Source organism: Pithys albifrons, chromosome 10, assembly GCF_047495875.1.
Source record: "Pithys albifrons albifrons isolate INPA30051 chromosome 10, PitAlb_v1, whole genome shotgun sequence".
NCBI lineage: Eukaryota > Metazoa > Chordata > Aves > Passeriformes > Thamnophilidae > Pithys > Pithys albifrons.
Genome location: NC_092467.1, coordinates 11,511,348 through 11,572,295, shown reverse-complemented (window position 1 = coordinate 11,572,295; position 60,948 = coordinate 11,511,348). Strand labels below are relative to the sequence as shown.

Below are 60,948 nucleotides of genomic sequence, written 5' to 3'. Positions count from 1 at the left end.
ACTGTAAATGTTGTTTCGATGGCTCTCTAATTATTTTCAGTTATGTTTTGTAATGAGAAATTAGGAATAAGCAGTGATAAAACAGGGTACTGAATCTGTTGCATGACTGTACCTTTAATGGCTTCAAGGAAAATTAAAAATGAAGTTTCTTTCCTCTGCTCTGAGAGAGTCATGACACTTACCTGGATACACACACAGTTTTGTAAGAACTAAAGGATGTGTTTTCATACTGAAATTTGTAAACTTTATCCATGTACGGCACAATGCAAAATTTTGTGCATTTAGAAGTAAATGATCAGTTTGCATAGTTCTAGAGAACAAAATAATTTCCACCTTGTCAACTATTAATTAACTTTTTTATTTGTTCCAAAATCAGTAGGCTAAAATCCAGCAAGAAATAGTAAAAATATCACGACTGTAGCATACAAACCCTCATTATGAAAAAGAAAACCAGTACCAATTAAAATCTACAAAGTTTTGAGGAAAAGTATCTAAGTACTTTCCAATTCTGAAAAGAGGTTGGATGCATACATGGGAGTAGTCCCTTTAAATAAAAGTCAGCATAAGAAATAGATGTTCAAGCATGTGGTATTTGAAGCTCTAAGAGTAAACAGAGTGTGTTTTCTATCAGAATTGTTGCAGTGATTCAAACAATGGTCTCCACTCATATGAGTCGAACATTGGGACATCAGACTCATAATACATGGAGCAACAAGGACACCTGGAGGACAATTAGAAAAATGCAAAAATTTCTATTCCTCATTGATATGGGAGGATTGAGATTCCTTGTAAATCTGAATTCCTTGCAGTTGCCACATGATGTAAATGGTAAGCTTTTAAAACTGGCAAAGTCCTACCAGTCCCCCAGAGCCTGGTCAGCACTCCTGAAATGCTGGAATATGTGCTTACCCAGTGGGTTAACTTATTTGCTAATAGTTTTGAGGACAGACCAGTTCTTGCAACACACTTAATCTTGTTGTTCTGAGTTGCTTTTCTCCTTGTTACCAAAGTAAGAAAAATTCCTTCCCACTGCTTAGCATAGTATTACACTGTACATATTTTTAAAAGAAAAGTATAAAAATAATGAAAAGTTTTCTGAAGTATTAAACGCAAATCTATACAAAATTAAACTTTCCCACAGTTCTTTGTCACTTTCTACAAGTTTCAAGTATTCTTTAAATTTGTACCTTTGAAAAAATGATATAACTAAACATTTTGAAATTACGAAGTGTGAAGAGGAAGAAATTGTATACTTCTTATTTTGCTTAAGATATTTGCACTTGAAAGCTTTTTTTTTTTTTTAGAATAGCTCTAAGTTAGAACTGGAGTTGTGGGGCCATTTTTTGAACTTTCTGTTCCCTTAGTGCTATCTGCAGCTTTCGAATCATCACATATTTCAGATGGCTCATCTTCTTCTGGCGTTGGTGGGGTAAGATCAATAGTGATCAGATCAGTTTCCTGATCTGTTTTTCCTACTTCACTGCAAAATTCAACTTTATCTTCCTGCTGGCTGTTCTTCTTTATTTGTCCATTCTGTGCAGGGTAGGTACTGGCAATGGTATCATACAGAAATTGATAATGTTCCTTAAAGATAAAAAGAAGAAGTTAATGGAATGCTCAGAGTCCAAGAATAAATCCATTCTTTCTCTGTTTTCTTGAATATCAGAAATGTAGAATGTAGTTGGACATAAAGGCTACATACGATGCAGCTTCTTCAATTGTTTGGTATACAGATTGTTGCTCCTATGGTTTATTCTGACTTCAAGTGTATGTAACCTCTCTAAAACTGCCTACATTGGACATTCCACCTTGTCACTCAGTATCCTCTTGGCTGATAAAGTACCTAAGTTGTAAACAACACATATTGTAAGGAGTTTAGGAAAGTCAATTAATAATGTGCCCCATACTGATGACACTTCAGTCTGGTTTGTTAGTAAATGCACAGTGTGTGCCACAGAGACAATTCCTCTGGAGTGATTTAAAGAAAAGTCAGTGGCTGCTAGCGTGGGAAATGGAGTTAGACTCCTACCTGCCCAGCTCCAGGGATATTGCACATACATCCCTAAAGCAACTGCAGGAACAGCAATTTACACAATTTATAATTTTAGGCTACACAGCCTTTTCCAAAGGTGTTACAGAATTCCAGCTTTGGACATCTCAAAGACTTCTTCATTGCTATCAGGAAGGGCCAATGTCCAAATAGTGGTTAGTAGCTGGGAATATTCTGATTAGAATTAGTGTTCTGTACACAGAAATGATGCATAAGGTCATGGGAATATTAGTGATCATGATAAGTAATCTCATGATTTTTCCTGTTAATTCATAAGATTTACTTACAAAGGTGGAGACCACTCCCAGTCTGGTGCGACGAAGAGCTTTGACTACTTGGAAAACATCTATTACTTCTTCTGTTTCTGCACTTTCAAGGAGGGTCATTAAGGCACAAAATACACCAGTCTGCTGTGATCCATCACTAGAAGATAATGCAAAACGTACATGTAAATTTACAATGTAAAATTAGCAAGTCTTCTGACTAAATTTCAATATATTTTAAAGCCTTCATAATGAATTACATTTCCAAAGGATTTTTTACTGGACTGAAATTGTCAAAATTAAGTATATGCGTTAGACTTGCTCAAGACATAGTTTATCTAGAGGCTACCTGGATCTCAAACGCCACTTAAGGGGAAGGGAGAAATTCAAAATTTCAGACTTATAGTCCTAACTATTGTTAGCAGGATTATCTTTTAGTTTATGTGGTATGCAAGTGTATTCCGGGAAATGGCCCTAAAAAAGTAGATTTATATACCAGAGTGAGAGATGAACTTAAAAACTCTTCTAGATTTTCATTAGCGTATGCTACAAGTGCACCCTTGACCTAGCATTTCACCAGAAAACAGATTTACCAGCCAAGAGCAGCTAGCTCTTTCCACCTACTCTGTACCCACACTTGCCCAAGGGAAGGGTGCTTGCTTTTCACCACTACAATCCAAAAGGTCAAGGCTGAGCAGTTTGAGGAATCTTGTAGGGAGAGCTAAGTCTCCAGACATATGGAAAGGCTTGTGGGAAAAGGTAGGCACCCCGGAATTATGGTTACTGTGTATATCCAGAACTCAGAGCTAGGTCAACGTATGTGCTGAATTCAGACCCACCGGCAGTGGACGACAAGTGGGACGTTGCGGGTTCTCCTGTTGTCCTCAATGACTTGTCTGGCTGGAAGTTTTTGTTTCACACCATCAATCATGCTGACTAAATCTTTGGGGGTTTCTGGGACATCAAAGCCACTCCACTTATGATACTGATATTGATACACCTTCTGTGTTTCTTTACTCTGAAAAACAGAAGTGGAGATGTGGTTAATAATCAGGTTAAAGTCAAGATACACATAATACCTCTATTGCTGCTGATTTACAAAGGAAGAATTATATTCCTGAGGAACTGCAGAATGATGTGAGTTTGACCTCATGAATATGAGCCAGATAGACTTCCAAGCTTTGCTCAAAATACAGAAGACAGCTGATCTCCTGAAACTGCACTACCACCATCTCAGCAACTCACTAAATAGGAAACTTGAGCTCATCTGTAGCATTTATCATTATTAAATGCTGGTCTGGAAGAGGAACCTGAGACTAGCTCAGCTGGTTAGAGCATGGTGCTAATAATGCCAGGGTTGTGGGCTTGAACCCTACAGGAGCCATTCATTTAAGAGTTCAACTTGATGATTCTTGTGGGTCCCTTCCAACTCAGAATATTCTGTGATATTGCCATTTCTTAAAACAGGAGGTAACTGTAGCAGGAACTGCCCCTTCTCTTTCTTTAGGCTAAGTTTATAAATCTATTTCAAAGTTAAAAAATCCTTTAAAATTTCCTTTTGGAACTTGAAAAGAAACTTACCTTCAGATGTGTAACATCAAATGCCCGTATGGTATAGCTAGGGCAAAGGTTGACATCTGTCATTTGAACTTCTATGCCATCATGTATTTGTTTTTCTTCTCCCCAGTACTGTGCACAGAGTTCCTAAATTAGACAGAAATACAAGTCAGTGACTACCATTCAAATCTCCTTTTATTTTGCCTTCCACAAGCACTTACAGAATGTACTGACTTTAAAGCAGTAGGAGTTTCATTTTAAAACGTAGCATTATACATTCTTCCCTCAAAAATTAATTAGAAAGTAAACTAAGTAGGTAAAGGATAGAACATGTTATATTGGAAATGCAAATTCCTCATCCTATGCAATATGCTTAGCTGGAGAAAGGGAATGAGAGATGGCAGTGCAGTGTTTTCTTTGTGAATACATCAGTGTGCAGATATGTCCCCACCTGATCTCCTTCTTTCAGCTCTGTCAGCATAACAATGACTTTGACTTTTCTTTGGAACACCATTTGCCAGAAATCAGAGATAGTCTCCTGCAGTGGTCCCTGTGTTGCAATCATGGCTTTGGAACCCCAGTAACCCTATAAAAGAATTTTTTCTTGAATTCATTTGAAATGTGATTGTCAAACAATAGAAGTTATTGTCTTTTAAGGAATACCCAGTGAAATAAAATAATTAACCATTTTGTTTAAACATAAAATATGCCTATCACAGAAATCCTGCTATTCAAATGACATAAAATTCAATCCTCCTAACAAGAATATCACTTCCAGACTGACAAGGTATACTGATGCTGCACTGGATGAGACCTCACCCTGCCATTTTCTGCAAAGCATATTTTTAAAACATTCAATTCTACGCAGCCTTTTAATTTTAGCACTAGGAAATTGTGTTTATACCACACAAAGTTAATGCACCAGTCAGTTCACACTGAGCAAAGCTAAAAATAAAGATACACTTACTCTGAACAGGTATCCCAACTGTGCAGAATTTCAAAGGATTCGGATAAATGGAACTTAGCTAGTAATTCCATTAAAATCCATTACTTCAATATCTGCTTTCCTTCTTTGGATTTATAATGATACCAAAAAACTTATGGCTCCAATTTTCACTAATAGGATTTGGTATATGTGAATAACTATATTCTTATTTCACTAACAGGGAAAATATTAATATTGTTCAACTTGTAGGCAGATGCCCTCTGATAGAAATACCTGATATCGTGAGGCCAGTCTGAAGGTTAGTGGGTTTGAACATAGATGGCTTTGCCAATCAACCATCAGATCTTTCTCCCTTATTCAAGTAAATCCTATCCTATTTTGAAGCCAACAAGAGAGCAAAAGCTCAAGCTAGAATATAGTTTTACCCAAAAGCTTGTGAAATACTGGTAGAGTGGGTCCTCTAAATACATACAGTTATGAAGGAAGCATTGATGTATTTGCTTGATTCCTCACAGTCGCTGTCCTCATCTGAGGAATCATCTGAATCATGTTCCCCCTCCTTGTGGTGTTCGTCTTCATGCCTGATTGGCACTCGGTTAAAGTCATCTGCGCGAGACAAAGTGTGAGCCTCACAGCCCACAGCCCCTGGCTGTGGCATTAGGGAGAAAATAGGAAAAGGCCAGTCCTCTTTCAATGGACTGCAGAACAAGGGCCACCTTCTTTGAATGAAACACTCCAAATAATTCACATTGTCAAAAACTCATCTCTTCTGTTTTAAAACACTGTGAAAAGTTTCTCATTTTACAGTGTTGAAAAAACTAATCAAATACCACTCTGTAAGGTAATTTGTTCAATTTTTTTCAATATTTTTCTTAGAGAAGATAACAGATAAAATAAGAGAAGGTTCATGGAAAATACTTACATGGAATTATACTGGCATTCCTATTTTTGCTTCTGTTTTCCTCACGATTCCCAGTGTTCTGTGTCCGCCAGCCCTTATAGGATGGTAGTCGCTAAAGAAAGAGAATATTTGGATTATGCATGATTAAAATATTTCCTGGGATCGTTACCTCCCCTGGACACTCTCGCTTAGCCTTCATCTCACAGTGCCTCACTCCTTATTTTAATTCTTTAAACTTTTATCACATCTGAACTATAGTTTAAACATGCCTGATACACCAGGTACTATGGCACAGCAAATCATGCACACAGACATAAGTAATCGTTCTGTGACCTCCATCTCTGTTAAAAATATTAAAATCGAAAGCAGAAATAAAATTTCATTAATATATAGCTTTTTTTTTATGAAGGTAAAGAAACTCTTTCTGTGCCAGAGAAATAAAATAGCACCAAAGTGATCTATTGTGAATGGTATCTCTATATCATGACTATTGTGCAAGGCACTTTTTAATGTAAGTGGGAAGGAAAGGCAACTAGAGTGCAAAGCATATTTACCTGAAATTCTGCCTCCAGCAGAGAAGGATCACTTGGATGGTCTTTTCTTTTCAGACTGTTAAGGTAGGAATGCAGCTCTGAGAGACTGACCTCTGTTTCTCCATACTGATTGTATTCCACGAGCGCTTGATGAATAAGGATGTACTGTGACTGGTGTTTCCCATTTGGAGATTTTAAACGTGAAGTTATTAAAGAGTAAAAAAAAAATCAGATCACTTTTTAAGACCATTATAAGGAACTAGTACTCTCATAATATTATCATCAGTGTTAATAATAAGCACATTACACAGGTATTACATACAGGTATTAAAACTGCAAAATGCTTAAATAAGTTAAAAACACGCTTTGAATCAGACCATAACTTTCGTTGTACTTTCAACTAAAAATTGCACTTAGGCTAACATTATTTAGAATTTGAAAATCAAACTTGACTCTGCAATCCTAATTTTGCATTTGTGAATTCCATGCCAAAAGATGAATTAGTAAATCTAAATTGTTCTTCTTGACCCTCTTTTCCAAACTCTGAACTTAAAAAGTTGAAGTTTCTAAAACTGAAAAAATATGTTGGAAATTTTTCTCTCTTTTAATATTTTTCAGAGCTATATTTTCTATGTAGAACTTCAACTGAACTGTAGTGGTATCCAAGTCTAAGCAGTGCCCTTCTAAGAAATACTGACAAAACCCTAGCAAGGGAGAGCTCTAAGTGGCAGGAGGTTGGTGAAGTACCTCTACTTGAACCATCAGGCATCGCTGCCGACGCAGCTTCACAACGTAGCCATAAACATCCACTCTGCCTTCTGCATCCAGCCCCTCCAACATGGCATCAATTCCTATGTATGTCCCAGTGCGCCCAACACCAGCACTGCAAAGCACAGAGGGATTTGATTATCGAGGGGGAATGGCATCTCCCAGTCCCACTCTGAGGGGAGCAGTCCTTGAAAGAGCAAAAGTGAAAAAGTGTAACAGCAGAATTCAATGCAATGGAAAACAGTTCTCGCTGTAAATTAATTGGCAACACAAACAACGATTAGCTTGTATTTTTATTATCTTTTAACAAAGCAAGGCAAATATTGCCAATTGTGATGCTTATAGCCAGAGAAGCCCAACATTGTTTTTTTCCAAAAGTCTGTATATCCTCAGATTTTACCAACCTGAGTATCCTTCATATCCTTCAGAAAACAGGCCTACTACATATTTGGCTGCCTCATTTTCAAGTATTCAAGTCATAAAATTTGGGTTCAGACACTTTTGCCAGCTTCCTTTGGTCAATAGCTTAATTTCATATTAATTTAACATTAATAATTTTTAAAGGATAATATATATTTACCTGCAATGAACAACTATAGGGCCACTAAAAAAGTTGCTGAGAGCATTAACTCTGCGTCGGAGTTTGAGGAGGAGATGTGGATCCTCAGGGACTCCATGGTCTGGCCAACTTGTGAACTGAATATGAGTGACATCTCTTCCAGCTGTCCTTTCTCTTCCCTAGAAAAAGTGAAATGTGAGGTTTTAATATCTCTCTCGCTATATATATATATGTATACATAAATCTAAGACACTAAGACTGAAGCTTAAAGCATGTGAAGTGTTGAGTCCTACTTTATATGTTGCTGCTAAACTAAAAAAGGACATAGATTTTCATAACCATGATTATAAAACAAAATGAGTAAAACATCTCAGTGATACTCTCTTACTGCCCAAGATTTAGTACAGCTATCTGGGCATTTCCACAGTAATTAACCCCCAAATTCTTACATATAGACACTCCAGTTCCAGTCAGTCTCACACTTTTGAATGAACTTACATTTGTGATGTGTAGTTTCTGAATTACATAGTCTGGACATGTTTTACTCTCATTGATCTTCACAATGATGTCGCCATAGGTTGCAGATCCGTTCTCCATTGATGGCCAGTACTGGGCACATTTGTTCTATGAAGATACAAAGTTAGGTGAGCAGAGCAGCACAACAGCAAAGTGGCAGAGAGCTGAGAGCTAGAGAAAAAAATCTGATTTAAAATAGATGGCAGCTCACTATAGTATTTCCAGTTTCTCACAGGTCTTGCCCTCTCCTGAAAAGGCTGTTACTGCTTAGGTAAGTAATTTCAAATATCCAGCAATTCAGGTCTCTGACCTAAACTTTATGGCCATGGAACTTAACTTCAGATGTAAAGTGTGGAAAAACAAATCCTGTACACTAGTTGAAAAAATGAAAAGCAACTGCTGCTGGTCCCTGAAGACTGGAAAAATGTTGGCAGCTACTTCCATGGCTTCTTTTTCAGTCTTCAGGGAGGGATGTTGCTCCTACCTGTCTATAAAATCAGATTGGGTGTGCTGTAAATCTGCATGCTGCCAACACCTTTAAAAGCACCTTAAATAGCAGATCCCCTTCCTCCTGCTGTACCTGGAATGAGGAACAAAAGCAAGCCAGAAGCACCCAATATCCCAGTTAAATAAAGGGCACAGACAATAGATGAAAAATATTGTCTAGGATTTATGGAGGACATTACCAGGATATCAGAACAGACAGAATTAAAATACTAACCATATAATTTATGATAGACGTGTGAAGAGCTGAGTTCTACCCTGAGCCCTTTTCTGGATTAATTGCAGGTAATTTGGAGGCTCACCCTCTGCTACTTAGAGCTGTGACTAAAGTGACCTTTTCTGATAAGCCTGGTAATTCATGAGGCAACACTGTTTTGGCTAGAACAACAGAACAGCAAAGGTTCTGCCACAACAACAGAACAGCAAAGAATGAAAACAAGAAGAAAATGCAATTTACTACAGCACAGCAACCTACTCCGTTTTCAGACAAAAGAAGGATGGAAAGATAGACAGAAGGATGGAAGAATGGATATTTCTCACCCTCTTTCCTTCCTCACAGCGAGTCACCATGACAATAATTGTTGCCTTCTGTTCCCAGATCATTCTCCAGAAATCGTCTGTGGTTTCATCCTTGGGGCCTGGCAGGAGATATTTTAAGGGACTTGGTTTCAGAGTGCAGCGACATAAAAAAACACTTGTCTTCTCTGACATGCTCAGCCAAGCCTCTGAAAAGCTAACCAGAGATCACACAAATAACAGCCACACTCTTGATTTTATTGACTGCTGCCATGAGGCTGCAACATCTTAAATGTCTCATGTGTTTCTTTAGCGCATAGCTGTGAAATCTGAAAACTTCTGGTGTAAAATTATACATGAGAAATCTGCCTTTGAAGTACAATTTATTAATCTTCACAAAATTCCTTAAGCAAAAAGTCATTGACAACTTTTTCATAATAAAATTTCAAAATGTCAGATTTTCATTTTATTTCTTTAAATTTATTTCAATTTATTTCTTTAAATCTAACAAAAATGGGTGAATAAAGAAAGCCTATTCTTTTAAGGTTGAAAATTACCTTGTGCAGCGATGTATTTTCTTGGTTCTTTGAAGCCCTATGAAAAGTACACTGTTATCAACTTTTAGAAGGCAAGCATGAATAATCTAAAAGATTTGCAATTTTAAAAACAAATTCAATATGCAACAGTTCAATAATACTGAATACATTACAGAGATGGAAACAACTCAAATGGAAATTCTCAAAGGTGTTGATGCATCAAATGTCCAGACTATAGGATTTCTTCAGCAGTGTCTAAGATTTTTTTAAGTAAAAGTCACTCACATCAATATAACTTGCATTAATATAGTCTGATCCTGGATCTCCTGGAATCTCTGAGAGCTCAACACGGTTATGGTCATCTGTTTAAATAATTTAAAACAAAATAATTATATTACCTTAACAAAGTGAAAAATCAAATATTTATAAAATGCACCAAAATTATAACAAATACTCACATGGAAGAATATCAATGTAGCGGTTTTTGTTCTGATTATGGCTCTTTTTGGCCTCCTTTATAGGAAATTTACTGAAAATTCTAGGAATACTCTGTAAAATACAAATTTTCTTTTATTAGCTAAGTGTATATTTAAATAGCTTCCACTTCCAGTCAAATGCATATAGAAATAATTCAGAATTACTGAATCTGGAAGATAAAATCCTATTTCATAAGATATTACTTTATGTATTTCTTATATCTAAAGTAAAAAAAATTTCTTTCCCTTCATATAGATAATATATATTTCCACAATTATATATAATTTATAGCCCCATGGATATGTAGTAAAAGAGAGTATAAAAAATATGCATTAAAAGGTACTTGAGAATGAGAAGCATTTAGACCACTTATTTTATACTTCTGCTGAAAAACACCTTTAGGGCTAAAGAAAAGTAGTGTCATCTTACAATGAGGAGAGATTGGCAGAAAATTAACTGAGGCCTATTTGACTTTAAATGAGAATTCATTCCATTTCCCAGATTATTTTTTTCTTTATAGCTAGTACTTCAAACATGCTCCTGAATGAAATTTTTCCAACCACCTGGCTAAAACTCTGTGGTATATTTTGAGGCAAGAACAAACCTGAAATTCATCCAGGAAAAGCCTTCCTTCATCTGCAATCTTCCTCTTGTACGTGTCGAGCAATTGCTCTGCGGGTATTGGCTCTATGTTGAGAAGTTGCCTGTCATCCTCTTTAACTGCATAAATAAGTTGAACATTTACCTTTACCAATGTTGAAAATGTACATTACATTTATGTAAGAGTTAGTGATTCTTGCATTGTCAGATAAATTAGCAAAAGGACAAGCTTCTTTATTTTTGGTTAAGATATTTATTTTTTTAAAAAAACTGTTGCTTGTTCCAGCTGTGAGCGAACAGGCCATGGGAACACAGAACTTTTTCAGCTCTGCTGCCTGACAGGAGACACCTCCAGAGGAGGCCACATGCAGGGACACTGCACTACCAGTGCTTCTGTACAAAGCGCTGGCTGTCCTGTTCAGGTCACAGCAGCAGCCCCAACACCCAGAGGAATTACACAGCCTTGCTCCTGCTCTGCTTCTGACCAGCAACCATCAGTGGGAAAAGGGATTCCTGTGCAAACAACCTACAAACATAAAGTGTATTGCCCAATTTTTCAAATCTCCCCCTGTTTGTTTTCTGAGCTGCAATAATCTGCAATATCATCTTGAATGATAAAGTAAAATTTTAACAAGTTTGAACGTCTCTTACTAGACTTCCATTAATTTTTTATTTACATTGAGAAGTTGTATTTTTTAGTAACCATGTGTCTAAGCAAATGGGTTTCAATCTCAACACAGTATGTAATGCAGTTAGTTTCTGTGATTTTGAATGTTCTAAATTATTTTTTTCTTGAAATCCTGTGCTAAAAGTTGTCCAAAATGTTCGGTTTCAGTATTCAGGATTTGAAAGCCTTCAAACTTTTTAGGAGAAACCAACTGGCTAATGCTTAATTTCTTGTTTTTCAAAAGGTGCACAAAAAAGGGAAATTCTGGTTGAAGATGTATTTGATTCTGGGCTTAATGTTACAAATATCACAGACATTGTCTGGGATTAAAAAAAATTGGCTTTATAATTAAATGAACACTAAGATATTTTCCAACAGGGATAAACTTTCAATTCACTAAAGTAGAAATACTTCTGCTATGTATTTATGAAGGGTTTTTTCCTCCAAATAAGGTGTTATGTTGATACATTTAATCTATGCATACAGCTTAGAATGTAAACAATCCAAAGGTGGCAGCAAGACCTGAGACTAATTTTATTTCCACTTGCTAAATATATAAAGATACTCACCTGCAACAAGGTTCACGCCTTCAGAAGAACTGCTGTAAGAAGCAAAAGCATCTGTAAATGCTTTGACTAGTAGGACAAATGTATAATAATGACTTAAATAAAATTAGTTTTGTGTGTGAACGCTCGGGCTGTCCTTAGCCAGCAGACTGCATTACTGCATTCCAAGCTTTCTGTGAAACAACACTGCTCCAGCTGGGACTCTGCAGAGGTGTTTGGGTCCTTGTCTTCCTACCCTGAGCACTACTGAGGGGGAGACAAGGGGACCACATTGAAAAGCTTTACCACTTCCATAATATTTTCTGTATCACCTACAGCAAACATGTTTTTAATTTCTTCACCAAAGTGGGTGCTCACACCATCTTAATTTCTCTTGTTAGTGACAGAAACCCAACACATGCATAAAATATAATGAAGTTTAAATGCTAAGTAGCCAAACTCAAGTCAGACTTTCCAGAGCTGTACAAGCTAAAATTAATTTTGCTTCCCTACACATACAAAGTTTGCATCTGAGCAAGAGCAGCTCCCTGGCCCCTCAGGGGAAGAGTAGGGAGCACAAAGGGGCTCTAAGAGATGAGTCACCACAGTCTGCTATTGCCACAGGGTCGAAAGTTTTCAGATTAAATTACCCAGCCTGCTCTGTCTCTACCAGTTGCAAATGCTCCCTCACACATTGCACCTTCTCCATTCCCAGCTGTGGCAGCACCAGCCTGGCTCTGCAGGCTCTGGCACGGGCGCCAGGGAAGGCCATGGCTGTGCTTCCATCCCCATCACTGGCCTACAGAGCTACTGAGTCAGCTGGAGATTAATAAGCAAGGCCTCCCTGAGATATGGCTTGGGGTGAACAAGCACTTGAAAGAGTTCCAAGAAAATGTGTATTATTTTCATTACATTTGGTTTAAATCATGAAGGAAACATTTTCAAGATATTTCTGAATATTTTTTCACAAAACTAGAAACAATAAATATTGTTCTACCAGATCAGTTTTTCTGTGCCTTGAACAAGGGGACAGCAGAGAGATTTTAAACCTATTTCATTGTATTTGTGTTGTCAGACAAATGCCAAAAAATGAGCGTATTTGGAAAGTAAAAAGATATCTTTTCCCGGTATTAATAAAACATCAAACCTGCAATATTTTTCCACTACACACTGGGAAATCTTGTGGAAAACCAGAAAGCCTCCCCCCGCATTTTTGTAAGAGAGTGAGAGAAACATGAAGCTTACCTAAGCTTTTTTTGGTGTAGATCATAGATTTTGTACAGAACCAGCAGTAAAGCAACTGATGTCACAATGATCAAGAATGCCAAGAATATAATCAGGGCTTTAGAATTATCTAGCAACAGAAAAAGAATACATTTATTATTTTAATTCTTTTGATTTTCTGTATACTTCCTAGAACCAGCGCTACTTCATGGCGGGGGGGGGGGGGGTGAGGGGGGAGAGAAAAGAGCTAAATAATTATTTTTATGTGTTTGGTTTAAGTTTGCTGTTTCAAAGTAGAGAAAGGAATTTTATTTCTTCATTAAGAAAACAGTGGAGCTCTCAGTTGCTCCTGACCTGGAAACTGAGAATCTCCACCAAGCCACAGATGTTCAGCTCCTGAAATGCAGGGTCTGAACACAGGAAAATAATAATTCTGAATTATGATCAATGACTGTCAACATGATCTGTTGTATTAATACTGAATAAGGATAATATTTTTCAAATGCAGATCAACCATAAAACAGGTAGTTTCGATTTTTAATTAGAAGAAATTTAATGGAATTCATAATTTACATTATTTATATTATGCTGAAGTCTAAAGGTAAAAATGCTGCATACATTTACTTACATCTGGTTTTTATACTGCCGTGTACTTCCTTCCCACGGTATTTTTCATTCAACACTAAAATCTGCATGCAGTGAGTGAGAATAATAGAGATGTTAAGACACAACAAGCAGAAATTTCTGCACACAATTTTTTACAAAACAAGGCACAATGGATATTTGAAATTTACCCATTTTTAACTAATCAACCTCATTGACAGCAGTATCTGCTGCCAATCTCTGTAAAGCCATTTATAGTGAAGCTCAGGTTTCTACCCAAGTTATAGCAAGATCTAGATCCAAAATTATGGAGATGACATGAAAAAAAGTCAGTAAAATAGGAAACATTTTACAAAATCGAAATCGGACTCATCTTAAGGAAAAATAAACTTTATCTCTTATCAAGTCTCTCAAATCTGAAAAATATTCATGCAATATATAAAAAACCTCCATCTACTTCAACAGTAACTATACAAATAGTCAACTGAGTTTGATATTTTTAATACAAACTCCTGTTTAGGAAGTAATTCATAGAAGTTTAATTAAATAAGCTGGTTTCTTGCGTCATTAACTTTTGTGTACTTTAACCGATGTTAAAATACTAACTTTGGTTTGCTGTGTTTATGTTTTGTAATATATTTAACATTTATTCAATCTTGAAATTTCATTAATAGAAACTCCCAACAGATTGAAAAGGCAAAGCTTCTAGACAGAGGATGATATGCTTCGTATGGAAACAAGGACTGGCTTGTAAGAGGCTCATGTAAGGACATTTGAAAGGATCTGAACTGCTTTACATCAAAAATCTTCTGAAAAAAAATCAGAACAATTTATTTCTGAGCAATTATATCAAGACATAAATCCCACATATATACTCTGATTCTTTAAATGGAATGTATTTTAAACACTAAAATATCAATCATACTGAAAAAAACTATTTTAAACTTACAGAAACCTCAAAATTCTCTCTGTTCCAAGTACAAACAATCCATTTAGTTTGCATTTTTCTTGCTGTCAGGACCGATATGGAATAGCAGACAAGGAATTCCTTGCTAGGTTAGACACATATTTCATTTTATTTCCAAAACAATAGCTACTTCTTTATATCTGTGGCTTACACATCCATGGATTAACTGCTCTCCTACCACATCTGCCTTTTTTCCTAAAATCAAGTATAACATGCTTAAACAATGAAAATGTTGTGACATTTTATATATTTTGATTTAACAAGCCTACTTACCCTAAATGTATAATTTGTCAAGTAAAAGAGATCTTCTATTTCAAAATCACACTTTTCTGATTTGTTGTACTTCTTTCCTTCATTTCCCCAAATCAATTGAAATATTGTTGTGTTTCCATACACATTTTGTTTTTTGCACTGGATTTGAACAGCGTTATCAGCTGTCAATGTTGTTGTCAAAGCAGTCACTTCCTCGGGTACTGTACACAAAAGAAGTGTTACTGGTTCTGTTCTCATCATTTCAAACCCAACATTTCAAGCTGTTTGTGCTCATGTCTGTTTATCGTCTCTCTTAATATGAATTTCATACATTTTCTTCCTTAAAAATTTCAGTCCCAATTTAACAAGTTAAGTAAAATCAGTTTTGGTTAGCCCAAGGCTTATCTGAGCTGGAAAAGGCTGGGAAGATCAGAGCTCTACTGACAGTCAGGCTGCAAAGACAGTATGATGGCAAAACTCTCTTACATCTGACATCATTTTCATATTTGAGGAATATGGGACAACAGACAAGATGGGAGAATAAGGAGTTTTCCATGTAAGTATCCATTTCAAAACTTATATAAATGAATGCTCCAACTAGGAATTATTAGTGTATTTTAATATCTGGTACACAATTTTTTTAATTATATGGAATCTGTTAAGTCTAATCTGTGTTTCCTAACTCTAATTTTGTATGTTGCAGAAAATAGGTTTCAGACTGAGGGGCACAGCCCAAGGCAACTTTCACTGAGAACTTAGAAAACCTTTCAGAAAGTAAATAGCCTTCTGTGTAAGGCAGCCCTGTTGGCCACGTTTCAGTAGAGTATCACCATGGAAATTTTCTTCAAAATAACTTCAAGTTGCAAACTAGTATATTCTATCTATCTATCTATATCTGTCTATCTGTCTCTCTGTCTCTCTATACCAAGAGCATAATTAAAATAGATTAACATGAGTAATTAAAAAAAGAGACACTAATGATATGAATGTCAATAGAATTATTTGAATGTTAATGAGTTTCTTGGCTAATAGCAATACCATGTATAAAATATAATGAACTACAATAGAAAAGTACATATTCTTTATGTCAGTATCAGCCTTGTTCATAACAGTCAGCAAGCAAGAGATTTACCTCCTTGTTCTGTTTTAAAGTAACGCGTTACAGGTTTACCCTCAAGCCTTTCATTATGTTTGGGGTTTGTATATGCAGTCACATTTACAGAATAATTGGTATAAAATTCAGGTACATCGAAAGTATGACGAGTGATGTTGCCTGGTATCTCATCAACACCTAAAAAAATGAAATTAATTAATGAAATTAATGAAATCTACGTTATAAGCACAGGAATTCTTACATGTCATCAGAGCCACCTAAAATCACTGTCACATGTATTTCTATTTTAATTGCCTTTCACTTGGTTGCTTTGTCTTGCTTACTAATGCTAACAGAAGGCTCAGGAAGAGGAGGAGATATATAAACACAGAAAGAAAGACTGATAGTTTCTTCTGCATCAGCTTGGGAAGGGGTTAGTAGAGAAGTGTCATTCTGCACACTGAGCAAGCCTGTCCTGGTGTGATGTGAGATGGGTGCTTTTGGTGGCAAGGAAGAGAGAAAGGAATCGCAGAAGAAGCAACTCGAGCAAAGCCATGGACACCCACTGCAAGTGGGGCTTTGGTGGCCTGGAGAACTGGGGAGCCATGGCCTGTCCATGGTTCCTTCTGGCTCATGCAGATGTGACCTCCCTGAATCCCTGCATTACTGCCTCAGTCTCCTATACTGGCCACACCAAACCAAGCACAGAAACTGGTTCATGGGGCTGCCACCCTTTTGGGTAGTGGCCAAAGAGACATGGAGAATGGGAGAGATTATTTGTATCTGGGGAGCACAGGACCATGACAGCCTTAGTTCCTGGGGCAGTCCATGTTTACATAACCTGCAGAAATGTGAACAGAAAGGATGAATTAAGCCAGGACTAGCTTAAACCTGACACATATTTATTTTCATCAGGTTCCTCATTTTAAAAACCTTATCTTCCAGTTCTTGTTTAGAAGAAAAGGTCCCATCTGGAAAACGTGATCCCAGTGTAATGGATACAAACTTATCCATCTAAATGTAAGGTGCTAGAGCAGCATATCTGAGAGGAGTGGTCATTTAAGTAGAAGGCAAGCTCCTGGCTCTACCTATCTAACATGTTTATGTTTGCTGCCATGCTCAGGATCCCTGGATTTTACATATATTGTTGTTACTCAGAGAATTTAGTGACCAGCTATAGCAGCATTTCTGAGACAGAGAGCATCATTCTACAAACTGATCAGGCAACTGTCAGAACTAATACTTAATATGAGAAAAATGAGAACTGAAGGGTGACGAGGTTGTGTCCTGACATAGTAAACTGAATAATCTCAACTGAAGGTTCAACTGGAACAACCTCAAAGGAAAGAAATTTCAATGTTGGTTTAAAAAAAAAAAGGGGGAAAAATAGCAGTTTTAAGATATTCTAATATGGTTTGACAGTGCATCATGCTTGGTGCTCTGTGATTACATAGATGCAATGAATTATTTAACAGTGTATATGCTTACATTTGCCAGCCTTGCACAAGTATCTCACATAGTAGCCATGTATGGGACCCTTTGAAGTGTCACCAGGTTCTGCCCATGTCGCTGTTACACTTGTGTTACTACAACTCACACTAAGGTTTCTCGGTTCTTCTGGAGCTGTTGTAAAAGAAAAATAACAATAATTAGCAGTAAATGAAAATGTAAATATTCCTCTTTTTACCTACTTTGATAAATTAAATTTCATCAGATACCAAAGCAAGATATCAACAATGTGAAATATTTATCATACTCTATTTCCTTCCAAGAAATGACACATAAGGATAAATTGAGTATATGTAAAAGCATCATATTACAGCAATTTCATAAATTAAATTAATCTAGGATAAGGTAGATACAGCAATATCACATATTACAAAAATTGTCCAACATTTCCAAATATTATACACTGTTGATTTTCTCATAATTTTAAAAAGTAAACATTTGGCCTGAATTTTTATCTGCAGGTTATTTGATTTAGGTTGTTTTCCTTTTTAATTCAGAAGAATAAAGCTAAGCTATTTCCAAGGACAATGTTTTGGAAAAATATATTTTATCTGGATTTATTCCTTACAATTATTCTATTATGCTTTTCTTCAAATCAAGAATTTAAGACGTTTTTCTGACCAGGCCTGCACTTTTTTTTGTGTGTGTCTTTATTCAAAATTCCTTATATTTGGCCATGCTCTCAACCTTCGAAACAACAAAAAAATAAAAATCACAATCTCTGATAGAGGGAGAGAAAGGCATCAGACTAGAAGACAGACTGGGACTGGAGAGGGAAGTGTAGACTGTGACTGCAATCAGAGAACAATCACAAGGGAAGGATACCAGGAAGGAGGAGCTAGAGGAGAACCTGACTGTGGCAGGGCATGTTTCTCAAAATATGTCTTCAACCCCAGGAAACTCAGAGAGTGAGATTCATTGTAAGGGTTCCCAGAAATATGTGGACTATAAAGTAAAAATAAGCATCACACTTACCACCATAATCTGTAGTTATGGTGAAGTTTTGTTTGGCAACCTTCTCTTCGTGAAAATACATGGTTCCAGTGCAGTTGTACACACGGTTGGGTGACAAATTGTCCAGCTCTTTACAGGATTCTTCACTATATCTACTTTGTGATAAATCTGTAGACACAAGAACAGTTCTATTGATATTTTTTACAACTCAAAAAGTACATAGCACCATTTTAACTGGGATTTTCTTGACCATATTTATTCAATGCAATTTGTAATAAACTATCATAATATTTCAAACAGAGACATGTACAACCTGATCCAGTGACTAGGTTTTAGGTTCATATATACTAACTTAGTTCATGTAGATCTTTACTTTTCATCAGTAAAGCTCATATGATTTGACTTTCTAAGAAAACAGCTTTCCCATAGAAATCAGACATGTCAGGGGAGTCTGGCAGAACCCTGAAATGACTTCCTAGCTCTTCAGCTCCCTGAAACAGGAAATTTCTAGCCCCAGACATTCATCACACATTTTTCTGGGACACTTGAGGACATTCAGAATCTATATCTTCACTATCACACCAGGTGCCTTTGAGCCAGCATGTCCTTGTGCTGGCTGGTCCAGGAGCAGAGCCTGGACTGCCACCAGCCAGGACCAGCCTGCAAGGGACCAGCTCAGAGCACTCCCACCAACTTCAGGATTCAAAAACACTAAGCTCTCCTTCAGACAACCAAGCAGGACCTCAATATCTCCAGAAGTCTGCAATTTGTGAAGCTGGTAAACTCAGCAAAAGATCTCCCTGGGTTTGAACTTTCCCCAGATCTGCAGTGTGTGGGGATGGTAGTTCCTAACTGGTGATCCCCGAAATTCTGAACTAGACTTCCCTCAAACTGGCATGGCTAAAAATGTTTAAAAATTAATTCAAACCTGCCAAAAGACTAAACCTATAATCAAAAGACAACATCAGCATTGCTTTTAAAAGTGAATAAATAAATAATTAAATTTTATAATATTTTAGAGGTGGCTTACCTTTGCAGGAAATAGTCACATTAGCACAGTCAAGTGAGCGACTCCAACAGAACTCTGCAGATGTGTTGGCCACCTTCTCAACTACAAAAGGTTCACTGGGGACTGAAAAGAGTTAATAATATATGTCACTGTGACATTGGCTATATTGCTTCTTTAAATAAGAGTTTGCTCTTCTACATATTTTACCTGTTCTGCAACAGAATAGGGTAATATACAAAGAATTTAACAAGAAATGGAAAGTAAAAGTTGAAAAAGCCTGCATGAGATAAAGACATGGTGGTATTCAAATAATAATTGAAACTATTACTCCAAACATCCAGCATAAATAGCAGCTTTGAAGCGGTGACTGGTCTTGCTATTGCTTACAACTCTGCATATGGCCAGTGTAGTTAAAGTTCCCTTTTTCCTAAATAATGAGAAAATGACATGTTTTTACATTATAGTTTAGAAAAATACTGAGGGGTTCTAATGTGCAACTTCAAAATATCCTGCAAATCAAGCACAAAGTACGAAAACCTTCTGTCTGAGTCTCTGAAAAGAGACAAGAACAGATGATGAAACTCAGGGAAGGTGAATGACTACATACAAGCCAAAACAAACCAAGCAAACAAAACCCAAAACCAAACAACCAACCAAACAAAAACAAAACCCAAAAAAACCTACTAAACTGTTTGTATACCTACCTGATGGAACAATAAGATCTTTGTCGTCACAGCTTTCAGTCCGAACTATGTATTTCCTGCATTTTGGAAGTTTTACTTCCTGGGTGCTGGGATCTACAGTTATGTTTATGGGACCCCCCACTATAGAATATTTTCTGCACGCTGTGAGATTTTTCAGCACAGCTCCAGATGGGTTATTCTCATCTTCATGTATGCTGTAACTAATATTACCTAAAAGAAAAATAGCAAACAATGATTTTATGACAATTAAAAACATTACATATTTTGTGGTACTCTCATGTGTTTTAACAATCAGAAAACACTAAAAAATTAATTGCTCCTCATTCTTTATTTTTATTTATTTTTTACTTAAGAAAAATGTTTAGTCAAAGCAGAAAATTTCCTTAGCAAACTATTCTTTGAATTAATTTTCTAGTTAGGAAAACTAAAAATTAAAAATATTAACATTCCAAAAGCAGATTTTCTTTTATTTAAAATGTTAGCTCAAAGTGGAAGACTTTGCTTTGACACACTAGATTATTTCTTTGAACAGAAATTTCACATTTTCTTATTCGAAGCATTCCGGAACCATCCAGTAAATAATGGCTATAGTTTATTGTAGAAAATTAGAGAGGCTTTTAATTCTGAAGAGATATAAATCAATGTCTAAACTTCAGTTTTCCATGAGTTATGAACTGCAGTTTGCAGTATCTGATTATCAGCAGGATGGGGAATACACAGAGAGGGCCTGGTGGAATGATGCTGATCAATTCTGCAGGGCTGACATAACCCCTCAGTGCAGGACAACTCAACAGAACTGTGAGTGGAAGTGAGGGGACCAGAACTGTTAATAACTTTAATTCTTCCAGAACTGGGAAACATTTTATAAAATAATCCAAGATGCTGAATTTTGGTTTTGGTTGTTTTGTGGGGTTTTTTTTCCTCTTTTTTTACTGCTTTATCAGCTTTACCAATTTTCTGCATTTGAGTTTACTATTTGGTCACATTTCAAAACTGAGAGAGAAAAGGAGGTTTGGTTCTTACAACAAGGTAATGGAGTCGTCGCTGTTGTTGTTCCTATAAGAAAAGAAAACAAAATGAAGGTCTACCTCAGCAGACTTGGGGTTTTCCACAGAGCACTGGAAAAGGGTGACCAATACTGTCCCAAACTCTTCATTAACACTCCTCTCATATTTGAAATAGGAAAGAAAACATCAGCTATATATAACTCAGTTTTTTAGCAAGTTACTTTAGGGATCACGAGACTTTCACAATTTTCCAGTGACATCACTGGACTAGAAATCAAACTGTTTTTTATTATTATTTCTGAATAAAAAGTTACACAAGAAATTCCAAAATCAGACATTCACATAGCAGTATGATAAGTTATATCAGTTTTCCAAGATATAGATGCTGTGGAATGAGTAACTGAAGAGTACACAACGTCAAAGAAACAAAATGTACCTACTTTTTGCACTGACACTCTTATCTTTGGAAAGAGATTTGTACAACAGTACAGACAATTTTACCATAATTGTTACAGTGATATATCCAAAAGAAATTATGAGCTGGTATTTAGAAAATGTGTACAGAAGCTTGAGTGAATAATTTCATCCTGAAAACAGTTACTTAAACTATCCTAAGGCATAAATATTACCAAAAGAGACTGACATTAATTTATTTTTGTAGAAGATAGGCCCCAGATTTGCCTCCCCCAGGCTGGGAGTTACCTGGCTGAATAGTGGCCCTAATGAGAGGGCAAATTGAGAGGGTCCACGGGAGAGTAACCAAGATGGTTAGGGGCAGAGCACCCACAAATAAAAGCTAAGCTCAGCTTTGCAAAGAGCAGACAGCAGCCTACAGCTGCTTAAAGGACAGTTAAAAATGATGGTAAGAGTCCAGCTTCTGGATGTACTTTCCTCAAGCACTTACACATATTTTACTGACCTTAGTAATTCCTTGCAGCCCAATTGCAATTATAATGTGTGTAAGTGCTTGCATTGTTAGAGCCTAAGAAATTACTACTGCCATGTGAAAGAAAAGGGAAGCCACCAGAAAACAGAGAAGCACAGGTATCTTGAATGTATTCACACCTTTTTGCTGCTTGGGCGAATTTCTGTGAGTATTGACACAGTAATTGACAGATTTACCCCCTATATGCCACTGTGTGTAAATGATTTATATTTTGCACTTGCTTGACAAGTAGCAAATCAGGTATCTTTAATATGACTCATTAACTATTAATGAGATTCCTAAAACACCCCTAAAGTTTAAACAGTTGTATGCCTCACTTGTATGCTTGAGTTTGATAAAAGAAATTCAAAATGAATTGCCTCATTCTGACACATTTTCTGGGCTCCAAGTATCATAATTGTGATAACTGTGTGCAAGTTTGTCACCTATTGGGTTAGTGGGGGTGATCCCAGTGTTTGCTGGCATGCTGACTGGTGAGATGGTGCTGTGCAAGGATGTTGAATTGTAATCATCTGTAAGGAAATAAACAACATATCAGCATTAAAAAGTGAAATTCATTCTTTCACATGGCTACGTCATCAGAAATGTCTTATCCTACATCCCTTCCCCATTTTTTTTCTTGTAATTTGGAAAAGAGTGCTGAAAGAAAAGTAATGTTAATATTGCAAATAAAACATCAAATGAGTATTTAAATAGGAAGCAAATTTTTAGGAGTATACCACTTAAAAATGAATTTTGCAATGTACAAGGGCAATTTTTTTTTCATTATTTAGGCATAAACTAGGATGGAGTCAACATAAACAATGGTGTTACAATTTGTGAACTGAGCTGGAAAAAACTAAAATGTTTTGCTATATTCTTACAGTAAAACACAATTCTGAATAGTGCTTGTGCTCTTTCAGAAACAAGAACTCTGTCGGTGCTCATTTGCTAGATCACATATCTTGCTCACTGTATTACTTACTATATCTCAATATTCATCTCCCAGCTTATTAACCAGAGACAGGTTTCTATACTCTCTTTCAGGCCCATTTCCATTGCTCTTGTGTTGGCAGCAGCTGGCATTTTGATACTACTGAGATGACTGCAAGACTTGGCCCTCAGGTACCAGAACCTGGAAACAATCCTGGTATAGCTACAGTGCCAAACTGCAGACACCTCTTCTATTTGCTGAACCATAAGCTGAAAAAGGCTACTTCGACACTGAATTACTCAGTGCTCCCCTAGAGTTCTGAAAGCAGGGAGTGGCATCTAAAGGGAGACAGCAAACCTGGTGCAGGACTCTCGGAGGCAATGGGAGTGCGTGCGGTGAGGGCGGCAGTGCCGGGATGTGCTGGGGTGCTGAGTCCCGTGGCAGGGATGGAGCCTGAGTGCGTGAAGAAGTGTGTGCTGTCTGCAGGAGAGACACCTGTGGTGAGAGGGACAGCAGTTCTGTTAATGCTTCCAGTCTGCCTGGTCAAGGAGGGGCACAAAGCTGTCCACAACACAGGAGTGCAGCACTGGAGGACTCTCATCCTGGGAATTTGTTAGTAAACAAAGGCACACCAAATGCTCAAAATGTTAGGGGATCCAATAGGTGTCAGATGAACATCCAGTGAGCACAACCTGTTTTGGCACTGACTGCACCTCTTCCGTACTAAATGCCGTGTTTTAAAACAGACTCGAAGGCATGACTCAAAACCAGACTTATCTGTCATTCTTGCCTATTAAGATGGCATATTTCATTTCATTTCATTGGTGAGGTAACAGCGTGCAGGAAAAGGAAAGAAGAAATTATTAAAAAAAGAAAATCAATGCAGTTCTGTCATGTAAATTAAGTTTCTTACCAGGTGTGTTTGTTGTTGCCTCTTGTCCTGAAAAAGAGAAAGACAGAGAGAGGAAATGTAAATTAAACTTTCAAGGAATTAAACACAATCATATACCAAAAATATAAAGACATATTCCTTCCTCCCAACTATCCACTGATCTTTCTCCAGGGAATTGCACATATTTATCAGATGCAGCAACAACTAGACCCCCAGAATATCAAGCATATTATTATAGAATCATAAAATCACAGAATGGTCTGGGTTGGAAGGGATTTAAAGACTACTTAATTCAAACAACCCTGCCTTGGGCAGGGATGCCACTCAGTAGATCAGGTTGCTCAGGTCCCATCCAACCTGTCCTTGAACACTTCCAGGGACAGGGCATCCACAACTTCTCTGGGCAACCTGTTCCAGTGCCTCACCACCCTCACAGTAAAGAATTGCCTCTTAACATCTAACCTAAATCTCTCATCTTTTAGTTTGAAACCATCCTCCCTTATCCTATCACTATCTGCCCATGTAGAAAATCACTCTCCCTCTTTTTCATAAGGCTAAAATGAGGTCTCCCCAGTCTTCTCTCCTTCAGGGTGAACAACCCCAGCTCTCTCAGTCTGTCTTCATAGCAGAGGTGCTCCAGTTCTCCAATCATCTCCATGGTTTCCCCTGGTCCTGCTCTAACAGATCCATTATGTGCAGAGGGGAACAATCACTTCCTCTGCCCTGCTGGCCACCTCTCTTTTGATGCAGCCCAGGGTGCCAATGGCCTTCTGGGATCTGAACACACTGCTGGCTCACATCCAGCTTTTCATCCACCAGAACCCCAAGTGTTCAGCAAGAAACCCTGGGATCTGAGCAAGAGTGAGGAAGAACTGCTGACTGCCCATCTGAGGCAGTGCCACATCTTCCTGGGACCAGAAGCAATCCTGAAGCTAAAGAACTGTTTGTTTTATTTCTTGGATGGACTATTTTAGTTGTTAACTCATGGTCACAAGAATGTCAAAAAATGGTTTGTGAAGTGTTTGAATAGTTTGAAAAGTGTTTAGTTGTATGACAGAAGGCTCTATTTGTTCTCCCCACCCTCTAGTTTGTACATCCCTCCACCAAGTATTATAACTTGTGGTGCTTGCTTTAATAAATGATACAGCTTTCCCCAACTTGAACATCAAGCTGTGTCCTGTAGTACCTTGAGTCGCCACACCCAAGTCCTGCTCTGCAGGGCTGCTCTCTGAGCTCTCATCCCAGTCTGTGCTCATGTCTGGGATTGCCCATCTTCTACTTGAGCTTGTTAAACTTTGTGAGGTTTTCATGGGCCGATTCTCAAGTTTGCCCAGGTACCCCTGGGATGCCATCCCTTCCTTCTGCTGTGTCAACTGCACTGCTCAGCTTCATGTCATCTGCAAACATGCTGAGGGTACTCTCAGTCTCACTGTCTCTGAGTCATCAAGGAAGGTATTAAGGAGCACTGGTCCCAAGTCATTTTAAGGGTCTTCTGCTCTTCTATGATGCTATTCTCTGGCATGCTTTATTATGGCAATGGAATAGGATGCAGTTGAAAAGAATTCAATAGGTGGCACCAGAACACTGAAAAATCCACTCAAACAGCAAAGCAGATACATTTGCTCATATAACCTTATTGAGAAATATTGGATAAAATGAAGAAAAATAAAGAAGGATCCCAACACACCAGACTCTGTTACTTCGAGATTAGTAGGTATATTTCTACAATTAATTTATTTTTTCAAAAATGTCCCACTGCTAACAAATATGTCCAAACCAACCTCAAGCTAGAAAAGTTAAACTCGAAGGTGAAACTGTCTGCTCATTTGTAAGTTCTAAAACATAACTCTGGAAGATTGAAGGCTAAAATCTAAAAATATCTTTAAAATTCAGTAAGAATGTCCAACCCCCCCAAAATACACCATGCAGTATGAAAGCCTAATGATTAACAAACTAAGCAAGTTGGTCTGAGTTTAAACAGGAGCTATCCCACACTTTTTCTTGAATCTTAAACTGCATCCAGCCATAAGACATTTTTAAAATAATATGTGTAGATAACCCAAGTGGAAGAATTAGAGCATACACAAAGTTCCTGCTACTGAAGGAGCTTTTCTAAACTTCCCTTTCTGTTCTCCTCATTTGGCCACCAGTTAGTTCCTGCTGACTTAACTGAAAGGTTTGCAACCCGTCAGTAATGTTTGAGCAGATCTGGTAGAAAGCAGGTACGCTGGAAAAAGATATAACCAGCACATCCCACTGGCAGATGGGATCTTGGCTAATCACTTTCACTCCCTTCCTCTCTGGCTACCAGTTGGCAGACAGAATGCAGCTGCTGGAAGAAAGAGAAGTTTTAAATGGAATGAAAGGCTGCCAACAAAATACACCTAAAATAAATGAGCTGACCACTCTTTCTCCTGAAAGCTCAAAGACATACAGGCCCTGTGAGGGAAACATGGGACCATTGCACTATGAAGAAAGTTTTAATGTTTGACAAGAAGAGCAAATGGAAAAACTGTGAAAGGAACTGGGCCACCAAAAAAAAAAAAAAGCCTATCACTTCAAAGCCCGAGGACAGCAGGCTGTCTGGGTCACATTTGGGAGCAGAGGAGCTGCTGTATCACTGCTGCAGTATTGAGTGCACCCACTGCACTGAACTGTGGTCACATCCATAGAAGAAGCCCAATCATATAAGGAGACAGCTTGTCACTGTCCTCTCAGGAAAATGCTCTCCACTTGGCAGGACCAAGCAACTCAATAGAAGACAACTCAGGCCTAGAATGTGTTAAAAGACACTGTATTTCAAGTAAGTCCAGGGTTTGATCTTCTTGGGCAGAAGGAAGTGCCACAACACATTTCCTCTGTGTGTGTGGTGTTATTAATAACACAAACTCCAGCTGACAAGATGGAGATACTGTTGAATTGGCATTAAGAGCTTAAAAATGTTATCATGTTTGTAGGTGCAAAAATACATTAGCTGATGACAGGGAACATGCCTTTCAATTCTATTTTGCTGCTTAATTTGCACAGTGAGTAAAATGGACTCAGTTATGTATTTCCTGCTGGGCTGGGTAGAGCAGGGGACTGTGCTTGCACAGCAGTAGCTCAGGCTGCCCTCCAGGAGCACAGGGCTGCTGCGGGACTGTATTCCTTGGTACACACAGATGGGCATGTGTGCCTCTTCCTCTAACATTGCATTGGGTGGTTTATCTAGTGTGGCACCGGACCAGCTGGCTCCTCACATCCAGCTGGACTTCCCCTGTGCTTGCCAGAGCTGGAGGGGGCAGAGGAAGTAATCCTTCCCTCAGCCTCGTGTCTGTGAAACAGTTAGCAGCTGGGGTTTGCTGCCAGGAAAAATGCTTAGTGATTCTACAGAGCTGCTGCCTTTTCCCAGGATCTCTGCAGCCTGTGGCGTATTGGACAGACCGCAGCAACCCCCACCAGCAGCGTTTTACACCAGCAGTTTGTGTGGGTCCAGAGTCTGCCTTGCCTCTCTTTCTGGCTGAACGACACCGCTTCAGCAGGGTCAGGTTTCTTCACACCTGCACAGGACGCAACAGGATGCGGGCTGCTTGTTCAGAGGGAGTACAGCTCTTTGAGGGGGTCCTCTAGCAAACAGCACAGGCATTGCAGCTTCACTGCAAGCCAATACGAAATTGCAAAAGAACAGTTCCTGGTGGGAGGTGAAGGGTGAGTAAGGCAAGGAGCCCTACAAAATGCTGCCAGCCGGCCTTCTTTGATTTATTTTTAAATTTCAAGTGGGATAGGATGTAATTCACACCTACTTTAAGGCTCCCTTGTGCCACCAGAACCAGCTGAAGAGACCTTAAAGTAAATTAACATCAGGGCCAGAGATGTTACTGCTTTTTTTTGCTGCAAACACAAAAAGGGATCCATTGCTACTTTATACACAAATCTGGGCAGACCTAAGAAGAGATTAGCAAACACTTAAACATTTGAGTAATTCTATACCACAGAGGACCACTCAAATTTTATACATGGGATCACGTGTGCTGGAGTGCTTTCATAATCAGACTGCAGAATTGTGCTTTATTCTTTATCACTAGCTCCAGAGAAGGGAAAAAACCAAAACTGTTTCCAGTTTCTAGACAAACTGCTGCTTTTTGAAAATTGATTAAAAGAATGCCATATAAAGTTCATACGAAAAATACGTGAAATTTTGCATGCTGAGTCAAAAAAGGAACTACGCATTTGAGTTTACAGTGTAGAATTTTCTCCTGTAACTGGGACCTTTCAGAGGGTCCTCAAAAAAAGCCTGCTCTTCCCGTCATTGAAGATGCAGCCATCAATCAATTCAAAGCTATCCATAATCTAATTGTGAAAAGTCTTCATAGGCCTATAGCAATCATAGGAATTAGAATTAAATAAATGTTATAATTTATTACTCACAGGCAATATTTACAATATTTTTGTTTCCCAAGGCACCTACCAGTGCACAGGCCTGAACTGCACTTTGAAAGCCTTAGCTCTTCCTGCAGACCACAGCTCAGGAACAAGTGCAGGCTCACACCACAGCTAATGTTGTGTTATGTTTCTAATGAAAATTGACCTCTGAAATTAAGGTTTGTTCTGTGACCCCCTCCTTGCTGTCCACCTTCCAGGACTGTCTATCCTTTTCACTCACCTATAAGCATTAATCAGCATTTACAGCAATGGAAAAAAAAATTCAAATTAACTAGCAATCAAGTACAAGGGCAGCAGCCAGAAGAATGAGATGGAACTAAGACTTTACAGCTGTCAGATACAAGGATAAACACAACGCTGCAAGCTCAGGAAAGAGGAGGAAATACAAACATCAATGTTTGTCAGCATTCATCAGCTAAAACAAATTAATACCAGGTATAACTTCTGCTGACATACTGAGCCTGTCTTAAGAAAAGGATGGAGAAAAAAAGCATAAGAAAAATACTGAAGTAATATTTTTTCTCAGCTAATCTGAAATCAAATGAAATATTTTTGACCGCTTAAAAACCTAATTTTCTGGTTCTGATTTTCAAAATAAACATAAGAATTTATTTTTTTCCAGAGAAAAATAAAAACACAAACAGACATTTCCATCAAGAAATATTAATTTCAAGGAAACAGCATTTGTTACCAACAATATTTAGATTTTTTTCAAAACCATAAACCTGAAGTAGAACAAAAACCAAAAGCAGCAAATGAAATTCCTTTTGCCAAGTACACAGTTCTTGGAAACTTAAAATAAATATGCACGAATATTGTGTACTTAGCAGGCAGAAGGAACACTTTCCTATCAATTGCATTTAAATGACATCTTCAGTCTTCATAGGATGACTTTTAACTCCAGTGACCCACTTGTACAAGCACAGCTAACGACACCTTTGCTGCCCTGTGGTTTCTCTCACCCTGCTTACTTCTGCCTTTCTTCTACAGAACCCCACTCAAAAGGAAGAGGGTGCAGCACACTGCGGTTTAGAGCTTAAGTGCTTCCAAATGGTGAAACTGAGTTACCATAGCACCCACATGCTCAAGCAGTCAGACCTATCTTAGTGCTAAACCACTTCTCTAGTGCAGTCATGAAATTTCCCTATTAAACTCCTTCTCTTCACATTTGCATGGGTAATTATTTTTAGTTGTACAGGTTCATTAATATGATACAGTGAGGGCTGGCAATCTTTGGGAGAAAGTCCAGGCTGCTTTACAGGGAGTTCTTGTCCCATGTGAATGGTCTGCAAGAGAGGAGAACATCAAACCCTAATGAGATGCTGGCTACTCTCCACAATCATGAAGAAATACCTGTACATGAGGAATGGACGATTAGCTGTGGTATTTGCTTGGTGATTTTGTGTTCCACACAAAAGAAAAACTGTGTTAATATTTGCTTTGCTCTTTATATATTTTCAGTATTTGTGCACACACAAAATCATGAGCCAGATCCATGTTGTTATCATGCTAAACTTGTCTGCTCCCCAGTCCCTAACTTTAGTTATGACTTTTCTAGCCCTGCTGTACCTTCCTTGATCTTCCTTGCACATCCGCCACAAGCAGAAAGAAACACTTGCTCCATATTGCTCTGCTTAGTGATACTGACAGGCTGGGTCTGCATTGCTGAATGGATATTGTTTATGGCAAGTAGAAGGCAGCTCAGCCCTCAAGAGTTGTGATCAGAAAAAGAGGCTACAGATGAGAAATAACTATAGGTAAGAGTGTGGGGTAGGGGTAAACTTCTTAATCTCAGACTTTTTGATTGGACCATGGTTTGTTTAAATACCTGACTTGCTTCTCTGCATCTCAGAGGCAGATATCTCTGAGCTCCTTAGAGATTAAAGCATTATCTGGTTTTGTAGATCTTCCTGATTGCATATTACTTTTTATGTAATTTTTCCAGCAATAGAAAAGTGGGTCCTTTGCTCTAAAGACAAACAACTTGAAAATATCTCTCTAAACAATCTTTAATCAGCTCAAATATCAAACCATAAACTGTTTAGTACTGTATGAAGTGTGGAGGATGGAACTAGACAAAGTTAAAGGCCCTTTCAACCCAAGCCTATGACGATTCTAAGATCAGCATTTTAGCCACTGACAACATAAAGCCTGTTGAAATCAGAAATATCTTCTGTTTGCTAGAGATCTGTTTGCATGAAGTCTTTTCATCAACAGCTCTGTACTTACTGGGAGCATTATGTCAGTGAGGACTCTAATCAGTGATTTTCAAAAAGATTCAGCCAGTGATTTTTGAAAAGAAATGAACACTTCTTTCAAGAAAGGACATCTGCCTGTGAGTTATTCCTTTTTGTAGTAGTATTTGTCTCTGATCTGCTGCTATGTTAAAGACCCAAACAAAAATGGCTATCTGGCCTGGGGAGCTGAGGGAGGAGAGTAAACAGTTGATATGCAGCTGCTCTGAATGTCTGTCTCCAATTGACATCACCTGTTATTGCAAATACTTAGCTGTCCTGCAAGATGGGATCAAAATACAATCAAAAATGGAAAGAACACACACAGGCTCTGAAAAGAGACCATAACATTTCTTTTAAGCTTTTTTTTTTCCTGTTGTGTTTTTTTTTCTGGTAACCTTAGATACATGTTGTATTCTGAGCCAGTAAAAGTTTTAGGTGAAAGTCTGAACTTCAAGATGAGGTTGCTTCCTCTTAATTTAATTTTATTTATAATGCAGGAATATCAGTATTCCTCAATGTTTGAGTCAACCAAAATGGAGAAAAGTAAAGAAACATTTCTAGTGTTTAAAAGTGAATATAAGGATTAAAAAAAAAAACAACAACAAAAACCACCAAAAAACCTCCCAATCAAACACAAATTCTTAGAAAAAGTCTATTCTTTAAACAGGAACCCCAAACAACACTCTAGTACTGTGCAAATTCCCAACACCATCCTTTTACTAGCTCCTAACAAACCCCTTCTGTGATTGCTATATATTGCATGTTTAATGACAAAGGACACATACATGTCTGACAGGAGTGTCATGGCTTCACCTGGCCAAGGGCTGAGGGCAGGGCAGGCAGGGCTGAGTGGTGTGTGGTGACAAACAGTCTGATGCCAGCAGGACCAGTGTGATGAACGACGGAGCAACCACCCTCCAGAGAGCAACATTTAGTGTTGCTGCAAAGGTGTAGCAGGGTCTTCCTGGGGGCTGCTCTGATACTGACAGCACCTGACTATTGAGACCGTTGGCGCTGGGGGCTGGGGACAAGTCCTGCCAAAGCTGCAGTCACAGAGTACCTCTGGTTTAGTGACTCAGGTGATGTACAGGCAGTAGCTGCACTGTTCTCATAGTTGTTCAGTACCGAATTAGTTCACAGTAATTCAGTACTGCTGCAAAAACCATACTTTTCAGACAGTGTGGTGAATACAAAATTTCTGATACTTCTAGGAGATGGCAAGTGGCTCAAAGGAGTGTTGCTCTGAGGACTGCAGTGATTTTTGGTGCTACTGAAGCAACCCTGTTACAAAGCCAAATGCTGGGACTGGAGGAGTCAGCTGCTGTCTTTGATGAGAACAGGTCCTGTGGTTCAGATGAGCACACTGGAGTCAGAGTGAACATCTGAGTGAGGATCTGACTTTCCCTACTCACAAAATTAAATTTTAATTGAATTCTCTGGTGATTGTTCAGTTCAGGTTTAAAGAAAAATAGTTGCTTTATTCCACAGCAGAGTAATACATGTGGCATTGCTCTGTACCTCCAGTGCACAGCATTGGGTTTTACTCAGTTACTCTGCCTGCACAGCCCCAGCCTTTGAAAGATTCTTAACTGCCGCAGAAAGGCACAAATCAGAATAAAGATGTGGCAAAAAAATTTCCTTTTCCAGTGATCCGTCATTTTTACTTCTACAACTTCTTGCTCCAAGCTTAACAGGACCCTCAGCAGTCCCTTTGCTCCACGAGCCGAAGTCCCAGCCTCACATCTCCAAGCAGCAATGCTCTAAACTATCCTGCTAGTCTCAGTCATCTCCTATGACCCAGATTTCTTCCAGCATGAAGAGCAGATCCTAACCAGCACTGGCTGACAGACAACTAGCTTCTGTTTCTTGAAAGGATAGAGAATACAGAGGGAAAAAAATCAGGCAGCTCAGTGGAAAACCGTTCCCATACCAACTCTGCCTGCTGGGCAGCTCCTTCGCCCTCCCGGGGCTGCCAGCTGAGCCAGCAAACTCTCTTTGTTTCAAGGGAGAGTGATTTTACTTGGCTACTATGCCCACTTTTTTTATTTTCCTCCAGACATTCAGGCCAAAAATGATCAGAATTGAATATCTCATCAAATATGCTACTGACTAACATTTTTGTTATTTATAAAATAAGGTGACTAACAGTATTAGCTGACCAACAGCTAAATCAACTGCATGCTCATTAGGGTACAATTTAAAACACCGTGATATATACACACAAAATGCTGATAGAAAGCATCATGTAAGAGTCAGATTCTACCACCATTACTAATTTAAAAATCACTTGAAAAGTAAAAAAATTTGAGAAGTAAATCATGCAGTGAAGAATATCATTATCTTTTAGAAAACTGCCTGTTAAAACTTATAATTTTTTAATTGAAAAGCAGAAATTGCCACTATTTGAATTAATGAAAATGTCCTATATTTGATATATAAGCTGAAATCCATCTCGTACTCAGCAAAAATGAGTAAAACTGGGACTGTGACCAAGTCCTACCCAGGGATTCCGTGTCTTAGTCACTTAACTCCAGGAGTGGTTTGGTGTACCCTTCACTTCTGTCCCTGTGTAACATCCCATGCAAAGTGGAGAGAGTGTCATTTTGCAATCAGAAATCCATTTTAAATATGAAGTTTGCAGACAAGCGTCCCATAAATAACATGCTCGCATCTGTCTGATTGCATGAACAGGAACAGTGTTAGGGCTGCAGAGAGAGAAACTCCTAGAACTCAAGCTCCCCAGGATGCCATGCACACAAATACCGGGGCCTCTCACTCTCTGCAAATCTTTGCCAAGCCTTGGCTTTGTCCCCTCAGGGAAGCTGAGCCAGCACTATGAAGAAGGGACCCGTACTTCATGTCATGCCAGAAGCAATGATGAACAGACTCCAGAAGAGAGCTGAGTATACCCAACTCCTCCTGATTCAATAAAAATGTTTGGTGAAAGAGATTTCTTGAATCCCTTTCCCTCTTTCTTTTTTTTTTTTTTAATCGGATCAGCAATTTTGGTGCCCAACTCTGGGGCGTTCACCACATTTTAAGTGTGTTCTTTTTTTTCCTCTTTCCCTATTTGCTATTTTCATTATAACAACCACGAGATGTGAACTTTAGCTTTAACCAACAAATCATCTGATAATCATAAGCAAAAAAGAGGGGAAAACTGTTAATCTGATTTTGCTTTAAATCCTGTGCTGACCATTCTTTTCTAAAAGACAGTGTATGCCAAATGTTTCAGGAAAAAAAAGGTTGGAATGGAAGGACTCTGCTCACAGGGATTGTGAGGCCCCATGTTCCAACAAAGAACCTGTGAAATCTAAAGCTCATGTTCCTTAGGATTTGAACAACACTAATTTCAGTATCACTTTAAACAATTCAGAGCAAAAGGAACATAAACAGTCTATGCTCTCATCTTTTGTGTGTGGCAAGCAATTCCCGTTAGCATTTCATAAATAGTTTCCTTTTTCATTATAATTTTTTTACTTTAAAATTACTGAGTGGTCTGGGAAAGAAAAGTAAAATCAAAGATACTAGATAAAGATGCTAGATAAGAATATATGTAGGAAAAGAATTTTATGGACCTTTCAATGTATAGGGACCCAGGGAAAGCCCTCAAGCCAAAGTTAAGAGAACATCCAATTTCATGCTCCAAATAATTTTACACTCTTTATATAGGCACAGCTCTGCACAAATCAGGAAACTGCACAGACCTGTAAACATTTCTGATGTCTAATAATAAGAAATATGTATATAGGAGCATTACACATCTTATGACAATAACAAGAGCAACTCGCACTTGGAAGTGGGAGATCAGAAACCCAATTTGATCTGTAAAACAAGTATCAGTTTGTGTGCACACACACAGAGCCGGAGCAGTTTGGAAGTAGCATGTGTACTGCCTTGTGTGAGCACAGATGGAAAAGCTGAGGCAGAGCGACACAGTATGTGCAGATATGGGTAAGATTTTTCTCTTTCAAAGTTTACAATTTTACAGCATTTGGTTGAAATCTGATGAATGTGTAACCAAATGACCTGGTAAAATTAACTCTTCTTTCATTTTTACCTAAGGAAATATGTAAGAAATTTTTCAGTTGTGTAGACTAAGGCACTTGAAGACATATTTAGCACCTCTTATTTAGCATTTCATATGTATGTCCCACAAATTTGTACTATGAATAAACTACAAAAGACAAAAAGTTCTGATAGGACATCAAGAAAGCACTTCACTACACAAATTCGTCACTGGCTTTGGTATGAATGAAGCCCATAGTTTGATTAAAAATGATCTGAATCAAGACTGCTACAGAGTCTGGTGGTCTGCACGTCACAAATCTGTAATAAAAATAAACCCCCCAGCAACAAACACATATAGGAAGTGGGGAGTGACAGTGCTTAATTCAGCCTTCAGCTCTGCTGGCTCAGGAAGGCACGTGAGCCTTTTCTCTGCCTCCATTTGGTGCGCACAGACCAAGTCCAGTGTTGGAATTACCAGGATTTCCGTGGGCTGCTCCTCGCCAATGTGTATACTGATAGGAGCACTTGGAAAAACTGAACTATGATCAAAAGCTTGCACAATCTACAGAACCCACACCCAAATTCTTTGTCATTTTTGTCAGTTTTGGTAATGCTTAGTGCTGCAAACTGAGGCTTTCAAGGCAGTTTAATTCAAATTAAAATTATGAAAGACAATTTATAATGGTGCCCAACATCGCCCAAAGAAATGGAAACTACTATAATGAAAGACAAGAGAACTGCAGCATTTCATTTAGGGTTATCAAGAATACCCTCACATCCAGAAACTTTGAAAAAGCTATAAAAAAAGTAAAATTTTAGCTTCCAGATTTCCATTTTGCTGCACAAGATTATTTTATAAGAAATGGTAGGAAAATACTTCTGTTAGGGGATGGATAGCCAGTCCTCTGGGGCCACAGCAGACAGTGTAAAAGAAAACTGAATTAAAGGTTGTCAATCCATTTTGGCACATAAACGAGGCAGAGAGCTACCCCAAAGGAACACAGCTCCCAGATGAATGCAAAGGGAACTTTTGAGATGAATGGCTGAGGGTGATCCCACTGCACTTGGTATCATAGAGTACTTCTTAAATTAGAACAGTTGCAATATACTTGACCATGGCTTTTTTCCTGTGAACAATTACGTGAGGAATGTCGGCCTCTTGCCAGAGCATTTACTCTCCAGCCAGCAGTGCAGGTGCTCTTACTTGTGCAAAGGTACACAATGCTAAAATGTCTGAATTGTCAAGTTTGTTTCATCTTTCAGTTTTAAGTTACTGGCAGCTGTTAATGGAAGTCATATTTTACCTCATCAATGTTAATGGACTTTGGCACTACACTTCCAAATGTGGTTGTCAAAAGTCCTGCTTCTGCCACTAGTTGTGTTACTGCTTGTTCAAGGACCTCTCTGGCTTGCTTATCTGTGCTGTGTAGTCACAACCTTTTTGGCTATGAGTCATTACAGTTAGTCAGTCACTTGGTCAAACTCCCATTTCAGGTTAAATCAACTGCAGTTTAGATTTGAGTGTCTTAACCATAAGGAGGGTTCCAATTGTCTTGTTAAATTTCTGTCTTTGGATCTTAGGGACAAAACTGAGAGGTCAGCACTGGTGTTTACCCATCAGTCAGCTTGAGGTTTGGCTCAGTCTTCATATGCAGGTTTGGCAAAGATATAGAGACATCACACAAAGTAGATAAAACCTACTGCAATCCACCACCTCACTGGGAAAAGGGAAAAGAATTATTTGAACACTTAAAAGTAACAAAACTGCTAAATATGTTTGGTCTCTAGCAGTAAGTCTGACCAACAAAATGTCTTCATGTGTTCCTTTCCAGGCTCTGTGTTAATGCAGCCACTCCCAACAGCTCATGAAGCAGTGCTGATGGATGAATGGGTGGGAGAGGGTGTTTGGGCTGGCTGCAGGTCCTGCAGGGCTCCTCTGCCTTCTGCACATCCACCCCCCAGCAATGCTATATTCTTTGCTATATTCTTAGGCTTCTTTGCTGGGAAGCCTAAGATTGCAAAAACCATCTACAAATAGCAACTTTTTGCCTTCCTTTGTTTTGTTTCTTGCCCCCTCTGCTATCCAGTGTTTACAAGCTCCTGATTCCCTGCTCCTTCTGAAGCGGCTTCCTCAGCCTGCCTCTAAACTGCAACGACCCCATGTGCAGGGACTGGGGACTGGTCCCTTCCTGCCTGGCTCTTCCTTATCTTATCATCATGCATCTGCTTATGTCACACTTCAGGAAACTGGTCCACCACTATGATAATGCCTCCACATCACAAATATCCCCATGTAAAACTTGTGTTCTGCCTCCACAGCTTGACCACTACCCTGTTCTTGCCCCAGTTTCACCAGGAACTTAGAGCTGAATCAGAATTGCCATCTAGGTTGCCTTTTTCAGAATGCCTTGACAGTTTGCTATCTGCCTGCTAACTTGATCAGAAATTGTGAAATTCAGAGGGGATAAGATCAAAAAGATCACTGCAGTCTTCTAAAGAGATAGTAATTCAGATTTCCTTGCCCAGCAGGCCTGTGGCATATAACCATGACACTATGAATATCTTCCTAGTCTTGGGCAGATTTAGCTAGGATAAGTGTTTGACTTTAGGTAAACTAGATAGCTTAATTAAAATTGTTTGTTTTCAGATGAAACATACTCATTCCAGAAGAATTTCCAAAATAGGCCCAGTCAGCCCTCTTTAACAGTTTATTGCTAAACTTACATAGAATTTAAGTTCCTAATATTATAAAATAATAAAATGGTCATTTCCCCAGTCTACAATTTCATCTGAAACATATATATATATTTCAAAAATAAAACACAGCTGAATTTTTCAATAATTTTAAGCTGGATATTTAACATCTTTTGTACAAAGATAAGAATAGACATGAGAACTGACAGCAAATAATGATTACAGATGTACAAGAAGAGTTGTATTAGCTACAAATTATGGAAGAACTCCTGTTCACCTGAAAACATGGTATGGCAGACAAGCAACCAGAGGTGGGTTTACTCATTCTCTGACACCACCAGGAAGAGACTGAGTTGTACCAGCAGAAGGTCTAGCTCACAAGGCACACTTTCACCTGTACAGAAGCACTTTACTGTTTAAACAGTGTTTGGACCTAATGGACTGCTTTCAATTTCCTGGTAAATGGCAGCCTGCAAGAACTATTTGGTGTGGCAGGATGTGGGTGCCTTAATTTTATCTCCATTTTGCAGAGCACTGGCGTGTATGTAGCAAACGAGCTCTCAGCTTGCACTGTGAACAAGCACCTTCCCATTCCCAAGCAAGGCTGTCTCTCAACCCACAAATGAGTAAACTTCCTCACTGTGAGGTAAGGGGAACAGCAGCAATATACAAAAATACCAACACGTCAGCCTAGATTGTTTGAAGAACCAGAATTTTGCAAAACTAAAGTATCAGAAAGTGTAGTTGCCCTAATGACTCGTTTTTCATTTTTAGCTTGCTTTTTTAGCTACAAAGCACTACACATGCAACCACCACAATGACACAAACCTCAGGTACATCATAGTATGAGACAGCTAATATCTCAGACTGTAGTTTACCTTCTATGAGCATTACACAGAATATCCAGTGACTGTCCTGGACTAGGATGATCCAACTTGCCCAATACAAATATCCAAATAGTTCTGCTGTTACTAGTCCAAGCATTCTTTAATTAGCGAAGCTTCATTGATCTAAAGTCCAAAAAACCATTCTTAAAAAGATTATTCTTGTAGTACATGGACTACCTCCAGGATAGCAACTGATGCTTAGGCAGCTGTTTTTTATGTTTATTGGAAATCCATAATCATAAGTCCTTCAAGAGATGTTGGGTGAACTGCACAACATTCAGCTCTGAAGCTCACTTCCTAAAGACAGTACACACAAGCTTTATGCAGACCTCTTTCCTAGAAGAAAATCTAGCATTAGTTTAAAAGAAATAATAGTGATAACAAAAAAGGTGGGAGTGAAATGGAGAGGGATTTTTCAGACTGTTAAAACAAATCATCGCATCTGCATATTGTTACCTGTGCTTTTCTTAAAGTAGAATATATTCCATGTAAAAAAGCATCAGTTGCAATGTGACATTAAGCTGAGTCTGTACTCAACTGAAATGTGGTGATTCACTGCAATGAAATCAAAGCAATCACTGGAAAAATTATACCCTGGCCTAACAGTATGGTAAGAGGCATCCAAGTGGCCTCAGATTCCATCCTTTAGGCATCAACAGAAATGAATGAATATCACTACACCAACAACCCTGAAAATGCTTCTACATTACAAGTCTAGATGAAGCACAGCAGATACCAAAACGGAAGCACCTCCATCTGCCTCACTTCTGCTGCTACATGAGAGAAGACTCAACCTGCAGGAGGGAAGGGAGCAGCAACATGTCAGGGTGACCTCCTGCACAGTCAGAGGCCAAGGCCGTGAGGGGCAGCTTCGAGCATGTTACTGTAGAATCCATAGAAGACAGCTAGGCAGAGGTGTTTACATCTGGGCATTGCACACCATATTTCTTTTCTACTTATAAATTTTATGCGTTTTTTACTTCATAGTTTACGTTACTAACTTTTTTTAAAAGATTCCCATTAGTACAGTTTCTTTAATTTACATTTTAAAAACCCCAAATAAATCTTTCTGTCTGCTCAACAGAATGACAAATATTAGAAAACAGAAAAAAATCAGCTGATTTCAGTAAAGTTGCCCTGATAGACAGACCATAAGTCCTATCAAAAGGAAATACAGAAAAGTAATTCTGTTTAATTATTAATCTGCTGACAGTACAAGGGTAGTGTAATGGACTTGCATATGTCCTTGAAATGCCTCTGGCCTTTGTAAGCCAAGAAAATGGTCAGAATTTTTTTTTGCACAAGATGAACAACCCCTGCATGTCCAGAGAACCCCTTGAATCCCTCTGATCTGGAGAATCTGTTCTGTATGATGTTTAAACTTTTTTTTTTTATGTAGCCTGCAGATAACAACTGTCCGAGTTGAGAAACTAAGGAATCTTTTCAACTTCCTCTGTTTTCCTCATAGCAAAGCTTCACCTATGAAGGAGGCACGAGCTGGGCTAGTGCTTACCAGTTTGATCATCACATTAATAAATCCATCAGAAGCAGCATTAAAAACATGCACCAGTAAGACTGCAAATGCTGGACAGTTAAACAATATAAAATCTAATTATTTTTAGTAAAGAATCCTCAAAGAACTGAAACTCAAAAAGCATTCTGGATATTAAAACAAGAGCAGGCATAGGAAAAGAGAGTGTTCCATAAAGATAATGAGCAGAGAGACCGAGACAGGATCTATTTGCAATCAAACTGGTTTCTCCTCCAGAAACTGCACTGTGAGGCATCTAGATGGAATCTGTGGTCAAGAAACATCCAACATTTCAAATATTCAGCATCACACACTGTCGGTCATTCCCAGCTTTCTTTATTATGAGTGAAATCCCCTCTCTCTGTATGAGCAGGAGTCATAGGGATTTGGTTTTGAGCTTGTTTTTGAGCTAAAGGCTTTGAAGCACCTTTTGCTCTGAAATGTGGCATCACAGTGAACTTTGTGACAGATCATTTCCCTAATGATCACATTTCCTGTAGTGAAACTTCTCATCTGCCTTTATGGCTGCACCAACACTGCAACCATATGCACTCTGCAACACCTTCCACCTCCAGTGAAAAAGCTATTGTATGTCCACAGACCGAAACAGCACTCAAAGAGATGTGTCACTTTGACCTAAGCCATGCGTTAGGACTCTGCATCACCAGCACAGCTGATCTGTTTTGATTTGGAGTTTGCATTTCCTTTTTAAAAAAGGTAGCTGGTAACATTTAAAACGATCTGCCTCACTAAAACCTATCATCATGGTCATGTTAATTCTCATTTGCATTTGCTTCCTGCAAGAGCCACAATAATTCCAAATCATAAAATTAAATGCAGCTGCCTAACATACTGAGCCCTGCTGCAAAATTATTAGTGCATTATTGTTATTTCTCTGCTTTTAATTTACTCTTGCTCACACACCAGAGCATTTGAAAAGTGCCACCCTCTGATCTGACCAAAGTGTCCAAGCAACACTTTTATCTGTGCTTCAATTTGGTACCTGAACCCTGGAAGTTGGCAGAAATTGTCTCTTGGAGCTGACAGCAATCCTCTCCCAGGAGGAAGGGTTAATGCTCTCAAGTCCTCCTGCACTAGTCTTTGTTGAATATCAGACTGAGTTCTTGTGCCCATCCTTTGTCTGGATGACAAGTACTTTATGCAGAATGTTAACCCAGGATTTCTGAAACCGGCTCAGGTGATAAACGGGCCTCCTACCCCTTTGCTGATTGACTAACAGGGTTTATTATATGAGTGGTTTATTTTGCCTTGTGTATCTAGCCTGATAGTGATGTATTTTACTTTCACTACAAAGAATGCCACTGAAGTGGGAGCAAATTTAAGCTAGTGAACAACTCTGCTTTCTCAATGGCACAGATTTAAAAAGGTAAAATAGTAAAATCTTAGTAACATTGATTTTGAAGACGAGCTATTTTATCTTAGGCAAAACTCTCACAAACATATTTTGGAAGCTTCTCCAGGTAAGAATTTTCTGAAGGAACACTACAATCATTTCAGTAGTGTAGCTCTAACCATCAAGATATGAATGAGATGTCTTCCTGACTGGAAAAATAATAGATTTTCCATAATTAGATATTGCTTCTTCCTCTCTGTGTTCATTCTGAACAATATGCTTAGTCTCTATAGAAGAAAGCCCTTCTCAGCTACTTCTCTGAGAAAGAATACCTCCCCCACACCTTTAAGAATTGCCTATAATCTTCCTTAGAGTAGAAGAACAACAGCATTCTGCCTACACTTCCTGGAGCCTCTGCCCAGGCCTGTGTGTCTGCTTTAATCAGAATATCCATCAAAGGTCAGGTAATGTTCCACACTCATCTAGAGATAAAGATGCTACCTATCTTGATGAATCAATTTGAGAGTGTTAGTGCTTCTCCCTCAAAATGAATCAGATATAATCACTAAGAAAATGAAGTGCATTATTTCCATGACTGTTGCCAAGAGGACTCAGAATTAGAATCTTAGCAGTTCCACAGCTTCTTGCACTCTGGTCCCCCAATCCAGCTCTGCCCTGGCTTTGGAGTTGGTGACAGGAGACAAGGGGCTAGCAGCAAACCAGTCAATAGTGGCTAACTAGAGTTCTGCATTAGTATAAAAAACCTGAGAAATCCATTAGGGATAATGGGAGACCAAGAGTTATTAAAAAAAAAGTAAATGAAAAAAATTAGGAAAAAAATAAAATATATAAGAGTTAAAAATGAAGAAATGAGAAGAAATGAGAGATAAGCCATTAGGTTTTTAATCTCTTTAGAGTAATGTGAAATGGTGATTATGCCTTCAACCCTGGTTTACTCCTTCCATGAGAAGGAAATCCTCTGATTTGTTGGAAAAACCCACGCCTTTTGTTTTAGCATCAGGGCTGCAGTTGCTACTACAAGTTATCAGTATGTCATCACACTCATTGTAAGCCATTACAAAGGTCAAAATATCCAAAAACCAAAAGGGATTTAGAAGCCTAAATGATCCTTAAGATGTCCACCATACCCATAAAAAAAAAAATTTGTCAGCCTCCACAGAGACAATAGAATAAAACTTGACTAAAATCAATTTGTGCTGCAAGGTTCCTAACATGACCTAAAGAAACCAAAATATTTTCTTTTACTATTTAGTTCTTATCTTGGCATTACAACAGTAATACAAAAATTACTTGACATCTTATCTTAGGAAGACTTGAAATAGTGAACAAATCAGTTGGGTTTTTTCCCTTCATACCTTAAACCTGAACAAAGACAGTAAATATTTCTATTCGGTATTTTGCACTTAAGTTTCCTACCAACATCCACTGTGCAAGTGTCAGTTCTGATTAATGGTATAAAAATAAAGCCTATGGTTCAAAACAATAAAGTGTGATAGTTTTTCAGTAGGATCTTCTACTTCCATCTCAATTCTCTGCTCCATTAAATGGGAATTAAACTGCCCTTCACCCAAACTGAAACTTAATACATTCTGAAAACTGTAATTCCACATTTTCTGACAACACACAGATCTAGTGGAGATTCTTACAAACATTCTCAATATTTATATGACTTACTTTAAATGTAGCAACTACTTTAAGATGTTTCACTCCTTTTTTACAAGAATCAGGAATATCTCATAAAAGAACATTTAAAGCCCTTTGCAAGGGCTTTGCAAATAAATAACATCAACAAATGCAATGTTCATTTTGACACTAATAATTGAAAACAATTCAAAAATAAGGATAACTCTAACATGGTATAAGTCACTTTCATGGTCATAAATGTTTGTTTGTGTTTGTGGCTCGGCTTCGCGAACGAAGATTTGGGAAGGGCTGTCCCCACGTGGGTGTGCCCTTCCAGCCTGCGCAGTGCATTTTAGGTGAGGCTCAGCGTGCGCAGAACTGGCCCCACCGTTTCAGTCCTGAGGTTCATCTGCCACGGCCAAGCGAGCTTGGACAGTGCCAGTGAAGTCCTCAGGACTAGAACCTACAGCACCCGGCATTTCCCAGGAGGTCTCCCATCCAAGTACTAATCCAGGGCTGACCCTGCTTAGCTTCCGAGATCTGACGGGATCGGATGTCAGGGAGGCATGGTCATAAATACAACAGAAAAAACTGCCATAGTCAGAAATAAGTAGGGAAGACAGTTATCAATGGGCTGCCATTGGTCAAGAGGTGCAGGGATGTGGTAGCTTTGGCATTACACTTTGGTAAAGAACTGAATATTTGACTAGACTTTTCTATAGTTTTAATAAAAACTAAACAAACATCAACACACAACAAATCAGAACTTATTAATTCTTCAATTTGATTACAAATATTGAAAGAGTAGCATTGAAATAACTTTATTTTTTTCTCATTTAGAACACTGACAGAACAACTTCAGCAAAGAATTAGAGCCTGGAAAGTTGCAGATAAATGGTCCACAGAGAAGGGAGATCTCACAGCTGAGTAGTAAAATGTGGTCTAGGCAACAGGATTATATCCCAGATCTCACCACAAAATTCTTGTATGATATTACAAAATCTACTTTTACTAAACTTTACAACAATCTTTAGTAATTGTTCTGCATTTAACAGGTTCCTAATTACACCAATCTGATTCACAGAATTGGTGACCCTTTGAAACAGCAAACTGACTGAAATGAGGGGTGCTTTAAAAAGGAGGGTGCTTGTCTCAGATTAATCTTTCTGAATTAATAGATTGCCTTTCTTTTCAGATCATTTTGTCATCACAAATTTGAAAATCCATAGGTATGTAGAAGCCAGAGAAGGTGAGCATCAACATCAAAAAACATAAGAAGAAACCAGTGTTTCTAGTTGTAGAAAGTTTTCAATAGCAGTTCCATAAATACAATCTGAACTATATATACATTGTGCAACACAGACATAATACTCTGAACAGGATTTTATTCTCTACATAGAGAATCCTGAAGAGAAAAAGCAGGATGCAACAGTAAAATCTGCCAGAGAATGGAGAAACAAGGTACTTCCTGAAAACTGGGTATTTAGCTTTGCAACCTTCATGTCACTCTGTACATGCTGATTTCCTAGTTTTTGAAAACGTGCTCCACCCTCAAAAAAAATCAGAAACTACAAAAGGGCACAGTCTTCTCTCCCCAGGCTTTATCAGTAGGACTGGGATGTGTGTGTATCTCACTGCTCAGATCCCTCCCTTACTGACAGCATTAGGACAGTTTCATCTTCTTGTGCAGGACAGCATGAGAAGACTCAGTGGCACTGGCTACTGTCTCAGCCATAGGTGTTACAGGACGACATAGAGGCTTTTTTGCGTTTTTCTCTGCATCCCTTCAGCTCCTCTGTTCCCCAACATCCAACCGCTTTCTCTTAGAAAAATAGTTTCATTGTCCTTTCTCTGATGCTTTGGGGCAGCAATATCTGTGCCATCACATCCTGACTTCCTGTCCCACAACATCAATCTCCCCTCAATCTCCCCAACTTGGCTTCTCAATCTGACCAGAACTTCTTTTTGAAGTTCTGAAGAACTTCTTGCAGTGAAGATGCTGATTGCATCCAACACTGTAAAGATCAGGTGTCAGCCATAGCTGAGAAGATTTGTTACTCTACCAATCACTGCAATGCTTTACAAAGACTACCTTAAAGATCTGAAGTGATTTATAAAAAAGGATGTAGGGTTCCAGTACCTGCTTCCTGCTACCTCTGGTTGCTTATTATCACAAGGACAAGCTGCCATAACAGACAGAGCTCAGATTTTACAGAAAGATGACATTCTTAAACAGTTATTACACACATATTACACAATGTGGCACCACTCAAGGCTTTACTTACACCGTATCTTATGATCAATTGCTGCATTAACAAACACAGCCATTCCAAACCCTGAGCACTTCACAACATAATCTTTTCACTCAAATTTACAGCCCTCTAGAACCCCAAAGTCATTATGGCTGTGAAATCCAACACAGTAAATTAAAAATAACCAGTTCCACAAAAAAAATCCAAACAAAAAAAAACACAAAAACCCCTCCCCCGAAAAAACCCACCCACCCATCCCCCCAAAAAAACCCCAAACCAAAACAAAAAAACCCCACCCCACAACCCAAAACCTCAAACCTCTGAAGTATTCAATAAATATTTTTTAAAAAAATCTATACTGTAATATGGATCCGGGTCATACTGGAATTAGTTGTAGGCAATCCCTAGAGCCTGTGTCGACTGAGTTCACCAATTGACGTTCAGGTAACATGGGTTTTTTTCCCAGTTTAAATAAATCTCTTAGGTCAATTACAGGTCAAAATTAATTTATTATTTTTATTATTTATCACCACAGATATGAAAATGCTGAGTGCAACCTAAATTTTTTTGAACTGAACTGAAGAGAATGTGGTCCCTTTCTTTCATATCCAAATGCTATTCATGTCAGCTCATCTTCTGCAGGTAGAGTAACACCAGAACTGAGAATCAGAAGGCTGAGATTACATTCTCTCCCATACAAGAGAGAATGTGTGTATGTGTGTTGGTAACACATCATCTACACATTCTGTTGTTTGTTTACTGTATTTCACTCACTGGTGAGAGAATGCAATATGTTAATGAAAGGATTAAACAGCTGGAGAAAATAATCATTGTAAATAAATACAGTGCCTTTGTATGTGACCTGATTTTTTTATTGTTTCTATACAGCAAGAGCAGAGCTTTGGAACAACACAAGTTTTTACCTGTAGCAGTTTTATCATTGTTATTTTCCAGAAATACTTGTACCAGTTGTCACACAAAAAGTTATGAGAGCACAAAGGGATACCTGTAACACGTGGACCTATGTAGGAGACTGTATTTTGGATCCTGGGTAAAATTTATTCAGTTGCACGCTGCTTTGAACAAGATGTTGTATTTCCCTTTCTCAGAAAAGGAAATAAATAGTACAGGGGATTATGCAAGTTCCTTGGCTGGGCAGGTATGCTGCTATTACTTTTTCCATTATCTGTCTTTCCTCTTGCCTCTGTGCCGTTCCTTTTTAAGAAATATCCCTGCTGTCCAGAACCAGATCAGAATTGCTTTGAGGACAAGACTGTATTTCACCCTAGGTTTGTACAGCACCTTGAAGGCCCAGCAAGGACACTTGATCATGACTGTGACCATTCCCCCTACTGTAGACACAGATCACATTGTTGGTCACACCCACGTGGAGAAGCAGTTCCCTCCAAACTTTTTGAGTATTCGATATTCACAACTTCAGAAAAATTTTCAGAAAATATTAACTTGCAGCTGCACACTACAATTTTTTCCTGTTGTCTCAGTGACCAACATGTGGAGGTTTTCTGAAAATCTGACCATTCTCTTCTATGTAAAAACAGGTCCTAAGGGTTTTGGAGTTTATTGTCAAAACCAGGGATGTCTCCTCCAAAAAGCTTTCTCAGGGCAGCTAACAGAAAATCAGAACTTGAAGTTTGAAGACCCCAGGAAAACCAAATAAAAGTAAAGAATAGACTTTATATTCCTGTTATAATATAAAGCAAAATAGAATAAAATAAAATTTAAAAAGGCATAACCACAAAGATAAAATAAATCTTGTAAGACAACTGGAAGCCTTTTCAGAGTTTCCACTGATGTCACCGCCGAGGTGGCACTCGGGTAAGCAGCAATTCTGTTGTGAAGTAAAACACAGATCATCAGCTGCAGAGAAAGCAGCCAAAAATCTGACACGGTCTTTGTTATTAAAATGTCTTCATTGCTCAGTGAAGAGTGTGGCTTTTTGAAGCTGTGGTTTGCATGCAATCCTTCTGTTGCCATTAAAGGCACCCTCCTGCAATGACAACACACTTGTTGTCATCACTGGGGCTGAATCACTTCCATGTTGTAAATGGTTCTCTTCCCAATATTAACTCAAAAACTTCAATCAGCTACTACACCAAACACTCGTCTGTTTATTCAAGGCACTGCAAAACTGCACCTTAGCAGGCCTTTAAGCCCAGCATTAACCACAGCAGTAGCTTTATTATTAGCTTTTGGAATAATCTGACCCACAAATCTTGGAATTTTTGTGTGAGCTTTTCTCCTGAACTCTTGTATGAATTCCAATTAACTTAATACATCCCATGTTGATTCAAAGGCATCTATAGGTGAGTTCCATAAATATGCCTCTATAAATAACATCTTACTACATATTAAAACCTAACTACTTTATCAATTCAAAATCCTCATGGCCAAACTGACCAATCTTCAGAAAAGTATAAAGTGCTAAATTTGGTGGTCCAAAAATCACGGGATTTTATGAAAGTTTCACCTCTGAGTATTACAAAACCTTAATCCGTTACTGCCAATGATAAGTAAGTCTTTATAGATTTCACATTCACTTCCTTGAACTGCCTCCCTCATATTCAGCACAATTCCACTGTAAGCCTTCTAAACTGTAGGTATGGAAGTTGACACGAGGTTAAGTTATTATTATTCCTAACTTTTTCTAGCAGCGAGAGTATTGGCTGTCTCTCAGAAACATTTATTTTTAAGTCATTTTATTAGCAGACTAGGACAGCAAAATCAGAAATGCTACCAATATCTACTGAAGTATATTTCTTTCTGCTCTTTCACATCTTTCCCTCAAACCTCAACCACATCTCTTACTTCAAGCTAACACAACAGACTGCAGGTGTGTGGAGTGTAGAAAGGTCTTCACTTCTGTTGAGGCAGCACGGTTGAGCACAGAAGCACTAATGAAGCTGCAAGCAAAGTCAAGCTTTTTTGGGCACTTATTAGGCAGGCTGAAGCCTCAGACATGTTATACTTGCACTCACACACTCAGATACATTGCGCAGGCCTGCACATTCACACACAGTGTTCTGGGATAAGGAAGCCTATATATTACATACAATAATCTCTTACTGCCTTCGGGGACCAGGTAAAAAAAAATCCACATAATTTTAAAAATACACGTTTCATCATGTAAATTTTTACAAGAAAGTGTGAAATGAATAAAGAAATCCTCCAGATACTCTATACATAACTCATTAAAACAAAGATTTCTCTAAGGTGTATGCACACTTGATTCTGCATTCATTTTAGACATCAAAGGTCTATGTCAAGAAGATTAATTCAACTGCTGCAGTAGCAACGTTGGTCATCTTTCCTTCGATTATGTGAGTGTACGATTTTAAATCACACGCTGACAAAGCTTGGCCTGCACTTCCCAGAACAGTTGTTTAAGTTTATTACTGCTACCACTAAGACTCCTGAAACACCCAATTTACTAGGCACACCTACTATTGCATTTGCCCTTAAATGCAGAGGTTACTCTATAACATGAAGCCCTTTGCAGCTATGGTCTGTTTAGCACATATTCTCATCTCGTCCACAGACAGAGGAAGTAAAAACTGGCAGTCCTGTTCTTGTGCATAGCCCTGTTCCTGTATCTCACAAGAACTCCTTGAACAACTTCAGCTATTTCACCCAGTATTGGCTAAAATAGAGACTACAGTTGATGTGATGATGTTTTACAGAATTTCAGATTTGCTGAAGTTGAGCACAGAACAGGTTGCTCTTACTCAGCACAAAACTATCAGCTCCCAGTTGACAACACCTGTGCTTCGGGTGGAGAACAAGGTAGAAATTTATGCACAAGTCATTTGCTTCATACTTTTGCTTTGTTTGCTCAGATACACTACCCAAAATACTATAATGTTCAACCACTTTTGTCAGATTCATTGGTGCTAGTTGACATCTTGTAAGACACAGGCATACCTATAAATACTTAAGGAATTAGGACTGTACATTTTTCAGCAAGGGGAGCATTACTATCTTCAACAGACAGATGATGAAACTGAGGTGTGGAGAAATGAAAACGACTTAACAATTCACACCAGGATTTCTGAGACAGCCTAGACTGCAGCTGACTTCTGTCTCCTAGATCTTATTCTAGAAGCCTGACTATGCTTTGCCATTTATCTTACCCTGTTTTCCGCCTACATAATCTTAGCTCACAAGCCTCCAGAACCAGCTCAGGGACTAATACTATCTTAGATATTCCATTCACTTATTCTGCAATGTATATGACTACCTGAAAAGGCATTACTAGCCCTATATTTTTGTACCATCTCAGCTGAGATTCCATATTATACTCATTTCCCTGAGTGTAAAATCTTTCAACTCATATTGGATATATATGCTTCATTTAATGAACTATTTCCTTATATATTGCATAAAAAGCTTCATTGTATGGCTTCATTTTTCTACTAGACAGCTAGCTTGATTATTTCTCTTACTGTCAGGAAAAGAATCTATTTCAAGAGGCAATTAAAAATATTGCTCCATGGAGTCCTTATTTTTGCAATAACAAAAAAGTCATCCATGCTGTACAAAAGATACCTATAGAGCTCTGTGCAGGGTAGTGGGATTATGAATGAAGAACAGACAGATCGAAAGAGAAGTCTTTGAAACTAGAGAATAGAAACCTAAGCAAGCAGGCTAGCCGAGAAGGCACTGACACAGAGGGAACAACTGGAGAAACAGTACTGCAAAGTAGTGGTATAAAAGAAAAGCAGTGGATCCTGTTAGCTATACAACACTATGAATAATATAAGCTAGCACTGAAGTGCTCACAGCTAGTTTCTGAAATCCTGGCATTGAAGGCCCCAAACTGCTTCGCTTGAAAGGAAAAAAAAGCCTGGAAATAGATAAAATGCTGTAACAGTTACCCACACCAGAGGAAAAAAAAAATCTGTTTGCAAGTGTATGGATAGCCTGGAAATACATCAGGACATACAGTCTGAAAGAACAGTCAAGTTGCAGGGAAATAAACAACTTTTGAAACTGTATCTGTTAATTTAATCTTGATATTTACAGGAGGAAGTCAGAGTTTTGCCACTCTTAAAACTTTTTACCCCTTTTTTTTTTTTTTGCACAGAGGTGCTTCAGGGTCTAAACTGAACTTTGAAGAGAGTCAACTACTTCCTCCAAAATGTATTGGATGTACTTCCTAAGCTTGTCTGAAAGAAATAACTTAATGATTTCTAGTTATATATGATTACAGATTAATCAGCGAGAGCAATGGACCTCTCTGTGTGATGAAGGAAGCAGCCAAGCTCAGGGACAGTTGTTATCTCCCAGGCAAGGCTGGCAGTCACAGCCTTGGGAGCCACCTCAGTGGGCCTGCCCATTCTGAGCAGGGCACAAATACCCAGCCCAGCTCTATTTAAGCCATTACACTCCTTGAACACACATGCTCTTGCTAAGGTTTCACAGCCACAAAGAGCTGAGCACATTCTAGCAAGCACATCACATCTTCCTGCAACACCTCTCGTTACTTTGCTATCTTGGGTTCCACCTCTGCAGCTACCCCCACACTGTGCTCTCACCCCCATGGTTCTCACCCCTGGGACTGACAGCACAGGAGGAACAGCCACCCAAACAAAGGGCAGTGACCGTGGCAAGACTCAGGGCAAGTCTGTGCTGCACGGGGCAATGCTGACTAGAAAAGGCAGTTGACTGAGCACAGAGAGAAGTCAAGCCATGTCAACAGAGAATTCATCGTGGATTAAGTCGTTTGGCCATCCTGGTGGCCAGATGTATGCTTATGAGTATTAAATCTTAAAACTAAATCAAGAATGTAAACAGAGGACAGAACATTTTCATGGCCTGCTGTTCTTCTTTCCTTGCTCCCAGCATGGTACAGTGCATACCACAAGGCAGCTGCACAGCAAAAGAAAACAGAACCATTTTTATGCACTATATTCAATGCATTCACAATTTCACTGTGGAGACTGCTACTTGTTTAATGCATACATATGCTCCCAGGCTGGCAGGCAGTTCTGCAGATAGGTCACAGGAGTCAGAAAAACAGAGCTTGATTCCTGATAGTAGATAAACTTTGAAGAGTCACTTCATCCTGTTTCCTCCCCCCACTTGATCTGCCTTATCTCATTATGTAGTGTTTCTAACACTCCTGCTGTTGATTTGCTCTTCAGAACATAAATATATAAACATAAGTTCACCACATTAAAAGTAAAGGAAGCGGTTCCAAATACTACACCACCAAGAGCTGGATTTTCTTTAGAATGGTCTCTGCATGCCAGTTTTTTGGCTTTAGGTCTGTACTGGTAAAAGATCCATGCAATGATGTGAGTGAACACAAAATGACTGGAAAATATCTTTTCCATATTATGTAAGAAAGAGCCATTAGTCCAGAACCAATGTCTCTTGCCCTGTCTGCATCAACAGATATACCTGTACCACATCAACAACCCAGCCATCTCCTTGTTATCTTTGTGCAGGCCTAGGCAAATAGATAAAGAAAATTACATACACTTCATTCTAGTCCAGAAACCATGTAGCTCAGCTGGAGTACTGCTGAGCTCTGATGAACTCGTGTCCTGCCTATAGCTTAGGTATGACACCATAATGAAACTAAACAGCTTCCAGTTTAGAAGTTACTTGTGTCTGGCCAGCTCAGGAAGCTGCAGAGCTGCTGCCATCTGTGCATGCACCATGTCTGCCACAGTCGATTTTGAATAAAGTTTTAGAATGGTGCAAGATGTGTAAAGCAGGCAATTTGTTCCAAATGATTAAGAGGTCCCTGAGTGCAGGACTCTGGGGTACATGTTTCAGAAACCTCCAAGTGCACCACTACAACAAAAAAGAGCAGTCCTAAACAAAACCTCCAGCAGGGTATCCATAAGAGGACAACATCAGAGGTGGTGCTCTAAAGCTTTCACTTCACTTTCTTCCACTTTAATATACATCCTCCTGCCAGAGCAATTCCCATTACCCTTTATCCTACACATAAAATTAACCAATACTAAGTTCCACTACTTAAAAATTAGGTCTGTCAGACTTTTTCCAAAGGTATAGACCCATCTGTGAAAAAGATTTTTATAGAAAATCAAAGCCATAGGGTGAATTATGCTGATGTCTGTGCAAAGAAAACATAAGACTTCCATCTGGAAACCTCCACAGCTGTTGGGCATGGACACTGAATGACCATATTTCGTATGTGTGCTGATTTTGGCTGGGGTACAGTTAACTTTCGTCACATTATCTAGTTTGGGGCTGGTTCGGATTTCTGATGAAAAACAGGGTTAATAATCCAGAGATTTTTTTTTTTTTTACTGCTGAGCAGTGCTTACACAGTCAGGGCCTTTTCTACCTTCTTGCACTACTCCGCGAGTGATGAGGCTGTGGGTGCACAACCAGCTGGGAGAGAACACAGATGGGACAGGTAACATCAACTGACCAAAGTGACATTCCATACCATATGACATCATACTCAGTATACAGAGCTGAAGAAGGAGGAAGTGGGGACATTCAGTGATGGTGTTTCTATTCCCAAGTAACAATTATGATGGAGTTCTGCTTTCCTGGAGCTGGTAAACACCTGCCTGCCCAGGGGAAGCAGTGAATTAATTTCTTAGTTTTCTTTCCCTATTAAACAGTCTTTATCTTAAGTCATGAATTTTCTCCCTTTACCCTTCTGATTCCCTCCCTCACCCCACGAGGGCAAGGAAGAGAGCAAGAAGCTGTGTGAGGTTTAGTTTCCAGCTGGAGTTAAACCACAAAAGCCCTTTTTGGCTTCACCCAATATGGGTCTCAAAGGGCTTGAGACAATGACAGATTTGAATGGAATATGTTAGATGAAATTCATAGCTGTTATTGCTGTTTGGCTGCTTTGGGCAGGCTCCTGTGCTTGCCCTGGGCTCAATGTGTATTAGAGTCACGTTAGTGGCTGCTCTTTGGTTTGGCTGCTTGTTGTGCTGCTGCTCACCTCACTCTGCTGTGCCTGGGAACATTCTGACATTATGAAGCAGGAACAACCCTAAGGGACTGTTTATGGCTAAGTTGAAGCTGGATCAAGGGCAAGGATAGGAGTTCATTGCAATTATAAACACAATAAGGAGTAGAGTAGAGACTGTTGCAGATCTACCCTTAAATTGTTGTAACCCATTATTTGAGTTGCATATTATAGGAATAACACACACACACATACATATGTATAACGGGGACCACCCAAACCAGTGGAGAATTCTTACAAGAAGCAGAGCAAGTGCAGCAGGGACCTGACCTGAACTGGCTTTGGCAATCAAGAACCATGCAATAAACTGTCTCTCCTGTCCTGAGTGACCATAACAACATGGAGCCCAAAGCCATGGACTAAATGGACTCAATGGATATGTTGTGGACATTTCATGAACATTTTGCAGGGGTGGTGGATAGACTAAGGGAATAATATTTATGCATTATGTCAAAGGATGGGAAGTCAGATGATTGTTAGTATGGTTCTACTGGATGGCTTGGCACATAAATGGTATGGAATAAAGAAGAAATCTCTGTGTTATCAACACTGTTTCAAGCACAAATCCAAAACCTAGTCCCACAGTAGCTACTATGATGAAAATTAATGCTATCCCAGAGAAAAGCAGAAAAATGTGCCTGCTGGAGCTTGGTACCTTTAACCTGGAAAATAAAAAAATCACACCCAAAACCATCAGGCAATTATTTAGTTTCCTGAAATAAAGGAAGTGGCTCAGAAGTGGGTGAAGGCTTTTGAAAGCTGTCAAATTGCTAATACTTTCATGGAGGAGGGTAGGAACCTGAAATAATGATCTAATGGAAAAAGTGCTTCTCCAGCAACCATTTCTTTATTCTAAATGGAAACAAGGTGTTTTTCAAGCTTTTGTTGGTTTGGGTTAGGGGTTTTTGGGTTACTTTTTGCTGGTTTTGAATTTTTTTGGGGGGGCAAGGTTAGGGGCTGATACCATTGGTCATTTTTGGGGATTGGTGGGGTTTTGTTAATTGGAGTGGCTAAAGGGTTTTCTAGTTTTGGAGGGTTTTGCATGAACAGGCATTGATGAATTGTGCCAGGTATGTTAGGATAACTTTTTCAATTGAGAAGTCATCCTAGATATTATAAAGTATTATATTATCAAGCTTACACTAAAGATTTTTAGAACCACACATCTGGCAACTAAAGATTTTAGTAAAGCTAGCACAAAACACTGATTAATTTAATGAGATGTTTCAGCAAATATTTACTAGGACAGATTGAAATCCAAATTTGGTGTTTATTAGTACCAGATATTGCTATGCATAGGTACATCCACAAATACCACTAAGAATCTTTTTCTTACCAGGATAATCAGATGTATGTTTTTCATTTCAGGGATTTACACAACAGACAGGCCTTGGTTTAATGTAGTTTGATGCTCTTAAAAGTGGTTTGGTAATTACAAGAAATAAGGGATGTTTTATAGGATATCTGAGCTTGTGAAGGAAGTCAACAATCTTAAAATTTCTCCTGCTCAGTTTTCAAAATCACTCAGTACCATTGGCTCTTGGAAAATAACTATAGCACCAGCACAAGTCCCCATGTCCACCCAACACTTACAATCAAATCCCTAAAAACTGATTGCTATAAAACCAAAGCCAACACCACCTTATCAAAATGCTGCTCCTCCATTAACAAACCCCTCCCTCGAAGACTGCCCAGTCTTCCATAGCCACCAGGCAGAGCAAATGAGAGGTATAATGGCTCTGTCATCCTGGCAGGAGAAGCAATCTCTGTGCCAAACTACACAGCAGAAACAAGGTCTGTAGTGTTGAGTACCTACAGTGTGAGACTGTGACTTGCTTTAGATGTAGAAGAGAGGAGTTTAAACTTAGCATTTCTTTGAGGCTCTTCTGTTTAGTAAATGTAGAGAGAAACTGACCTGAGTTAGACTACTATGTGTAGACAGAGAAAATAACTATTACTTGAAGTAAAATACTACAACTTGTCTATCAATCTTCCAGCCCTCCCTGTTATGTTGACTGACTGTGAAGATGGCTGAGAGAGCAGACAGTAACCTGCCTTTTCTGGAGAAAAGGGAGCAGTGGGAAGTATCAGAAAGGCTTGTAAAATAGAAAGTAGGACAGCAGATAAAATTTAAAAGAAGGACAGGAAAAGCAAGAGATTTTGTTCTCTTCCTCTACAGTTCAGCACTCACTTGTTTTCTTGTAATATCCAGCCGCTATCAAGCAGATTTATTCAGTGCTACCTCTCTTCAGAGACTTTGAAAGACAAGAGAACTAATGCTCAGGCTTCAAATACTCTTAGCTAGTTATCAACTAAAGGCGGTTCATTTTGTTGCTTATATCAGTATAAACCTGGAGTTACTATAGTGACATGAAGATAGAAGCATGCATAAATTCAATGTATATGAAAAGAGATTTCATCTCTGCATGTAACTCACTGCCATTTCAGAAAATATATTTCAAGTCATGTTTTAGGGTCAACATTACCCCAGAGAAAAGCTTTCATGCCTGCCATCAACTGCCCCAAATTACACTGCTGGCTAAACCGGTGGAAGGTACATATATGTAAGAATGCTGCATTTTCTTCTGAAGAAAATATTTTCTTAAGCATAGGTATGCTTTTTTCTTTATACGAAGTATTACCTAAGATTAATTGCTTTTCTTGCTATTAATATTATCTGTCACATCTATCATGTTTTGCAAGATCATCCTCTTGGGCTCAATCTTTCTCTTATAAAAGTCAAACAAAAAATTCACCTGCAGTGGGGTAATTAAACATTTCAAAGACTCTTTAAGGAGCAGTTTTTAAAAAATAAATAAATAATGCCTATTTTACAAACTAAGTAGATATTAATTTACAACCTTTGGATTTTTTTTCTTTTACTAATGCAATTGCAGTAAAAAAAGGAAAATTTGAGGAACTATAAGCAGGTTCTGAGATCAGGGAGTGGCTAACATTTATGGGAAGATTCTTTTCTTGAAGGATTCAAGCACAGAAAACAAAGTACTGCATCATGAGACGAAGCCAAACGAAAGACTGTATTGAACAGGTATACATAACAGATCTAAATGTATTCTATTTCAAATACAGCTACAAATTGGGGCCTTTTGTTGAAATGGTTCATATAACTCTCAGATATGACCACGCGGTAGACATTTTAGCCTAGTACATTATGCAAGAACCTTCCCGACGTAGGCTCTGAGACCGCTGCATACAATTGTATTCTAATTTCTGAAGGAAGATATTATTTCTCCATTTTGCACAGCTTTTCATTGGTTTTACATCTACAGAGGATACTTAGAGATCAAAATGAGAGAATAAAATATCAGTTGCCACCTACCTTTGAGAAACGCATTCTGTCTCAGAAATGCAACACCAAATGCTAAGAGTTTAAGCCACAAAAACATGGTTATTTCTGGAAATCAGGCGTATCCTTATGAAACAGCATGTGTCTCTCTGCAAAGCAAAATAAATGTTATCTGTCCGCAAAGGAGTTTCTCCGCAAAACTTGAACCCAAAAGGAGCCTAACTCGGCACATACAGTGCACTGCTTATCTGTGAAGGGGCTGCTTCCTCCTCTCACCCCAAAGTAACCACTCGCAAACTCGCTATGCACTTTAGTGATGTCAGAGACAATTACTTCTTAAAAAAACTTCTTTCAGTTTCCAGGAAGTCAAAAGGGTTTTTCTTAAGTTCCTGCAGCAATACTCAGCTTCCTTAATTCAAATTAAATAGATTGCTTTCAGCTATTTCTTCCCTTCTACTGAGGAGATACACAAGACTTAACTTTTCAAAGGACTGGATTTAACAGTCATTCTTTCTCTTCATATTCATTTTTCTACTGCACGCACACACCCACTGAGTCCCTTCTATTATGGATGCTTCTTGAGATTTCTGTTGACAGAAACAGAAACCCAAACCATCGGGCAACAGAAGATTTAAACTGACAACAAGGCCTTCACACAAAGATGCATCCTCAAGTGAAGTAATTATGATCAAGTGAAAACTCTTTAAACATGGGGTTGGACTAGATGATCTTCAGAGGTCCCTTCCAACCTTAACTATCTTCTGATTCTATGGAATACACTTCTGACTCTTTCTACAAGGATGCCTTTCTAGGTACAACAGTAATACACAACAAATGGAGAGTAGTAGTCTAATTCTGTTTTCTGTAATGTTCACTACCTAATTAGACAGCTCAATGCAATTGTTTGCCATGATAGTGCCAGAAGACTGTTGTCCTTTCATGGAGTTGATGCAAGGTTAATAAGAAATGTCCATTATAAAGCAGACTCCAGAAGGAATAAATGTTAGAAATGCTTCTCTTATTGAAGATTTCAAAGGCTTCAAAACAAACAGCAGAACCCTGTCATGAGACAGATAGGGAACAAAATCCTTCATTAAGTCCTTCAGAGACTTCCTAAACATCACACAGGAAAAAGTTGCACAATTGAAATAATAATTCACAAATTACATCAGTGAATCCCACTCCTTATAAGATTATAAACCCATCTTCTACAACTCTGAGTGAAGTCTTACAATAGAAGTTAAAATCTTAGCTTCCATTAAGCAGTATATCTCTATACAAAGTGACTGCAATAATAATTATATTGTAAATGTGTTCAAAACAAAGCTGATATAATGATGCCACTCTGACACTCCAGAGACTCCAGTTTTTATATACCTAACACCATTGTCCTAGAGTTGTGGCAAATTAAATTTGGACTATAGCCATACGTTGTCTGCAGCACTGACATCTTAGTCCCTTTAATCCTAGACAAAACCAGAAAAGCAGTGTGGCTGAAGTGTGCTGTCTATGAATAGAGTGCATGACAGTCTGTGGAGAATTTCTCATAAAGGTTCTCAAAAAGAACCAGGCTCCATTCCCATCTGACCTTCCCCAGCAGTTTTATACAACCTCCACTCAACTTTTCAAGCTGTGTCCCCAAGACAAATTCCTGCACAGTGGACCTTTTCTGGCTGTGTGATATTTCTAATAAAATATATGAAGTCTTCTTCCCAAGGTTAAACACAAAGCCATCCTTTTGAGGGAACGGGAGAGGATTAATTTATTCTACCTGCACATTAAACAATGGGCTAGTAAAATAAATCCTTTCTCAGGACAGAACCTTAATTTTTAATCAGTCAAATTGTTATTTAAGTATGTAACTATAGCAGTTACTTTCCTTGAGCTGTAAAGAATCAAAGCCAGAAATATGAATTTGTATTAATAAGTACTTAGAGAATTACATTAAAAATGTGCAGGTGCTTAAGTTACCCATCCCTTTGGAAGTCTTTCTCTTTGTTAAGTCATGAAAAGAGCCACAATAGCCCCCAAAACAACCCAAACAAACAAGCAAAAAACTGTGTAAGAAGCAAATCTTATGCTATCCTTCCAAGAGACTTCTGACACAGATGACTTAAGGAGAGAGAAAAATCAAATTATTTCAAATTCTCTCCCACTTCCGAGTTAGTCCTAGGGCTACTCAATCTTCCCCTTAGGTAACTCAGAGTGGTGGGGGTGGTTCTCTCATTGCTAATGAGACCACAGCATTGGAGCAAGCAGCTGTGATCCTCAAAACACTACTCACACCCATTCTCCTACACAACTTCTCATAATACTTAAAAAATATTGCTGTAGTTACACTGTGACTGCCGTTAGACAGTACAGAAGCTCTGCTTGGAACCCAAACAATCTCTGAGCTTGCTCAGAGAGACCAAGATCTCTCATAGCCTCACAGCCTTGCACTCTACAAGAAGGTGTTTCTGTAACTCAGTTCTGTAAGTTGTGCTACACTAAGGCATTAAAATACAGACTGCACTGGGCATAGCGTGATCCTCAAATACAACTACACAAAGCATTCCTCATTTTTTGCTTTTGAAGGCATTGTTACTTAGTGACAGTTCTGCCTGGCCAGGTCTTCTTATCACACTGTGTAGGCAACAGCAAAGCCAAGGAAAATTTAGCTGCACATGCCTAATTCTGTGGTTAGGCAGATTTTTTTGTTTCCCAGAGTATTTGATCAACTTAAGAACAAAGCCAAAAGGACACTATTGAATGTAGCTACTCTTGCAGGAGCTCACATGGAATGAAGTAACCAATTAAGGTAACTACTTGGAAAACCTGCAAAAGGGGGCCACAACATTTTTAATGCATCTAAGAAAGGGGAAGGATGAGCAATAACTGAAGACTAAAAGGTACCCATGTAGGCCTGATAAATATAAGCACTTTTCCATAGCTCCCTGTTCTACAATAGCTTTACTATTAGGCAACTCAGGGCATGTGGCACCTTGCTCTTTGCAGCACAGACTCCAGCCTTATTGCCTCCCTCCACGTAACAGTGACTCTGTGTGACACAGAGAGAGGGAGGGAACAAGCACACATGTGTGACACTTCTGCCCCAGAACAACTCACCACATGCTAATGCACCTAAAAAATACATTACTGTGCTTTGGGGAGAAGCCAAGGACTTGGTTCCTATTCCAATGAGGGGTAGAGGAAAGTAGAACACAGCCATAAAAACCACCATTATTTATCCTAGAGGCAGAGAGAGCATGAACTCTTCATCAATGTAAAAAAGTTTTGAGACTTCCCTTTTCTACCCCACAAAGTGCTCCTCAAACCATTCTCTATCTCTGCCTGGTACCACAGGGCCAGGAGGAAACAGACTGCAAAGATGAAAGAAGGCAAGAGTAGCAATGACCAGGGTATGAACAGCATTTTTATATAGCCACAAGCCAAATAAATTTATGTCTCGGGCTGAATTATTACAGGTTTCCCCCAAAGATTGGCCCACTCTGTATCTGCCATCAGGTATGAAATTACAGCTACACTTATCCTGTACATTAACACCTACAGGGCTGTGACACCGCCAAGCAATCATTCCTGGTGCTGACTGTGTTCAATGCCATAGGAACTGTGACTGAAAGACGCCAGTGAAACCTCGCACTCCTTGTTCTCTCTCTACATAACTTCATGCTGCTCAGTTTCATACTGTGTTCATTTCCGTAAGAGTTTAGCCTGATAACACTGGAGCATTCCTCTTCCTCACACAAATTCCAAGTCCAGATTAACAAAGTCAATATGATGTCACCTTGGCATTCATCACAAAGGATTTTCACTGGGTTGCATTTCTTTCTTTGAGGGTCACTGGACGAGGTTTAATTCAGGCAATGGTTTTCTCCACTAGTACCTAAACCTAATGCTGTTTTGCATTAATGTGTTTACAAAATGCAGTATGAATTAGTTTACTTATGAAATGTACTCTTGAGAACCCACCTGTGTTTTCTTTTTGTTCAGAGGCTGTGAAAGAATACAGTACAAAGCAATAAAAACGAAATTTTCTACAGACTCCATACATCACTGGGATTTAAAGTCATGCATACTTTCTTTGCTTTGTATAATTTCCCTAGCACTGAAGTTATCTCATATGACTTAGCCAGTTACACTGATATTCAGCATACTGCATATCAGAATTAAGCAGTTCCATAGAAACTGAAGGCACACACCTTACCAAACACTAATAGACACAGGATGAATTCTTCCCAAGGGCAACCCTGTTTCAGTCAAGGGGGGTTACCTGCATAATGCATTTCATCCAGTAAAATTAATTTGACAATGTTACTGTGAAACCTTGTTCATGCCAGAGAATATATGCATATAATGTTCTTAATTTTTCATTGAATATTTGCTAAGGAATCTATTTTGTACATAGTTTTTCAGGCTTGTTTGCAATTGCCAAGAACTATTTCCTGAAGAAAGAAAACATTTTTACTTAATATGTCATATTGGATCAAATTATTTTAAGTCCAGGAGTAACCAATACAGCTCTTTGTGCAAGCAAACTGCTGTGCTGCTGCCAACCCTCAGGCGATGAGGATTTGACATCTTCTCTCCCTGTGCTGCTGCATGGCCTGTGCTGTA

General features: G+C 38.6%; 1 protein-coding gene and 1 pseudogene across 4 annotated transcripts; both read right to left on the bottom strand.

Annotated features, from left to right (window-relative positions):
• Positions 1-342: 342 nt before the first annotated feature.
• Positions 343-56,647, bottom strand: PTPRC (protein tyrosine phosphatase receptor type C). 4 transcript variants are annotated; one of them, XM_071564990.1, is made up of 31 exons: positions 56,566-56,647; positions 56,365-56,480; positions 24,033-24,059; positions 23,477-23,614; positions 22,632-22,718; positions 21,277-21,309; positions 20,254-20,463; positions 19,571-19,672; positions 18,562-18,708; positions 17,566-17,700; positions 16,117-16,275; positions 15,006-15,205; positions 13,791-13,851; positions 13,184-13,292; positions 11,963-11,994; positions 10,731-10,846; positions 10,108-10,198; positions 9,935-10,011; positions 9,671-9,707; positions 9,138-9,235; positions 8,076-8,201; positions 7,599-7,756; positions 6,998-7,133; positions 6,272-6,421; positions 5,739-5,829; positions 5,289-5,422; positions 4,322-4,456; positions 3,895-4,017; positions 3,153-3,331; positions 2,338-2,473; positions 343-1,584 (listed from the first exon to the last, which is right to left on the bottom strand). In XM_071564990.1, the coding sequence occupies exons 2-31, from the start codon at positions 56,429-56,431 to the stop codon at positions 1,312-1,314; spliced, it is 3,567 nt and encodes a 1,188-aa protein (XP_071421091.1). In that variant the 5' UTR covers positions 56,432-56,480; positions 56,566-56,647; the 3' UTR covers positions 343-1,311. The 4 variants fall into 4 exon arrangements, with proteins under 4 accessions (XP_071421091.1, XP_071421092.1, XP_071421093.1 ...); XM_071564991.1 differs by having other exon boundaries at positions 11,963-11,991; XM_071564992.1 differs by lacking the exon at positions 23,477-23,614.
• On the bottom strand, positions 43,252-43,369 carry LOC139676686 (5S ribosomal RNA; annotated as a pseudogene).
• Positions 56,648-60,948: the final 4,301 nt, after the last annotated feature.

Bases quoted from the DNA above. Each gene is read 5' to 3' on its own strand.
- PTPRC (XM_071564990.1), bottom strand. From the start codon at position 56,431: ATGTTTTTGTGGCTTAAACTCTTAGCATTTGGTGTTGCATTTCTGAGA. The intron at 13,852-15,005 runs GTAAGTAGGCTT...CACTGCATGCAG, and splicing joins TGACAAATTATACATTTAGG to ATTTTAGTGTTGAATGAAAA. The intron at 8,202-9,137 runs GTGAGAAATATC...GTATCTTCATAG, and splicing joins GCTGTGAGGAAGGAAAGAGG to AACAAATGTGCCCAGTACTG.